Source organism: Ixodes scapularis, unplaced genomic scaffold (genome assembly GCF_016920785.2).
Source record: "Ixodes scapularis isolate PalLabHiFi unplaced genomic scaffold, ASM1692078v2 PGA_scaffold10__122_contigs__length_95168666, whole genome shotgun sequence".
Taxonomy (NCBI): domain Eukaryota; kingdom Metazoa; phylum Arthropoda; class Arachnida; order Ixodida; family Ixodidae; genus Ixodes; species Ixodes scapularis.
Window position 1 is genome coordinate 73,705,604 of NW_024609836.1, and position 71,624 is coordinate 73,777,227.

At 47.9% G+C, this 71,624-nt stretch overlaps 1 protein-coding gene across 2 annotated transcripts; it reads left to right on the forward strand.

Annotated features, from left to right (window-relative positions):
- The first annotated feature begins 14,715 nt into the window (after positions 1–14,715).
- Positions 14,716–47,499, forward strand: LOC8039254 (nascent polypeptide-associated complex subunit alpha, muscle-specific form). Of its 2 annotated transcripts, none has more exons than XM_029989389.3 (12): positions 14,716–15,029; positions 25,479–25,666; positions 29,036–29,132; positions 30,050–30,105; positions 30,532–30,579; positions 30,725–30,839; positions 32,852–32,912; positions 34,267–34,365; positions 35,070–35,150; positions 35,985–36,190; positions 37,719–43,409; positions 46,058–47,499. In XM_029989389.3, exons 2-12 carry the CDS (start codon positions 25,504–25,506, stop codon positions 47,124–47,126), a joined length of 7,686 nt encoding a protein of 2,561 aa, XP_029845249.2. In that variant the 5' UTR covers positions 14,716–15,029; positions 25,479–25,503; the 3' UTR covers positions 47,127–47,499. The 2 variants fall into 2 exon arrangements, with proteins under 2 accessions (XP_029845249.2, XP_042144620.1); XM_042288686.1 differs by having other exon boundaries at positions 14,737–15,029; positions 35,943–36,190.
- Positions 47,500–71,624: the final 24,125 nt, after the last annotated feature.

Consider the following 71,624-nt stretch of genomic DNA (forward strand, 5'->3'; position numbering starts at 1 on the left):
TTAATTTACGTAGTACACAGCAGACTTGTACCGTACGCATTACAAGTAATCAAATTACTTGTAATCGATTACTTTTTGGAGTAATTTTGTAATCAGTTGATTACTTTGATTAGGCAGTAATCACAAGAGTAATCTGATTACTTTTTGAAGTAATGAAATTACTTGTAACCGTTACAATTTGTCCACGGCCCCCCCCCCCCCCCCCCGACACACGCCTTTTTTTATGAACTGACAAAAATGAAATTCGCTTTTATTTTTTCGAACGGAAAAAATAAAGATCTTTGTGGAGCTGTAGGAAACGAGGTCAATCTCTTTGTATGTACAGTTTCTGTGGAATGTCCGTTTTTTTGTTTTTTTTTTTCGAGCTGGGACTGGGAGTGGGGAGCCCCTGGAAGCCACATTGTGTGACAAAGGCCATTCAGGGCGAAGTTTGAGGAAGCAGATTGTAGCTTTGTAAGTCCTTCGTTCAAACTAGCCCCCTCACGCACACACACACAGACATAAAAAAATTTTAAAAATCCTGCTTAGGGTGCCTACTCGCAGCCCGTAGGAGAACCAGAACCGAAGAATGCCTAAAGCGGATGCAAAACATAACAAAGGCAGTTGAAATATTTCCCCATTTCCCCTACATGGTCTTTGTGACAAGTCCGAGTTGAGAAGTGGTCGGGGCGATCTCTTCCGCTAATGAATACTACACATGATCCGTTTCAAATCCTGGAGCTGCTGCTCTTTTGTATAACATGCGAGCTCATCCATATGTGAATAATAAAATGAACGACGCAAACTTTGAGCGACAACCCTTGCTCAAGCTTAACAAGATCTAGAACCCCCTCCGCCCCCCCCCCCCCCCCCCCCCCACACACACACACTGCCGAACGCCTACATCATTAAACGTCTTCAAACGAATTCTATATGCTTGTGTCCGCATTGTGAAGGTGCAACGACCACGAAGAGGGAGCCAGTTTTTCTTCTTGAGTACTTGTGCAAATGTGCAATATAGGTTGGAAGTAGTTCATAGTTATGAGCGCTAAAGATGTGCCTTCACACAATAAAGTAATTGGAAAAGTAACGATTACTTCTTTAAGTAATGTCCAATTACTTTTGCCGTCGAGTAATCAAGTAATCTAATCGAATACTTTTTAGCCAAGAGTAATAGTAATTGTAATCGATTACTTTTTTTTAGTAACGTGTACAAGACTGGTACACAGAAGCTTGGCATTGCACGTGCTTGCACCGGCAGAGGAAGGCAAAGTCTCTTCACACTGTTGGGAAAAAGTTCCACCAGGCGGCGATATGGCCGGGCCAAGTCTCTGCTCGTGCGGACAAGTCCGTGCAAATGTAGGCTTTCCAAAATACGCTGCACGTGCTTGCGCACACGGGGCACCAATCGCGGCGCCATGCTTGCAATAGACCGATGTCACCCTCCGGTTGGACTACGCCACCGCTGCCCCAATGCATCGAGGGAACTTTAGTCCTGCACGAGCGACAACGTCGCTCGAGCTCTGCGCGTGCAGAGCATGAGGCAGCATGAACTCTCTTGTGCACTACCGATTGCATCCTATGAAGTAAAAATTGCGGTGGCTTAGCAAAGCTATGCCAGGATATACGTAGCGCTAGCTTATGCGCACAAAATGAGAAGCGCTATCAAGCGGCTCCGGTACAGCGTCAAGGCCGGTTCAGACACTTGCGTTTGGGTGCGTTTGACTGCGTTGCGTCGAGTGCGGAAAGCTAGTCACCGGCACATCTGTGCTTCGAATGAAGCGTGGAATCCAATCCAAGGAATCATCTTGGCACGCGATATAAGCAGCAGGGATGTCCTGGTTTTTCGCTGCCGCAACGCAGTCAAACGCAGTCAAACGCAACTCTCTGAACCAGGCTTCAGACTTGGCTATAGTGCGCAACGGAGGCGCACAGCTGGGCACGCGGCGGCGCAAGTGCGTCTGCCGCGGCTATGACGTCACTCCTCTGGAATGCACAGACCGGCGAGCCGCACCGCGGCGGCGGCTCCAGCACGCCAGCTGTGCGCCGTGTGGCGTTACTGCTCCTCACGCATGCGCAGACCGGCGAGGCGCACGCGGCGGCGGCTCCGGTGCGCCAGCTGTGCGTCGTGTGACGTCACTGCTCCTCGCGCTTGCGCAGCACGGCTCTTCGACGGTCACGCGAAACTGCTCAACCTCGGCCAGTGTAGCTCACGTTACAAAAGTTATGATGGAGTCACGAATGCGCCGAACGCTTGGCGAAATCTCTCCAGATTCGATCGACACGGCTGATATGGTGAAGAGCAGAACTACGCTTTGTTTTACACTTACTTGGAGCAAGACGAATGCTGCGCAAGCGAGGCCGAAGCCATGGGAGGCGCCAATGCAGCGCTCGTTCACTGAAATTTGTCGCCACCCGTATTAGCGGCGAGATGTTTTGGTGGCGCCCTCCTATGGTTCCCCCTTGTGACGTCATTACCTTGCGAACAACAACTTCGATGGTGTTTGTAAATAGCATGGTGGAATCCTGAAATCATTGCGCTCTCAAAGCAACACTGCCAACACCGTCAAAATTAAAGTTCTTTCATTCCTCTTATTTCCGTCGATGGTATACCCTTTCCGACGTCATAGTCAGCTTTTGGGCCAATCGTGGAAGGCCCACCACAGCGACGCTTTCGGTCGCGCACGTCGCCAATAGGAAGTATTCACTGGCGGCCATAGCTGTGTGCGCGACTGCTGAGCGCGTGCTGATGGCGAGCTTCGACAGTTCTTTTGTAACGTGCATTCCGCACCCTCAAGATAGTCGGTCTTAGCAGCCTATTAATGTGGGCTCGTTCTGAGCATGCGCTATAGACAGCACCCACAAATATGGCGCCTAGTGAATACTCCTTATAGGCCCGTAGTTCTCAAGTTTTGAGCAGCGCTCCAGACGAGCAATTTAGAATATTTGGCTCGCGTTTGCGTCAATACGCTTCCCCACTAGTTTTTTATACTCCGTTCCAATCGTGCCAGCGTAGCAGAGGCTACAAGAGCGAGCTTCGAGCTTTTATCTTCCCTGCCAAGCACGCGCGCTCGTGCAGTGGGAGCATCCTTTAGGAGGACGTGCTTTTGCGAGTAGCTTCGGCTTCGCTATCAGGCAAAGTAAAACATACGGGCTCGTGGAAGTTATGAAAGAAAGCAATGCAAGTATTAAAGCTGAAAGTAATGTTTAAAGAGACGCTGCGGCCGCGAGCTGCATTATTCTTTCTTTTTTTTTTTCATTTTTAGTTTTTTGTAAATGTTTTCTTATCGCGCATCTGCAGATGCTGACAGATGCTTGTGTTCGAACGTGGCACGTGCAAAATCGAATGCTACAGAGAAACTTGGATGGTGCAGCCATCATAACACGGTCGCGTCTTTCGAACGCGCTCGCGCCCCCTGCCCCGGAGCAACAGGTCTATTGTGGACAGATTAAATCACCCCGTGCCTCATAGAGAACCATTGATAAACAAAAGCACGCCTCCACACAATTCAGTCTGGGTGTCGAGGGCAATGGACCTTTTCCGAGAAGTGTTCTGCGCACGCGCGAGCGCCCGATGCCAAGCGGTGGAAGTCGGCACGAAAAATCGAGGGAATTCGGAATGAGGCTGTAGATCGACGAGTAGAACACGTAATTGCAGCATATATATAATTGTGTTACACAAAAAAAGAAAGTGGACGGAAAGAAAAACACGACGTTTGGGTGACGCGACGCAGCTCAGAGAGCGAAGCAACTGGTAGCGTAGCTCCCAGTATCGATTGGTAGCGCAGGTAGGTCACTTCCTCGATTTTTAGTTCGTGCAGCCGCCGCCTGGTGCCGTCGGTATTTGGAAAAGGTCCATTGCCTATAAACAACCGCGTTGCCTTGGCATTGCCGAGGCAACGCGATTATCAGCCGCCCCATTTTTACAAAACGTGGTTCACTGAATCGGTGTCGAACAGACCGGTGAGATGCGACTCACTTGGCCAGCACTATGTCGGAGAGTGGCGGATGCTCATACACCGCGCCGGGAGTGCAGTCGAGAGCGAGCCCTCATTGCACGGCTTTGGAGAGCGATCATATCAGACGCCGTACGCACGAACGTTGAGAATGGCATCGGCTTGAGAATCCCATATAGACGCTGTGCTCCCAGCAGCACGCGTTCGTCGTCTACCGTCGTGTTGTGTCTGCGCTTGCGCATCGAAACTTCTTTGGGCATGCCGATCGTATGCCGGAAACCAACCGTGACAGCGGGCAGACGAAGCAGGCCACGAGCACGGAGCAGACGTAGCTTAAGCCTAACCAACGTTACTAAAACACTCAGTTGGGAAACTCGCCGTCGAAACCTGGGCCGCTGGCGTCCACCGAGACCGAGCTAAATGCGACAACAGCGCCACTCTTTATCATTTGTCTGTACTGTGGTCACCTTGAGCTTTTTGAAAGCCTGTTTTTGCGTAAACTGAAACGAAAAAGACTCTTTTTGTATGAAATTTATTGGAGTTTAGTACCAAAAGAGGGGCGCGTTATGTTTTTAAAATCTTCAGTTTGCAGGGTTTTGCGGCACAATTAATATTGTTTTTATACAACCATGCCTCAGCGGGCCTTTCAGGTAGCACGTCCCGCCCTAGGTGCATTTTAACTTCGGTAGCTTAACGCGGCGCGTCCGCCGGGAAGACGGGGGTGGCACACCTGTATCCTCTATCTGTTCTTAACGCCAAAATAGAAGTCACGTGCAGTTCCTCGAGTGGCCGCTGCGGGAGAAATTGTGTCGTTGTGTTCGTCATTAGCTCGGTGCTCGGAGACTGTTTGGGGCCACTTTTGCAAAGCTGTTTCTATGGGAGTTTCCCAACTGAGTGTTTTAGTAACGTTGAGCCTAACGTAGCCGCCGTATTTGACCGAGCGGCGGGCAGACGATTAGAGCAAGCTAGCGTCGGTGCGCAAGGCAGCCTGGGATAGAGCTTTTTTTTCCGGCGTCGCTCGGCATTACGTCATGCCGGGTCCTAGAGAATGGAAACGTCCTTGCTTACGAGTCATTAACTATGTGGGAAAGGACGGAGTCCAAACCAAATAAACTGAACGAAGAAATGAAGCCAGACGTCCCGTTCTTGTCATGTCTGTAAGCGTTCTGCAATGCGCGTCTCCGCGTTCCTCAGACGCGCTCTGATACGTCAGGAGCGCGCTATCTGATGCTATGCGGAGCGTTGGTTCGTCTGCTTCTTTTGTCGGTGTTGTGGTGACGTCAGAACGCCGAGCTCCGATTGGCTCTGATCGAAGGATAGTAGGTAGACGTCAAAGCAAGCTGCCTTGAGGTCTATCCATGTAACATCAGACACACCCTTGTACTTGACGAAATATATTACGCGAAGTAGAAATTGTTTCGTTATGCGCCTATCAGTGTTGCAATGACACATGTTTTTGTTACATGGGTGTCACCTTAAACCTTTGATCATTTTGTAATTATACGTCAGTGATTACGATTCAATGTCGTATGAGTGATAGTTATCTTTGTGTGGCATTATCTAGCTAGGTTTAGAATTTTAAAACGTTTTGTGATTTGTTTTCTTATTTCTTGTGATATTATATTCATCTGACGGCAGATCAGTCTTTGTTTATATTCTTAAAATAATTTCTACGATATTGTGTGAAAAGTGTGCATGTTTGTTGCTATGTATATGCATGCAGGGACCGTGGAACCGGGGGGGCGGCACGGGGGATTGAGCACCCACTGACATTTTCCAGGGGGTAATATGCTGAGCCCCTGTGCGTGCGTACTGAACAATGCCTGCACCCCCCTCCCCCGTGTTCCCGTTGTGGCGCAGCTCCGCCAAGCGACGTACTTGCCTAAGGGCAAGCACGTGGCTCTGTTACGCTTACCCAACGAATGGCAGCACAAACTTCGTCCGCAAAATTCCCTAAAAAAAAAAAAAAATTACGAAGTAAAGCGAAGTGTCAGAAAACCGCGGATGACGCGACAACTCCGAGAAAATGAAGAAAAAAGTAAAAGCCGGCGCCTGCGGCCTGCATAGGAGATCTCTTTTCTTCTCCTAAGGAGGGATTGCGGGAAAGACTCCCTTTGAGCGGTAAATAGCTTTTCGGCCCCGGCGGCCTTGGTGTTTTCCAATTAGGGGCGCCCCGAGGTCTCATCCCGCTTCGACGACTTTTCGGAAGGCGGCATCGGTCTTTGTGCTTTGTGTCACAAGCCCCACTAACCGCAGAATCAAGAGTCTTGGCGTGGGAAAGTGAGCAAGTCGCCGTCCCCCCAGTGGTTGTGAGGAGCGCCCTCGCGGGCTAGGTTACTGGGTCGGGAGATTGAGGAATACCCACAGGGCATTGTTTACATCCGGCGGAAAGGGAAAAGATGAGCCTCCACGGCCTCTCTGAGATTTGTGGGATGTTCGGTGGCACTGGGAACAAAACGATTGTATAATGCTTCGATTGCTAAGACTGTCAGCGCGCTCTGTTAACCCCCAGGCAAGCCACTAGGAGTTGTGTTGGAACGGACCGCGTGCTCGAACCCTCGCGTCCATCTCCCGCGGTCCGCCGGTCCATGCAGCTTTGTCCTGCGCGGCAAGCACTTGGAGCTCCCACCGTGCGCGTTGGGCACTTGGCGCTGAGGCGCATCACGTCGACATTCGGTTGCTGCGAGCGGCAACACGCAGAAGCGTGACAACCCCCTGTAACCAAGTTCTGCTCTCGTTATATAAATACTGCATTATTTCCCTGCTGACCACGCCTTCGGACGTCACTTTTGGCATCGTATGACTTCTTTTTCTGACTGCCAAACGATCAGCACCCCTCCGATTTGCACAGCCATTTACTATCGACCGGCTCCGATCGAGTGCTCGAGCAGTGCTCCAAGGACCGGTCAAGCACCATCTGGTGAAACTTTACCCTCCGCTTGGTCCTTTTTTATGGTCCCTCCCGTACTGCGCTCGCATCACACTGCTTTTGTCCACCGAGCTAGCCGGCTTCTTTGTTTTGCTTCTATTTTTAGCAATAACGTTTCCCAAGGAACAAAACAATTTCGTCTAGCTTTCTTTTCTTTCTTTTTTTTCTTGTAGCTTCGCTTTTTAGTGCGCAGCTCTTAGGCGCCCGTTTCCGGCTTGAGCGGCGTCGCCGTCGGCGTTGGCGTAAACGCGCGGTGCATTATGGAAAACGTTTCATAATGCAACGCGTGGGTCTCACTCGCGACCCGCGCGTTGCATTATGGGAGGAAGAGGGAGGATGAGGAGGGGAGGAGGAGGAGGGGAGGAGGAGGCGCGCGGGGCGAGAAGAGAAGGAGGAGGGGAGGAGAAGAGGGTACGGACGAGGAGGAGTGGCATACCCTCCCCTCTCCGTACCTTCTCCTCCTCCTTTTCAAGCGGCACTGTGGGGAGTTGTAAGCGTCTTCCATGTTTTGCTGCTGATGTCGTAGTTTTGGCCGTCTGAGCAACCACGAGGGTCGTGTAATTGCTTCCGTGGGGAGAGCCGAAGCACGAGGCTGGGAGATGGTCCACGCGAGAAGAAAGCCCTTCTTGAACGAGGGACTGCGTACAGATGTAGCTTGTTGAGGGAATAAAGTATCCCAACTCCCAGGGCAAAAGGAGGCCTTAGCAGCGACACAGGCTGTCAAGGGAGATATCGCACTGCAGTCTGTGTTGAAGCGTCGCTATCACGGTGGTCGTCGGAGACATTAAACAATCGCGGCATTCTCGCCTGTATTTCTGGTTCTGGTTTTCCAAACACCGTTTGGTTCTTGGTGAGCCAGCCTGCTATGTTCAGGTGGACATTCTATCATTAACCCAGAATGTTTTACCCTTTTCAAAAACGACCATAAAAATAGGAAAGAAATAAAAAAAAAATGAAATCGCCAGTGAAGATGTACCACCGAAGGACAAGCGCGTCCATCGGTGTTAAACTTTTTGAAATTTTCAAAAATGCATTGTTGTAACTTTTCACAGGAAGGGAGCTGCGCCAAGAAATTTCACAGGAATGCGTCCACAATTAAAATACATCTTCGTTAAAAATGTGAGCTTTCTACGTGCAGGCACCCGATTTTTCAATGCATTTTACATCGACACCGCAGATCGATGTCGCACTACTATTGGATCAGATTGTGTCAACACCTCATTGTTTCGTGACAGAAATGGACACATGGTTCAGGAAGTGATAATAAACCTTCCATAAACAGTAAAATCTTGGTAATGGTTGTTTTTGCTATGTTAATTCCCCCTCCCCCCTTTATTTCGACCGCGAGCCTTCACCCCCCCCCCCCCCCACACACACACACACACACATAAATGACACTTCCGGGGTCACTGGATATATCTATGTTATTTACTTTCTTCATGTATATATGGCAACTAATGCAAGTTGTGCTGTTGTGAACTGGGGGAGGGGAAGGGAAGGGGGTAAAGGCCCAGTCAGGCAGAATTACCTTTCCTACCTGACTGGGCAAGCAGGCACGGGCCAGGGCCTGCCGGGCCTGGCCCGTGAGAAACCAAACAAACTTCTAACTTCAAAATTCAAACCTTCATTCAGAACCAATCAGGGCTCATCGTTCTGACGTCACCACAACCCCTGCAAAAGAAGCAGACGAACCTCCGTTCCGCATAGCATCTCGTGTCTTCGTCATTTCCTCGATTAAATGCGTGGGCATTTATTGCACTGGTGCATGCAGCCGCCTATGGTTGGGACTGGTGGACTGGTGTCGTGAGGCCGCGGCGCGGTTCCCGCCGTGCCCTTTCGCTCTGTTCGTTCGCTGTTACACCACCTCCTTGAAGAGAAGGCCGTAGCGCTCTTCTCGTGACGTCGCCAAGGAAGGCCATCGGGGGCGCGCGTCGAAGCGAAGGCAACGCGCCTGGATCGACCGTCGCTACGTGCTTTAGTCATATGCGCGTGTCTTATTTGCTAAAATGAAAGCTGCACATAGCAAAGGGTCTAGAAAACATTTTATTACACGGGCAAAATATTACACCCCTAAATGAATGATACGAAATGGCACGAATTATGCGTATAAGACGTCTATAGAAAAATGTCTATAGAAAAAGTCCAAAACATTGACCCACTCAATTATTGCTGTAGGATAGCATATTTTATGCAGAAATACTTCGACAAAATGGTGAAACACGCAGTGATTGGACACAGCAAAACAGATTACAGCTAAAAATCAGGGAGACGTACTCAACGCGGACACGGCTAGACAAGTGTCACTTACGGTCATGTAAGCAACGTTATCGCGTCCTGTCAATAAACTCTTGCATTATACCCCGGCCACATGGAAAAATTAATGTATTTCGACCGAATGACATTATGGGGTCGACAAATCAGCTTGCGACACTCGTATAATCACTCAATACCGCGAGCTGATTAAATCCATTTAATGAAAATATATTAACTTTTCCGTGTGGCAGGGGTACGCAGCTATACGTAAGAAATTATGCTAGCGATCCGTAACTAAGTACAAAAGCGTTGTGATTTGCTTACTCTTCCCTCTTGACGACAGTCCAAAGTTACGAGTTGTCCACACCCGCCCCGTATACCTCTCATTCATCACACTTTCACAAAATGACAAAAGGGGCCCGCAGTAGGCGAGAGACTCGTCGAGGCTGGCGGTGAGCGTCAGGATACATTTTCAATCGCCTCGCTGGATGGGAGGATCCAGTACCTCACGGGAGAGAAGGCCTGCACATGACGTCATCATTCGCGGACCCCCAGCCCACCCCAAGCGACAAAATAAGCTCAAGTTCGACGAGTGTAAGCGCATGACGTCATCGTTAGGGGACCCCCACCCCACCGCGAAGCGGCAAACGCGCTGGACGGATGGATGGACGAATGGATGCTAATGGCTGTACCCTTTATATCGGGCGGCAGCTTGCGCCACCTAGCCTAGTTGTACGTCATTCAATTCTCCCTAGATAATTTCCACCGGTCTTCCATTATCTCTTTGTTAATAAAATGCACTTATCATTCATTCTTCCATTCTCGTCTGCAAACCCCGACGTGGCGTCTCTAGTCCCGCTAAAAACTGGACTATATATAGACGCCGCGCAGTGGCAGTCGCGTTGTGAGCTGGCGGGCCTTTTCTTGTAGCTGGTATTTGCGAATGTAAGTTGTGACAACACGCACTTAACTGTCGTCCATTTTTTTCTTTATTTTTCATGAACGAGAGACGTTGCAACTAAAGACCGCAATTGGTAGAATCGTACCATGCGAAACGTGTTTGACGCGTCTGACTAGAAGACATTGCACAGGTCTTGTATTCTAGATATTAGAGCAGCGGAGTAGATAGCGATCATAATCGAAGTTGTCCGTGGACGCGTGCACCCTAAAAAGACAAGTAGAAATGTAGCCGCCTGTAACGCATTCAGTGTCATGTCGTTGGCGTGACATAATCCCGCTCAAAAGGCTTCTTTTTAATATTATATGAATCTAAAGGGCCAGCAAACGAATATTTTACCTTCACTAATACAATAGCGGAAGAAGGAATTCATAACCTACATATTTTTCTAACAAAAAGGTTTTTTTTTTAACTAATCTTTAGTAAGAGGGTCCACGTGATCCGGCGGTGATGTAAAAAAACAAATACACCGGGGTGTTAAGCAAACACCCCAAAGGTGTTAAGCAAACACCCTTTGAATGCTGGTGTACACCTTAAAATGTAGGCGGTCCTACCAGCCTCCATGAATATTTTCCGTAGCAACCAGTTTACAAGCACCGCGTGGAGCAGCAGCTGTGATACAGACGCAATGAATCGTGCACGAGAGAGGAATCACGGCCCTGAATATCTCCTGCCTAGGGAAAAACAAGCCATTGATGTGATTGATTGTGACCGAGGTGAAGTCGCGTCCCCACGCCCTCCCCGTGGTCAACGCAAATGAACCGCGGTTGACAGTCGTCACCCCGATGGTTTTCCTCGACGACGTCAGCCAACGTTGGAAAAAAGAGAGGAACAGTTTGCTTCTATCCTGGAACCGACACAGCAACAAGGAAGCTTCTGGATTAATGGCCTCGCGTTCGAATAGATGCTTTCGAGTCGAGTCAGTATCAGCTCACGTAAAATGCGTAACGTAGAAATCTTATTTTCTCCGATAACTTTTTAAAACCTCATCTCAATGTTTAAAAAAAACGTAATTTTTTTAACGTTTTCCTTTGCGTCTATTGCGTCGTTAGCCCGCTTCTAAAAAAAAAAAGAAAAAAAAAAAAAAAAGGAGGTCGCGTGCCTCCAACGCGTACTCGCGTATTCCTCGTAGCGGTGAAGGGGAAGCGGCTTAAAAAGCGTGACTGACAACTGGTGACGTCATAGCATCCGGTAGGCGACGCATGACACGTGATTATTAGCGGAATTCTCGTATTTTTCTTGATTGCATTGTTTGTTTGTTGGTGTGATTTTCGAGAGAGAGTGAGAGGGACCGGATTTGCCTTTAATAATTCTACACCTGCCTCACATCCCCAATTACATGACTCCTCCGCGTGTTTCCTTTACTATCGGTTTATTGTTTCACCGACTCTCTCCTCGCACTGGTTAATTATTCTGCATGCTTTGATCGACTAAATAAATGATTTTTTTTTCGCTCATTTTGTTTTTTACAGTTTAACGGAAACACGTGTACGTGTTTGGGATGCCTCATCGCACTTTTTGTTTCCCGGTATTTTTGTTTCTTGTTTTTGCGCCTTTTATTTATTTTATTCTTTATGTTTTGCGATCACGGGCCACTTCCGAAATTAATGGAGCAACGTGGAATCACGACGCGCGCGATGTCCTCAATAATTTTTCCGCCAATTGTGTGTCACCCTCCTCAAATCCCTCGATAGCACACTGGAGCGAGTGCTTGGCAAACGTCGATAAAATAGGCAGACATTGGCATCGATCATTCAACAAGATGCGCTTGCTCACGCAAACCTCAAAGCGCGCGCACTGCGCGCTTCGTTATTGCTAGTCCGTAGACTTTCCGGATGTAACCACCGAAAAATATCGATAAACATCTCTCGGTTTCAATGACACAGAATGGCTCGAAATCGATAAACATCTGTCGGTGTCAAAAATACACGATCGGTTAAAACCGTAAAACACCGATTTCTAGAAATGAATGCTGTTGCTAAGACTGTTACTGTCGAATCGTCGGCTCATCGCTTTTCAACCGGCTTTTTTTTTTTCTTTTTTCTTTTTTTCGCCGATAGCGTTTGTTTGGAACAGATCACAGAAAGGCACCTATATCTTCAAAGAATATACGTCGATATCTAGTGAGAATAATGAACGAAAAATCTACGCCTATAAGCGTTGTCACGTGAAGAAGAACAGCAAGTTTTGCGCGTTGTTCATACGCTGCGCGAACAAGTGTTTACAAAGCTTGGAAGACGCAATGCCTTTGGCGGTTGAAACGTCAACGTTTTTGCAAACCGAACATAGAGCTAACCTAAGATACCCCTACATATACCTCACTTCACCACAGAAATGAGGCAGTTATAGTAATACTCCGCAAACAACGGGACTACTTTTTTTTTCTTTTTCTACGGTTTGAAAGATGCGTCTCCCTCCGCGAAAGAGCGAGCAACAATCCCTCCGCGACGAATGATAACGACTCGCCCAGTGGTCGTCCGCCGGCACACATCTGAAGCGACCAGTCTCTGCGGGCCAAGTCGTGCTACGTCAATGATGATGGGGTTGTGGGGGGGAAGGGGAGGCGGCCAAGGTCAAGAAACCCGATGGCACGCCGAGATTGTGCCGCATCGTCTCCGCGGAACAATATAAAGTTGGGTCCCTCCCTCTCCGACCGCGGAGTAGACGTACCGTGGCGCGTCATTTCCCCAACGCCGCCGCATACGCCCAGTTCCTCGCTGCTGTTGTCGCACACTTTACAGCTTATGACTCCGAAAGGCCTAGAGTGCCTAGATCACAGAGTTTCTAAATCTGCTCAATGGGGATAACGTGGTTTATGGGCTGCGTTTGCAATACAAGCTGCGAGAAGGGGATGGATGCGTTGGTCGGCTGCAACCGTCTCCCGTCCGCTTTCCTTCATACCACACAGGTCGGCGCATGCACATTTGCAACGAATTTGCCCAGGAGGTGTCCGACATTAAATTGCAAACGCTCTTTATTGCTTGAGTTGCTCTCACTCTCAAATCTAGGCTCTCCATGAAGGCCTCCTGGCTGCATGCGCCCCAACGGTCCAGGCTACGGCCTAATCAAAATGCACTCAAAGCAGTTCTTGGGTGTACCTGCTGTTATAGTTTTTTCGCGAACCGTCTTTGAGGCCTACAAGAGGGAAGGGTCCCGCCAAAAGAGACAATCGAGCATAATTAGAGAAGCTCCGCCCCCCGAGCCTACTTATGTGGGTGGACGCCATCTTGGAAAATGGGAGAGATGCACCTTGTCGGCGGAGAGACGCGGGAATGATTGGCGTGGTGAGAGTTCTGGTGGGAAGCCGTAGCGCGAGAGAAGCGCAAGACATCGATCGGGGTCGCCATACTGTTCGCTGCGACGCTAACGATGCCTGGCCTGGGTGGCTGCCTGCCTGACGTCATTCGTTCCAGCAGCCAATGGGAGGCCCTCGTGTCGTCAGTCCGGAACGGCGCGGCGTGTCAAACGTCTTTTGACTCTCAGGGCGCTTTTCAGAACTTTTCCGCCTGACAACGCAGTTTATCTGAGGCTAGCAGACGACTACCACCGCGGCGAGCAGTGATCCTGCTGTTGCCCGCGGGCTGTATGTCGCGAGCCGCTTTTCTAGCATTCTTTCTTCACAATTGAGACGAGTTATTTTTTATTTGTTTAAATTTGAAAGATAAACTAGGTCATACCAAGACCGATTCTTAAACTCCTGGAGTAATATGTTGATTCAGCGCCATAAGAAGTGATGACTGTGGCAAGAGAAACAGTATTTTATTAATAATTCACGACAGATATTCCATGTTTCAAAGCAGATATTAAATTCGTTGGCTAATCTTATACTTAAAGAAGTAAATCGTGCGGTTTTCTTTAGACCACCCATGCTGTTTAAAGGAATTAGTGGTTCATTGTACAAGTTGAACGATATAAGACACATTTAGGCGGTCATGAATTCCATTTCCTTCCTACAATTTAGGCGAACAAAGACGACCCATTTAGTTCCCCATCGGGAGGATTCTTTTGTTTAAAATCACTTCCTCAGAAAAAAAAAAAAAAAAATCGAAATGTATAGATATTTTAACACATTGCTACAGTTATTTTTACTTAAAATTTCATAAGACAAGTCGCAAAAACGCTCTAACCTCCCACACATCACAGTGCTACCACGGAAGCACCCACGGAGGCCCAAGAGAAAAGGAATCATGAATCAGCGGGGCTGGATAAAACTATTCGCACACACAACCGCACTCCCTCGCGATGACTTATTTTTATATTCTTATATATGTTACCCCTCCCTCGAAGTGCGCGATGCTAGGGAGCTTTTCCCTGCGTGGCGATCGATTTTTGGACGCCGTAACCATGGTTACAAGAGTTCCAATACGCGACCAGCGCGCGGCTTCTTCACATTCCGTAGCAGAGGTAACGAAGGAAACAGAGCTCGCGCTTCCCATCTCCAATGTTCGTGGTGGTTTCAGTATGTTGTGTTAACAAAGAATCACAAGACGGCCGCGTTAACGACGTTCACAACTACGTTCCCCTGTAGCTGAAATCACGGTAGTTAACGATTCATTAAACGGCAGTTCCCGTCTTCGAACCCGAAACCAAAACAAGCCAAAAAGAAAACGAAAACAATCCGGCCGGTGGCGCCGCCTGCCGCGCAAGAAAAAAACCCCGAAGTGTGCGAATGTGTGTGTGAGTTTTTCCGTCGCAAACAAACATGGCTGTCTCTTCGAAAGCGGATTCGATGTTTAATTACCACAGACATTCGGTGCCCTTCGCGTGTTGAATCCTTCGGCCGGGAGCAAGTGCGGGCTCGACCGAGAAAGACGGACCGGTCCGGTGGTGAGGTATCAGGTGCAACAAAACCTAGCTTAGGCCTAGCGATGCTGCGAGCAAGCGCCCGTGGCCCCCGCTCGGCGTTCGTCCTCGCAACACAGGACCCATACCCCTGCATTGCGGCCTTCATGAGGTAAATAAAACTGCCAGTGTCTCGCGTGCACGACCTAATCTCTCGACTAGCGCACCGCTGAACCGAGCGTAGCCCGTTCCGGGGAGTTCGGGTCGCACAACTGTGCGACGCTGACGTGGAGAGAAGTGTATTGATTCCACGCAACGAACTGTCCACCCAATTTTTGAATAGGAAGCCGTTTGTTATTTCTCGACCACCGTATCTTTTCGGACACTTAAAGTTCCCAAATCGATGGGGTGTGGACAGCAAAGCGAAGCGAGACGCGTCGTGAGTTCGTTCGACGGGACGTAGGTTTTATTGGTGGTCGAGTAGTCGGTCTAATTAAATTTCATCGCGCGTTCTGACGCAGGAATTGCATTAACTGAGCTGTACCATCCTTCGCTCTATTCCCCTTTATTTATTTTATTATAATTGTTTCTAGAGTATGGGGAGGTAGTTTCTGCGGATCTACGGCGGTAGGAAGCAGAGCGCTTGGTTAACCGAGGAAGTTCTAAAGCCGTGCATGGCTTCCGACGTATCATGTCGTCTAGGCTTGCGCGCTGTCGCTATGCCCGGAGACGAACGCGGATTCCCAAAAAAACTGCTTCCTCGTTCGTGATCGCCGGTCTGCTCAAAGATGAGCGCTGGGTGGACTGGGGCGCTTCCAAAACCCACGAATCCAGCTGTATATCGACTCGAAACGCGCTGCGATAGCTCCTGCGCGATTGTAAACATTGGGGGGGTCACTGAAGCGTGGCAAGCGTTGCCTGGCGGTGTCGGTGGATTTTTGGGCTGGTTTTCATGATGTACCGAGGGACACATTTGAGCTTGTATTTGGGCTTTTAACTGTCATCGCTTGGTCCGAGGAGGTCACAAGTATGCTCCATTCTGTGTGTGTTCGTATGTGTGTGTGTGTGGTGCTAGCTGCACCCTGAGTCGCCTTTGCTAGCTGCAATTTTTGTTTTGGTTCTCAGCTTGATTGAAACGGAAACTTCTAGGTATGATAGTTCCTATTGGAAAACAAAGAAGGCTGAGTGTTGAAAACTATAATCATCAGGTAAAGTGAGACAAAAAGAATTAATAAACGCCAAAAATCTGGCGTCTGTGCTTGCCATCAGTGCTTACAGTTGCTACCTCATTCCGAAATGTTTAGCATGCGACAAGTTATGTCAAGTTGCCTTTCTTTCGTAACCTTTCGCACATGAAATCTGCGGACATCTTTCTTTTTCGCTTCCTCTCTTTATTTGATTATTCAAGGAAGATAATTTGATCTTTACGCTCCCTTCATTCCCTTGGGTCATTGTGCGCAACTACAGTGCACCTGCATTTCTGCATGCAGGGGACTGAACAAGTTTGAAGCAGTGTTTGCTCAGCACAGCTGCTTTGAGCTAGTATTTAATTTGGAAACATTGTTTATTCAATCAAGTTTACTCAAACAGGTGGCTAGAAGCAGAATGATTAATTATTTTGAAGTTCAGGAAGCTTTTTTTTTTATTTTTTTTTATTAAACGAACATGTTCATTTAGGTTTGTTGCCATGGGAACTAGACTTTCACCAGTATATTGACCGCTGGTTGCATTCAGCTTCTGTTCATACTGCTGCCAGTCATATCACAGTGGCAAAGTGTTGCTATTTTTTTATTTTTTTATTTTTTATAATGATAAGGTTTTTGAGAATTAGCCAAACAAGTATGGTAAGGTATTTCTGTGAGTGCATCGATATTGTGTTTATCGCTTGTCTGCTGTCAATATATGGTTACCTCTTACGTGCTGTCTGGCATTATTTGCGGCTACGGTTTGACCACTTCTGAATTGAGCCAGTTGGTTTTCTAGATATGAATGCATGAAAGAATAAAATCGTAGAGAGACGGGGACAGAAACAAGTTTTTGTCCCTGCTTTCTATGTTTTTATCCTTTTATGTATTTGTATGTAATTCACCAACATGCTCAACTTCAAATAATGTTCTCTAGCTTGTGCTGCAATACTGTTGCGATGTCAGCATTCTTGGATGAGCTTGAAATTGTGTGCATGCTGTTTGGCAGAGTATCAAGAAATGGCTAAAGCTAAAATATCTTACATCATTGCGTGGTTTGTTGAGGTTTTCTGTGAAACTCGCTTTTGCAATAGGAACTTGAGTGATTTCCGATGTAACACGAAAATAGAATCACTTTATAAAAGTTTGGAGACTTGAGATCCCTGCCAGATGGGAATCCTAAGATAAGGATCATATGATAGGAGGCACCCTCATATCACATTAAAGATCTCAGTTTAGAAGGAAGGATCCTTGAAGCACATTTCTTTCATGCTTGAATCTTCACCAAGTTCTGCCACAGCTTTAATTGCAACCACACAGGGAGCAATCGGCTGTTCTCTCCCTCTGCGGGTACCGATATGCCAAATGTTTGTGGCGTGGAGTTGCATAGCCATCTCATGGGCACAGAGAAAAAGCCCGCGTACTGGGAGAAGTGCACATACATACTTTGCATGTTTGAATCTAAATTCAGTATGGAGGTTGGTGCATTTTATGCATGCTTCCTTCGGTTGACAAGGTGGTGTTCTTTGCATGCTGAGCGGTAACGTCTGCGGAAGAACAGTAGAATGGTGTACACTGCAGAGGGAGCGACGTGCTCCCTCCTTCTGTTGCTCTAGTAATCTATGTTTACATCTCGTGCCCAATGCCACGGACGGTCCTTTGATTACTTGGTCTGGAATCTTTTTGTTGCGCTACGGGAAAGGTTTTTCTAGGAACAGATTAAAGCACCGGAGCGGCGCTGCCAGCGTTAGGATTTAACCAGCCAGATCTCTCGGGAAGACCGAATGGGTAGACGTGAGTTCAGGAAAACCACCATAAAGGAAATTGTTAGACGCACCGGCTCTTTCCTTAGACTCCATGTAACCGTCAAAAAGGGCGGACGATTGTAAACACCATCAATGCTTGGAACCTAGATGTCATATTATTTCCGGATAATTAAAACGCTATATATAAATAACGAAAAAACTACAACTGCTTTTTGAAAAAAAAAAAGTTTAGAAAAAAACCTTTCTTTGTTATTTTAGTCCTACATAGATTAAGACTGCTCGTAGTGACAAAATTTGTTAGGACGGAAACAGTTTTTGGGTTTCTAGACTACGGTAATATCCCAGGAGATAGCCTACCTAAAATCAAGAGCGAATCGACTGAAAATATGGAGTGGGCGAACTTTCGGTGTACCATCGAGAAAAGTTGCAAAAAAAAGTTTTTTTAAGGTCACGTGTCCCTTTCAAGCTGGTTATGGTGACGAGGAGCAGTGTAGAAAGATGGCTGCACTTCCCAGTCAGCAATGTTCGCTTATGTCCCGTCATAGCTAACTGGATGCATTTACGCCGGGGCCATAATCTACCCCAATGCTACTATTACTAAGGGTGGGCTATCTTTAGGTGCTTAAAGAAATATAGCAAATAAAGCCAGAAATAGAGGTGGGCTATCTTTCGGGGGTGGGACATTTCTCGGGATTTTACGGCATACTCCGTTCACCCCCACGGTGACAGTGCGGTGGAAGCTGTGCCCTCGATGAGCCAACCGTTTGTCTCCCTTTCGCCATGTGGTCACGCTCCCACGCATAGCATAAGAGTAATTGTGTTGTATATATGTTTAGACAGCCGGAAGTTTGTCAGGCTCTGTGGGCGACTTCTCTCTCAGCTCTAGATGAGAAATTCAGCCAGTGATGTACCAACTGCTAGTCTGGGGTCCTAAACGTGCACCACGCTGTAGCAATGCACGACCACGTGCCAGTGCGATGCTCACCCTGATCAAAACGGGCTTGGGTGGGGATTGAACCCAGGATCCCTGGGTTCTGCAGTGCTAGCTTTCGCAGCCCCACGCTCCGAGTCGCAGTGCGTTAGCACGCTCGGCCACGAAGTTGTGCATAGGGAGTTGAGTTGGGCGATGAAGGGAAGGGCATCCGATTGCATCAGTAGTGAGAGATGGGCTAATTGATACATTGTTCCTGCACTTAGTGCAGGAACAAATCAAATGCATAATGTACTTGATTGGTCCGGTAAATGCATAGCTTTTGTTGCACCATCAGGCTAGGAGTTTTTAGAATAGAATAGAATAGTTTATTCCAGGTTTCTTTCAAAAATACATTTTCCAGAATCGTCTCACTTAAGCACATGTGTGCTTGTGTGTGAGCCATGATGAGTTAATGGAGTTTAGTTAGTGGTTTCTCTAATAATTGTGATGATGCTTCAAACATTCTCGCATATATTTAGAATGAAGCCGTGAAACCTTCATCTTACTGGTACCGAGTCGCAACATATTTGAGGTGTAGAGTCGCTATCTCATTCATGGCTACCAGGCCAAGCACATATTGCAATGCACCGGGAAAAGTGGCCATTGAAGCTGACGACAATTACTTCTCATGTATTCAAAGCCTTGTGTCCTCACCACACCACTCATCTAAAAGTGGGTGGGGAGGCAGCCCTGAACAGCTAATTGAAAAACAGCAATTTTTGAATGTTAAAAAAAAAATTTGTCGAGCCGGATTTTTTTTTTTTTTTGTTAACAATTGTGTTTTGAAGGAAAAAAAAGATATTGGCATTTTGAATACTTTATCGGAGGCCCTTTGACATCCATACTGTTATTTTATGTTGTTTTGCCAGAGGGATCCTGCATTGTGATCCTACATGCGGCCTCAGGCGGTTGACAGTGCACATTTGTATGCCGTCGAAATCCGCATTGTCGGATATTTGCGGCGATGTTGGTTGGTCATCGGTGCTTTTCCACTTTAGATTGTGAAGTGCTGTGTTTCTCAGTTTGCCTTTTGTTTTTCTCTTTTTTCGTCTATGCTGTAGATTTTGCAAAATTTTGTATCATGATCAAAATAAAAACAGTTAATTTTTTGTCCTTTTTTTTTAATTTGAGGAACATATTTACTTTTCTTTGTTTGGCAACAAACTCAGTGGCGCCGTCTATTGGGTGGCCGTGGTACTGTTCCGGCCTGCGTATATTTCCTAATTTTTGTGTGTATCATGCTTGCATCATAAGATACGTCTGAAAGCGCTATAAGCGATCGTTTACCGAAGATGGTGCATTGATTTAATCTCACGAACACTGCCAGACCCCACCGCCCAGTTCAGAGCTGAAAGACTGAAAGGGCTATATGCTTACTTTCGCCACCACACTTCAACTTGCGCGAGAAAGAGAGAATACAGATCCCTGTCTTTGATAAAAATTATTTACTTTGACAGGGTAGTGACAAGTGCAAACAGTGGCTCGAGTGACGGGTTATAATTTAAAAAGCATAAGTGTTTCACAAGTTTTTACTTCGAGGAAAACTCGCTTGTTTATAAAAATGAAGCATGGACTACTGTTGTGACATCGTTTCACGAGAAACGGTGCTTTGAAATGGAATTTGAATGACAAGGACACGTGAAAAAGATAACTACAATTTGATGTTTCCTTTTTCACTTTTTGTTTTAGTGCAACCAATCAATCAATACGCAATCAAAAAGATGTATTCGGGGATCATTTTTTGTGCGACCTAGGGAACAGTGGTTTTCCTGCCAACAAAACTACATTTTTAAAATTTTATAATGCGGGTGACAAAGTTTTCATAATATTAATTAAAGAAAACAATGTACTGCACCACTCCAGGGCACTGTTTCTGCAAAATAATCTTTAGAAACCTGTAACTTCTTTTTTTTTTTTTTTAACTTTAAATTGTTAGTTTTCTGTGGCACACAAGCAATGAACAAGTAAGTGTCGACGTAAAGGTAAATTTTATTGAGAGCGCACAATGCACTAGGAATTAACGACTGGTGCTGAAATTATGAATACACAAAATATACCAGGCATTTGGAAAATAGTAAAAGAATAGAATAGTTTATTTCAGGTTTTCTTCCAAAATACACTTTCCAAAACCGTCTCATTTAAGCACATATCTGCTTATGCGTCCCACAGTTCCATTGCCCCCTGGTGTCCTAATGCGTGCTATTATTAGTAGAATTTTCGCACAGCTACTAAAAGGACTACCGAAGCGCGTTTCCCATGGGCATTTCTCGAAGTTGAAGTCTCCTATTGCCATGTGTTCGGCGCTTCGTTTTCGTCATCCCGACAAGCCGTGTCGCCGCACTTCCGAAACACCTCTGTTGTTCCGAACGTGTAAGCTCACGTTGGCTGCATTTGTGTTTTCCCGTATTGCGGGAGTCTGCAACGATGTAGGCATTGTCCTGCGTCGGCTGTCGGCCACATGTTAACACGTTACCTGGTTCAGCGTTACGTCGTCAAGCTTCCTTTACACGCTGTCGCACGTGCACGAAACGGGGCCTCAACTTATGAAAACCTTTCCTTATCATTCGGCACCTGGTCGTGATGGCTGTGTACATAATCTTGAAACACGTTCATGTAATGCGGAGTTTTATGGTGACCTTGTTCCACCTGAAGCAAACTTCTAAAAATTTGCGCACATGCTCGGGTCTTCCTTTCCGTTGCCCCGGGTTTCGTTCCTGAACAAATACTTAATTGTCGTAGGCAAACATTCCTTTTTTCCTGTTTTAAGTGATGCACCAGGTCACTAAGCAAATGCTCTCTTTACTTTAGCCCGACCGAACTCTCCGTAAAGGCATTGCCTGCAAAAAGCAACTGTTAAATCTTCTCCACGAGGACAAAGAATGCTGCGGCACTAATTTTAGCCATCATTATTGCACCTCTTTTGTCTCAAATTTTTTTAACTTTGTTAGTGGATGTTTTTCCGTTTCGTTCAGTTCCCGAACGTGCTTTTATTGGATCGGTCCATTAATGCAGGTGCTGTAAATTGACGGCAGGCGAGGTGGTTGTGGAGCGTATGTGTGGCGGGCATTCTATACAGAGGAAAAGAAGGAGGAGGGAGGCGTAAAATATTTGATTTCGTCTGCTACCATGTACTCCGTTTCACGATAACTTGGCAAACTGTGGAGGCTGCGACCCCCTCTACCCTATAAAAGCACAGGGGCCTCGTTACTGCCAAAACAACAGCGCCGCCTGCGACAAAAAAGTAGTTCTAGGCTTCTTTCTCTTTTGAAGGCAATTGAACTCGCATGATTCCATCTCTATCAAGAAGATATGCAAAATAAAGAAATAAGCATTCTCAAATTTACGAGTTTCGATTATATTTAAAGCAAAAAAAGTGACGCCACATTCGTATTCGTTCCCAGTTTTTTTCTCCTTGTGGCGCCGTGGCTGTTGGCGACACAGCCGTGTAATTGACCGTTTCCCCTGATAACATCGCACTGGGCCTGGACATTAGCCCCCTTCACAGAGTCATGGGTAAATTGAGCATATGGTTGTCTCGTGAACTGTTCCCAAAGAGCTCGCTATTTTAGTGGACTCAAATGTTGCGGAGGTGGACGTTCATCCGAAGTTGGTTGGTTGCGCAGCAGACGTCTCTTGGCTAGCAGACGACAGTCGGTTTCTCCGGGCCTCGCATTTGGCGTAGTGACGCACAAGCCCCATGACCTAGTGTCACGTGCCTCGCTCCGACGCACTTATTGGGTCGCAGTGGCCGTAGTTCCACTGTTCGCCAAGTTATCGTGAAATGGAGTATAGACGTGTGACATCTTTAGTCACATGACTGGTCAGATGACTTCTCTGTCTCGGAACATAAGTGACTGAATGTCCGTCACAGAAGTTGATTGTCGGAAATTGAATCAGGAACAAGTGGAAAGGATGGATGAAATACATTGTGGACCCGATGGCGTCTTGGCACTTCTTAAAGGTGTACTGCAAAAAAAATTTTTAGAGCCTATTTTATTATGTGAATGTCAACCATGTTCTGGCCACACCACAGAGACACCAATTTTTCGCTCAAAGTGACACCGAAACGGTTTTTAAAACGAATAACCCAAGTGTCGATAAGTCAAACACCCCGTACATACCCTTCTGCACAGCTTTGCTCTGCAAAAGTACGGCGGCATGCTGCACGCAATCAAGCCCAGTCGAACTTGGTCGAACCAGATTTTCCTTCTCTCCCGTGCCTATTCAGCTCCTCCGGGGTACCACGAACGACAATTCCAGAGTAGCGACCTCACGTTCGTCAAAACGTTGGTCCGTTGTGCACCGCCATTACATTCAGCTCGCGGTATGCCTGCAGTACATTGCCATATTGAGAATGATATGTACATGTACTTTTTGTGATCTGTGCAACATTTCTTTTTCAATCAATGTATTTGCAGCTTCTTGGAGGCCACAAATATGGAGCTTGCATATTTGTGGCCTCCATTTTTTTTTTTTTTTTATTGATTGTGTGTTTTGATGCTCGAGACTTTGAATATATTTTGTACACATAGTTTGAACTTTATGTGACCATGGAAAACAGAGTGAGCGCAACTGAAACCAGCTAATTCCAAGCTGGCTGTTTTTGGACAGAAAGAAAAATTGAATTTCGAGCCACAAATTGTATTCCAGTTAGTTGGGCTCTTATAGGTCAGGTTCAAGTAAAAGTCTCGGCGAGCATAAATAACCTGTCAGTGTTCCTTTAAAGGGGCCCTGCAATCATATTTAAGCGTCTAACTTTTTTGCGGTTTCCATGTCTCTTGGGGTTCGGGCAAGCCAGCGAGCACGGAGAGAGTAACTAAATATCGGTGCATTGTATTTTAACCGGACGACGGGGAAACCTGCTCCACCTACGGGAACGACCCGCAGTGCCGAAAGCGCGCGAAATATGAGGTCTTTGGTCCTGGCCTTACTACTGATCAGAGCCGCTAAAAACTTTTTCTTTTAGACAAAATACAAAATATAAGTGTCGCAAACCATTTCAATTATTTATGAAAGTAGTTTTTGTTCAGTATTCTAGATCAGAAAAGAAACAAATGCAGTTTATAATGTACGGAAACAAGAAATGACCCGTCGTCATACCCGCCACCAAGCAGCGGAAAAAATGGTGCATACTAGAAAGGGGTAGTGGGATGAGCGACCGACGAGCGATGAGTGTAGGAAGGTCCCGGATGTACACGGCGGCGCTGCGGTCGTATACCGGCTCGAGGATCCGACCGATTCCAAGCGTTCCGAAGGCCTTCGGCACAGGTCTGGCTGCGATTTGGCCTTTTGGCGGAATGGCAGCTCGTGGTGGCTCTTGTTCTGAACTGATCTTTACCCGTGTTTGCTGTCGTTTGTGGCCAGTGAAGTGTCATGCCGAATTAGTCTTTAATCGCGTAGCAAATGCGATGTGAGCCGCCTGGCCGCCCGCTTCATGCAGCCTATTCAACACATGCTTTAGTGGCAACCTCTCGAGCCGTCGACACGGAGTGCGGCAGCCATGAGCGCTCGCTGAGTTTACTACCCCTCCTCTAGTTCACCGCCACTCAAGCCAAGACCAACGGCATCATGAAGGGGGTTATTTTTTGCTTGTTTTTGTAATTTTAATTTGCCTGTAACTTATAACAAAGAAAAATTCGAGAAAAGAGAAGTTTCATTAAGTTACTACGTTCAGTGCGCTCACGTTCGGTGCGAATTAAAAAAACAGTCAAAAAGTTGTTGCAGGGCCCCTTTAAAGGGCCGCATAAATCACTGTCTTAACATATTGCACCACAAATTATTGCGAAAGTGCCCGTGGATGGTGCACTTGTTTGAAAGTAGGAAATCATGAGCTTGCCTGAGTCCAGCCAAAAAGGTAAGAAAACTTTTATTTTCTTTTTAAAAAAAAATTTAACTAAGCCTTCTTTTTTTTTTTTTTTCTCGAAATCTTTGAGTAGTTTGGTGGCTGCATTTTATCCCCTCACCTTTGTTTGGCCAAAATAAATGCCACAGTGGACCATCACAACATTCTATAGTTTCGTACAAGTCAGGCTTAACCCATTAAAAATAGTTTTTTTTTTTTAGCTTTTTTTTTTTTAATTTGTCCTTCCATATTTTCATAAAAAGGTGCCACCTAATTACACCTTTGCTAAATTGTACCCCCATCTCTTAAGAAACCGATTTATGCGGTTTCTTTGAAGGGTTGACGTTGCACCGGATCCATGCTGTACAAAACTGGATTCCGAAATTTAATATCATAATTAACAATGACGGTGAAGTTGCCTCAGTGGCTCCGATGCAAAACGCCAGCCTAAAGATCCCAAGTCACAGATTTCGGTTGCATGCCAAATAATCCCCGGGTGGTCGAAATTAATCAAAATCAATTTTCAGTCCTCTTCCGGAGCATGCCGAATGCACTTCGTTGGTTTGGCTTGTAATGCCCCCATGTTTGTTGTTGATGATGATGATGACGGCAGTGTCTTGGTGTCTTGGTTCCTTCAAAGGGCCCAGGAGCTACTGGATCTAGGCTGTGCAAAGCTGCATGCCAGGATTTAGTGTCTTGGTTGGTGATGATAGTGATGACAACTGTGGTGTACAGGCTATGATTTCTCAGTTCCTGGGACATCATGTTTTCGGGTTTATGCTGTACAAAACTGGGCGTCGAAATTCAGTGTCTCGGCTGGCGATAACAGCAGTGTATGGTGCTCGGGGTCCTGCAGGGTGTCCCGCCGGCGGCACTAGCGGATGGCAGCTCTGGGTGGTGGGGGCAGCCCCCTGGGCGGCCCCTCCACTTCCAGGCCCCCGTGGGAGCGACCTCCAGTGGCCAGCCTCAACAGCTGCCTCAGCTGCCCACTCTGCCGGGGGTACCTGGTGGATGCGGTGACCCTGGTCAAGTGTCTACACTCCTGTGAGTGCCCTCGCCACTTCCTGCTTTGTTGCATCCATAGACTGTATAACTGAGGCTGACTCACGCTATGGTGCCTGGAATGCGTCTTCAACTGGTGTGTTTATTGTGTCCCAAAAAGCGGTCCTGCGGTTTCCACCCGACAATGTCGTGGAAGTGTTGCACTATCGCTAGCCACGATACTGGCGGGGTCACAGCATTGGTAATGAATGTGGCAGATGCCCGATGATCGTCCTCAATATTGTCCTTGACCTTGTCCTAGAGGTCGTCCTACTGGTCGTCTTTGACGTCGTCCTAGATGCTGTCCTAGAGGTTCTAAACGACGTTCTAGACGCCATCATTGTCGTTGTCCTAGGTGCCGTCCTTAACGTCCTACAGATCATCCTTGACGTCGTCCTAGAGGTCGTCCTAGACGCCGTCCTTGATGTGCTAGAGGTTGCCCTAGAAGCCGTTCTAGAGGTCGTCCTAGACGCCATCCTTGACGCCATCCTCAGCGTCATCCTGGACACTGTCCTTGACGTCGCCTTCAATGTAACAGCAGCGGTGGTGGAATTTGGCAGGTGCCCGTTCCACCGCGGGTCACCGTCCACCTTGACGGTCCACAGAATCTTCGCCAGCCAGGAGTTGGGCGTCTGACAATGCTACACTCCGACCTATGTGACATCATTTGTTGCCACTATAAGAACACTTGCGACGCACGGGAGGAATAGAGCGCTAAACCGACCGGTCAGAGACACGTTTCAGGCGACGTAGTCGACACGTCCGCATTTGAGTGCAACCGAGCGCTTTGACACGACGTGTGACCGGTCACGAAGAGCCACCAAACTTGCTACGCTTCAAAGTAACGACATTTCAGCCATCTTGTTGTTTGAAATCATAGTTTGCCAGTTATGCAAAACGCTTCCCGATGTCGCTGAAAATGGTTTTCTGATCTGCCAAAAGTTATAGAATAGTCTGCGATGGAGCGAAACCATGTGGCCTGGACTTTTTAACGCTATATCCGAAGCTCGCGAAGTCTCCTTCGAATCGTAACGGTCACCAATTGCGCCAACTCTGCACGAAGCGCCAAAATGGCGGTGCCCACAAGAGAATCTGGGAATGGAGCGCCATGTGTTGGGTATCCCTGGAGCACTTTCTATCTGTTCATATTTAGACCGACAGTTTAGCTTTATTTGCAAGATGAAATTACCGCGCTGTCTACGAGAACTGGTCGCTCTCTTGACGTTGGCGTCGTTATTTCAAGCCCACGCTGAACGAATGGTGCGTAAAAAAAAGAAAATAAGAGGAAACATATGCAGATTGGTATAGTGCTCTTGGGCTACCCAATAGTCACCGTAAGGAGTTACAAGCTGTTGCCATGTGGTCGGTCACATGCAGATGCAAATGTGGGAAGAGCCTTCAATCTAGAAGAAAAGGTTTGCTGTCTTCCCTCGCATTTCGGCTGCCTCGAAATGTCGGAACGTAGAGGTAGACGGCGGTGGTACCCGTGGCCGCATATTGCTGGCGGGGCTTTAACAAACGCAGAGAAGCAGTAATTCGCAGTACCATTCGCCATTTGCAAGGTTGCCGCTTAGTCCAGTTTAGCTTCGGATTGCAAGGAAGCACTGGCGCCGTGTGTCGTACCATGAAAACTAGAGTTGGCAACCACTCGATCTGTAACGGCAGAACTGTGAGAGGAAAGAATGCAGAGAAAATCGGCTTTGACTGTGTTTATGGGACGAAAACGGAAAATAAGGAAGGAGCTTGTCGTTATTCGAGGCTAGAACAGGACGGCTAGATTGGACACATGTACATTCTAGAAGGCCAAGGAAGTGACGTAATGGCATCCGATTGGTGGAGGCAATTGGCACAGCCATCAGATGCCATTACGTCACTTAAGTGACCTTTTAAAACATGCACGTAAATGTCCAACCTAGCCATTCGGGAGTATTCAGTAGGACATATAAGATAATCTATGAGGAAATGGGTACACGGTGTGCCATATGCCAAGGGGAATACGAGACAGTAAGACACGCAATGTTGAGGTGCACAATGCTTGCTCCCACCCTCCTGGAAAAGGCGCCGGATGTAGCCGGAGCGCTGGGGTTTGCAGACGAGAATGCAAGAATGGATGATAGGTGCATTTTAATAACAAAGAGGAAATTGGAAGACTGGTGGAAATTATCTAGGGAGAATTTAATGACTTACAACTAACACAGCTGGGGACTGGTGGGACAGAAGAAATCTACCCTGTCTTCCAGTGGGCCCGGTGCTGGGGTAAGGCCGACTAGGCTTGACCGGAGGAAAATTGGCAACTCCCTCACCGGGAAGAAGAGGCAGGGGTGATGTTTTTTTAGTTTTTTTGGCCAGATCCCTAAAGATCATCGTGGTGACATCCCACACCGCCTGGTGATAGTTACAACTTTGCAAAGGGGAAGCAAATCTGCTTAGAGGGGCAAAGGGAGGGATCATGCTTTTGGTTTATAGTTTCTAGGCTAGGTGGCGCAAGCTAGCACCCGCTATAAAGGGTAAAGCTGTTAGCATCCATTTATCCAGAATGAACGTGCCTAATGTATTGGCTGCCTTCTTCGGTCACTCTCTCCCTCACTCTTTCTCTCGGCACCACCAATGTCAGCGCCTGCGATTTGTCGCATCCTGCTCCCGTTTTTGCTCCCTTTGCCTTTACCACTGCGCTCTGGCGGGTGTGTTTATGTCGCAAATGCATCAAATATGTTGTAGCTTGGCGCAAAGCCCAACCTTGTGAGAGTTGTCAGACAGGTAGGGCTTAGGTGGTGCATTTATTTGATGACAATACTACTATCTAAGAGCGAACTTGCATGACACAGAAATTGCAAAAGAGAGATCATATTTTTTTGTGACTCTTTGGGGGGGGGGTTCAGTTAATTTCCGGTCACAGCAAAAGGGCAAGGCTTGTTGTCCATTGTGCAAGTTTATTTTGTAAAAACAAGAACAGAAAAGAAAGAAATGTCTTGCCTCCTCTTCCCAGTCCGTGAATGCATCTGCACTTTCCCTCGATTGTCAGCTTTTTATTTTCGGATCTAACTGTTAAGCTAGAATCGGCTCAGCTCAGCGAAAAATCGACCAGCCCGCATGCCTCGGATTTCCTCGAATTCTTCCGAAACCACAAAACTCTTCAGGATGACCCACCCAAGCCGTTAAAGAATGTATAGCAGATGGAGCGAGCCTCTCGAAACATATTGATATCTTTTCCTTCTATTGTTCAGCCACCTGCCTCGTACGGCCACGGGCCTTTGTTCTCCCAGATTGCATTCTGCGCGAAAAAAGCTTGGAGCCTTCCGCTCGGCTCCCGTTTGGTTTCTTGGAAGCGTTCGCTTCACCGGCGTTTGTTTTTTCTCGTGTCGAAAAATGCAGTCTGCAAGTCTTGCATCCTCAAGCACTTGGAAACCGGAAGCAGCTGCCCCGTCTGTGAACTTCGCCTGTCAAAGATCAACATGGAAGTGCAGCTAAGGTGAGTTTCACTCGGGCTGTGCGGTCGACGAGCAACAAAAGCTGCTTGTGCGGGCACATGGAATATGCAGCTCCTCGGCGACCTTTCGTGCCGCCCATTGGCCACGGGTGAATGTGCTTGCGAATAGGTGGCTGTGTGGCAGATTGATGAAAATCATTCGTTGCTCCAGTGCACGGGAAAAACGTCGGTGTCTGCATGCCGGGCACGCAGACACCGACGTCCGTCCCCGTTTATTGCACGCCGCGAGGGAGGCTTATTGCGGGGAAGGCGCCGTGGGGGACCCGGATTTCGGTTGCACATCGCAAGATCCCCCGGGCGGTTGAAATTAATTCTCCAGTCCGTCACTGGGGAATGCCAAATGCCCTTCGTTGGTTTGGCACGTAAAAACCCCAAATTCGATTTTGTACGCCGTGCGCGGTGGTCCTCGAGAGATTTGGTTGGCGGAGAAATGACACACTTTTTGCATTTTGATGTGCATGTTTTTATCAAATGACAAACAGCCGTTCTCAGAATGGGGATACATGTATCTTAATTCATTGTATGGAGGCAATCTGCGAGCAGCCGAGTTTGTTTCAGTATGAATTTTTTTTAAGCGAAAATGAGGATAGACTTTTATACCGAGCAGAGCCTTTTTGTAAATTCCACCGTTCCTGTCAGCTTGGAGGTGGTGCAGTCTGAAGGCGTCGTCGCACAGAAGTGTGTGTGGCTTCCGTATGGGGGTGGTGCTAGGTAGGTCTCGATATCATCTTTCGCTTCGCAGTTTTTTTTATTTATTTGTTTATTTACAAAGCTCTTGCAACTTCGTAAATGGGAGGGGGAGCCTTCCTCAAGCTGCGACAGTAGCTTTTTACGGTAAATTGTTTGCAATTATTTCCTGAAGTGATTGAAAGAGGTTGAAATTTTTTGTTTTTTTACAGAAGGGATGAAATCCTCCAGAACATAGTCTACAAAGCAATTCCAGGACTGTATCAAAGTGAGTGCCCTGTATCTACGCTATTTTTTGCACTTAGCTTGAACAAGTCCCTCTTGCGTGGGTTAGATTAATGTTGCACAGTAAAAGAGAAGCAGTGTTCTTTCACAGTGTTCTGTGCGAGAGTATTATGTATTTATGAATTGAGAATCTAGAGCAGTTTGCGTAATAACAAAAAGTTCTTATTTTATGAATATCAACTCTAAATATGTAGACCGATTTAATCATTCCTGCGTGACCGTATCTCTCATTTGCCAACTGTCAAGAACTCAAAAATGGAAAGCTGGTGCCAGCATTTCTCTCAGTAGTCTCATTTTGATCGTGGACTCAGCTCGTCCAATGTGTCCAACTCGCTGCTCCTCATTTCAAGTTTTCTTTAATGTTACATCTCGTCAACGTCATTAACGTTTGTACATCTGCACGTTTCAGAGGAAATGAAGCGACGCCGAGACTTCTACAGCTCGCGGAGCGGAAAGGGTAGGCGACGACTTCACGTGCCTGCGGATGCTCGCACACCCTGCATGTTGTTCTGTAGCCTAATGGGATGTTGAGAGCCTGCCCCACGCATTGTCCCGTAGGCGGAACGCGCCGAACGTTGAGGTGTCTCTGTCGTGTTCCGCAGACGAACGTGCCACGCTCACTCCGGAGGAGAAGGGAGAGCTGGACAACTCAAGCAGCGGCAGGGTCATCTTCAGTCCTGACGAGGCGGTCAGCTTGTCTCTGGAGTACAAGCACATGTGAGTGTTCTTTCCGGTTTGAACACGGATGTACTAGGGGTCTCCTGACCTTATGGCTAGGGGTCTGTCGCAGTCTCAAGGGCCAGAAAATAAACAGATAAAATGTAAAAAAACACACTACTAAATAAATGTACCTATACTCTGCTTCATATTTAGCGTGCAACCCTGTCAAAGCTACTTGCGCGAGTGCGTGGCTTTATCTATGGTTTTGTTTGCGTGAGAACTCGTGCAAATGATCGAGACCAAGCCCATGCTCGTGCCTGTAGCTTTGACAGCGTTGCACACTAAGTATGAAACAGAGTATAGATAAGCGTTTTAGTACAGAAGTTTAAAAATTACAAAAAGGAATCCAAGGTGTTAATGAAACCCTATGCGTCAATAAGGAGACCTGCAAGCACTAGGTCGTTTTCACCGACATAATTTCGTGCACCATTTCGTTGTAGTGAACCGTCTGGCGCTCGCAGGGGCGAGTATTCTGGAGACATGCGTGACACCTTGAATAAGTATAGTGCACAAAAACTTGTTTCATCGCAATCATTTTGTTTTCTTCTGATAAAATAAAACAATTTTTCACTCATCCTAACATCAAAATGGCAGATGGACGTCACATGAAAACGCCCTATAGCACAGTTCAATACATTATATAGATTAATATTTAGCCGACTGCAACATTGCACAATAACTGTAGCCCGGAAACCATTGGCATAAGAATTATAAAAATGGTAGCACCGATGATGACAATACGCGATGCTTATGACACGGGACACTAAGCGTGATATACGTAAGAAAGCAAAATAATTTTAACGTAGTTACAGAGCCACGAAACAGGAAACTAAGATTGAATCAGCAAGATACGAAGTGGAATAGTTACGAAGCTCGTCGCATCGCAGTTTCTTTAAACGCGCTTCTTTTTGTACCAGCAGGTCTGCCGGGAATGGACCGTGGGCCGGGCGTCACTGTAACGACCGTGGGGTTTGGAGACCCCAGCGCTTAAAGTCGGGGGTTCTGGGGGGATCTCAGACCCCCACGGATTTTGTCGAGGGGGTCCGATACCCCTTTTAGGAATAGATTGAACAGTCTCACCCTTAGCGGCGAAGTTGAGAACTAAACCCATGGGTACAACACGCAATATTTAGGCGTGTTCCTGACGCAGCACTCGACTGACGTAGTTGGACGCCGTGTCAGCATTTGGATGCATGTCATTAGTTTAAGGTCAAGCTGCTTGTCAAAGTATGTCCCACTAACCCCCCCCCCCCCCCCCATGATGGTACAACAACAGAGACCCCCTGCCACCGGTGGGAGATTTAGGCCCCCGTGGTAAGGCGTAGCAGAGTGTACAGTAGTGCAATTAGGGTTCCGTACAGATGTACAAAGTTTCATCTCTGTTCGACCTTGCTCGTGCAAAGTGCGTAATATCCGAGTTTCGTTAGATCCGTCCTTTACCTTGTGGATGCGGTCGCCTTGACCTTCGCCGTAGCACACCGCTGCGCCCATCGGCCTTCCGTCGCCAGGCGCTCTAAACAGCTGTTCTCGTATTCTTTGTGTTGGAGTGCACTTTCAGTGACATGTCAAGAGCACGGTAGAAGCTCGGTTTCCAGTGCACACGCTTATTGCCTTTCATTTCACTTTGGCTGTACATGCCCACAATTAAAAGTAGAAAACTTGTTTGGGGGCAGAGCTTTTGTTGCCTTTTAACCTGTTGCCCACTGCAGCTGCAAAGCAATCTTGGTGGGCTGAAGTTGTCTCCCAGTGGAGCCAACAGAGATTCCCGACAGAACACAGTAGATACTGCACAATGATAACGGAGAGGGCTACAATTATCAAACAAGCAAAAATGGGCAACCGATACCAAGCAGAAGTTGCGAGGGAGCTGAATGTTTTGGCGAAAATAGTTCTTTCCGACTGCTCAAAATTTTCAGATTTTTGCTCGTCAACCCTTGTCGGGTCCGAAATACTGATCAGCGCCTGTAATTAGTATTGTTTATTGATTTTTTTAGTTGTTTATTTTACAGTGTTTCTTCGAGGTTGGAGGGAGGGGACTCCACGCCGGGAACTTGCAATCCAGCGTTCAAGGTGCGTATTGACCAAGGCGCAACAGTAGGAGTCAGTTCTGCCGTTTTTTCTTTGGCGGGAATCGTTACTCGACGATGACTTCTCGGAAGAGTGTACTTTGTGTCCCCCTTTTGTGGATCATGTAGCTTGTGAAAGAACATCACCATTGATTTAATTTTAAATTTTTGTTACTTTTGTTGACAGTCTTGGGATGGGGCAAAGCCTGAATGTGGCTATGGCTCCTTGCAGAAGGGTGGGAAAGTGAAGAACATCAGTTGACATTACCTATGCTGATAAAAGAGGGAGGAGAACAAGCTTTGCCTCTCCAAGATTGACATTTTCAGCTCATTTCAGTCTTAGTAACTGACATGTGCCCAGTGCGTTACACAGAAGCAATCATGTCCGTTATAGGTAAAGCTGCATTTTCTTAGATGTACTTTATTCCTGTTTCATCAAAATAAAAGTCCTTTTTCTTTTTCTTTTTTTTTTTGGAAAGCTAGAGGACTATTGGTTTTGAGGTCTAGGGGACACCTGTACAGTGCCTGCTTTTGGGGAGAACTAAATGTGTAACTTCGTTTTGCTCCGTTGCATGTCCTTATAATTATACTTCCTGCAACTTAACTCCCTTGCTTGTGCATGCCACCACAGCTGTTAGCATGGAGATTGTTTATGCTAACAGCTGCAGGATTGTAACAGCTGATCTAAGATTGTAACGGGTGATCTAAGAAGGCATACCTTCAGGCTATGTTTGCAACCAAAAAATTTTGTTGTCTAAAATATAGTGAAAAAAGAATACTGAAATCTTTGATCTTGATTATTAGCTCTTTTTTGTGTGTGAAAGGTACTTGAATGGGTTAAAACAGCGCAAAAAGACGAAGGACCAGTAAAAGGAAACACACAGACACAGCTCTGACTTACAACTGAAGTTTGTACTTCTGCTCCATTCAGCAAGTAAACTTGAAACGGGGTAAACATATGTGTTATCGGGTCGATTGCCTTGTATGTTTATCTCGTTTCAAGTTTACTTGCTGAATGGTGCAGAAGTAAAAATTTCAGTTGTAAGTCAGCACTGTGTCTGTGTTTCCTTTTACTGGTCCTTCGCCTTTTTGCGCTGTTTTAACCCATTCAGTATGACCATCAACCAACTCGTCCAACTTCACACCTTGTTAAAGGTACTTAAGTTTAGTTTTACCATGTGCAACAAAAGATGCTGAAAGATTCTAAACTAAGGCTACATAATGTAATATAAAGAATTTTTTGTCACTATGTAGAGACAGGTGTTGGCTGGCCTGGGCAACCATTTCTTAAACAAATTTGGTGATGCGTGACTTTGTTGTTCAGAGTCTCATTTTGCTCTTCTTATGAATCGCCGCAGGAACCTGTGAAGCGTTACCTCAACTGCCCCGCAGCTGTGACCATAGCACTTCTTCAGAAGTTCCTCAGAATGAAGTATGGCATCAGTTCCAAGTACAAAGTGAGTCACAGCCATTGCTTTCCTGGCTTACTTTATTATTGCTAGTAAAGTGGTCTTTGAGGTCATCTTTCTGGACCAAACACGTTCTACGTGCCCTCAGCATCCTGGAAAACCTGAAATTATTATCATGCACAGCCTTTTTTTTTAATGAAATTGTAAACAAATATCACAACATGCTCCTTTTTTTGGTGTTCCTCAAGAAAGTTGCATTTGCAATGTTTTGGTTTTCTTTTAATCAGAAAAAAGGTTACATATGGTAGCCATTTTGGGTTTTCTAGAATACTTAGGGCACATAGATAAAGTTTGCACCATAAAAGGATGATATAAAAAAAAAAAAAAAAAACTGAAATACCCCTTTAATGCTGTTAATAGTATTATTATGATTATAAGAAGTAATATTATCCAAAGGACATTTTAAGGTTGGAAATTTGTTGAAATTAGATTGACGAATATGAAATGGTACGCAGAGCTTGCTAAGTGAGATAGAAAAACCACTTACAGTTGTAGTGTACCCTCAAGAGTGGTAGAACATGCATTTTAAAGAAGTTAACAATTTGGTTTACTAGGTAGATTACAAAGCCATAAAAGGTTTGAAGAGGGTGACTTTGCATAAACTGTTGCGGTAAAGTTGGAAACCAAAGCCCGGTTGCGCATGGGGGCGACGGTGCGAAGTGACGACTAATCTGGTGTGTGCGTCTTTTCAGGTGGACATTTACTACCTGGACGACATCCTCTGGAGCAAGTACACCTTGATGGACATTGCTTACATCTACCGCTGGAAAAGGGTGAGTGGACTAGTCCAAAACAGCAGTCGAAAGGGGCAGTGGAACGATTTTCAGACTTGGGCCGAATAATTTGCAGGAAATGACCTGTGTTACTTGTAGAAAACCGCTTTTTTTCTTGCATGCGCTAGTTTTCATAAGAAAGAAATCAAACAAGTCGAAGGTCAGAGTAGCTCTCCACTCGCACCACCTCGGGAGTGACGAGCGCAGTGGCAAGAGTCCCATGTTAGGTTGGTTATTCAAGGCCACCAGCCCTGCTTCCACGATTGCCGACTTTTCAAGGTCAGATTCGGCACTATGCGCGCTTGGCATCGTTGAAGGTCACGGCAAGCGATCGCGACAAAGCACGGTTCGCCGCAGAGCATAAGATGGTTTCGTTGACTTTCACTAGGCGGCTCCGCAAAAGCCTGCATATTTTGAACGACATCACACCTGAGTTCCGACGGCCGCCAGACTGACTTTACTGGAGATGAGAGAAAAAAGTTTTTTTCCCTTCGCGTTTTGACAGCGAAATTGCAGTACTTCTGGGGAAGATGGGACGTTTTCTCTCTAAAGGTGCCAAGGTAAACATCACAAAAAATGTGAGCTGCAAATTCTTTCAATGTTAAAGTCATTGCACTTCCCCATTAACCGGTGTTGTGCGGTGCCCCTGGGTCTCCCAAACATAGTGAGATTTCTCTGCGAATATCTCCCCGGCATGATACCGCCTTAGGAGAGGTTTGGGGGTCCGCCGGGAAGGTGTCTCAAACGTGGCGTCCCCGACTTTTCAAACGATGCGCACAAACACGAGAGAAGGAAGGAGCCAGTGGCGAACGGGAGCACACCGTCCCTTGGCAGGACGTCCCGCTCCAGCTGTTCTACCGGATCTCGGAGAATGTCGCCAGGGCCCCTGGCCCACTCCCCACCGGGGTGGCAGTGACGACGGTGCCGCCAGGGCTTGCCGGCGACGGGGCCACACGGGAGGGAGCCCCGCAGCAGCAGGCGCAGCAGCAGGGTCCCCCAAGAGGGGACAGCAGCGAGGGCCCCGCATTCCTCAAGGACAGGTACGTCCCCATGCAGATGTGGGAGGAGAGAGGGGGCAAGGGCCCAAAAGTTGGGGTGTGCTAGCCGGTATTGCCCTTGTTCCACTAGAGCAGTGGTCTCAAACTCATTCAAGTGTGGGGGCCAGAATAGTCCACATCGGAAAGGTCAAGGGCCAACACAAGACGAAGGTCGGGGTCAAATGATTTTAAAGATAAGAAACGTCGTGCTCTATGCATTTTGTAAACTCACAGCTTTGCCAGTGACACCTTTAGATTTGATTTGTTTATATGACTACTTTGGGCCCTGACTTGATGTGATAACAAGAATTAAAATGACACCGCCCCCGTCAACGTGCTGGCTTTTTGAGTAGAACCAGAAAGCAAGTACACTGTTGTTCCCATTGCTCAATTCACTCAGGAATTAACCAAGCTCAACATGTGTCTAAAAAAAACAATCTGTTAATTGGACATTTAGTGCTTTCCTGGTGGTTTTTATTACAAGGCTCTGAACAACAGGCTGTAGTTGTGCTGGTTGGTGCACAACACTATAAAAGGCCAGCTGAACTTAGGAAAATAATAGATTATTCTATTTTCATAAGTTCAGCTGGCCTTTTATGGTGCTCTGAACAAATACTTGACCCTTAATGGTGATATATATATTTTTTTTTAAGGCAGTAATTTTGAGCATGTAGCGTTATCTTTCGCAGTTGCTCCTGCTGATTGAAACTTCGCGCAGCCAAGATGCATTCCTCGAAGAGCTCACGCTTGCAGCCTAGTACTGGAATTCTTGTACATTACAAAAATCTGTGAAGCAGAAAATAAGTGAAACAAAGGGTGAATATTTTAAAAGAGCAGAGCTGCATTGCGAGCAAAAATAAATCAACGAGATGAGATCACTATGGCCCATGCCATTTCTAGCGCTCGAGACATGGAAAGTGTGGCTGGCCCAACGAACACGTAGCTTCCGCAGCAGTGTCAGCTTCGTTGTGAACGGGGTGGGGAAAGCAACTTTTGTCTGAATTTTGAGCGATGGGCTAATCTTCTAGGGGGAGAATGGCTGTGTCCAGGTACACAAACGAGAGTCCGAGCAAGAGGGGACTGCCTCCTTTCCGTCTTCTTGAACTGTTTGGTAGAATGTGTGATTTATGAGTTGAGGAGGAAACCTAAGCAGGAAAAAGTTGGAAAAGTGTTTCATGGCCCCTTTAATGTCGCTTTTGAAGCCAAGCATGGCACTATTGCTGTTGCCGAAGTAGCTCTTGGGATACTTTTTAAAGATTCAACTTTGTTTAAAGAGCCGAGGAAAACGTTTGGAAGTTTGTGAGTCGAGCCGCAGTAGGCAGACTGATATGGGACCTTGGGTTTGTGTAAACAGAGCACCGGTATATTCTTGCAAATCCAAGGGGGTCAAGTTTCTCGGCTTCATCCGACGCTTGTTAGGAGTCCCCTTCATCGAGACGGCGACCGAGAACAAGTGACATAAATTTTGGCAAAGTTTACTAAAACCGGGCAGTCTGTCATTTTATCATTACTCTTTTTTTTTCTTTTTCAGCGTAAACTTTCCGGGTAGCAGCAGGAGCTGCAAGGACGCTGGCACCACACCAGGAGGCACCGACAGCACCGCCAAGCCCCTTACCACTGGGGAAGCTTCGGACACAAAGCCTGCGTGCTCCGACGGTTTGCCGGGGCAGGCAGAACCAAAAGTACAAAGCAAAGCAGACGTTGCACCCACCTCGACGCCCCCCCTCGACAAGAGCGTTCCAGACCTCAAGGCACCAACAACAGGCTTGAAAGCTGCAACAAAGGCAAAGACACCAGCACCGGTACAAACAAAGGATGTCATCGAGCCAGTACCTGAAAACTGTCGGCAGTTGGCAAAGGCCAAGCCGTACTGCGATCAAACCTGCACAGTCCCAAAGCCTCCCATTCATGGCGCCGAGCCGGGCAGCGCCGAGAGGTCCATTCCGACTGGTGCCGCCAAATGCGAGAAAGACGCTCCTTGTCGTCCGACAACCATGCCCACGGAAGCGGAGAAAAGCAAGACTGCCGTTCCCCCGTTACGACTGAAGGTGCCTGCGGAGTGTCTGGAACCTGCGAAAGCACGTGTCCACGACGTTCCTGCGGCAGAGCTTCCTCGAACGGCCGCCAAGGCGTCCGGTCGGGCCGACAAGGAGAAAGCTCTTCTGCAAGTGGGCTGCGCAAGCACACCAAGTGGAGAGGACGGGAGCACAGCGAGGGTCGAGGGCGCAAGTGTCACAACCATTGATCGGCCACCACCTGTTCCTCTTCCGAACGGCGCAGCAAAAGATCTGTTGAAAGATTTGTCGGAGAAGCTCAAGGTCAAGGGAATCGTGCTCGAGCTCGACCCGAGCTCTAAGAGAGCGTCTCTGGGAAGTGCGACCGCTGTGGAGAGTGAAGTCGACCCCAAGTTGGTGAACCATACGGCTACGCCGACTATCGAAGACGTCGTTGAAGCGGTTTCTTCCATTCCCGAACCGGTTGTCCAAGTCTCCGTTGCAGCCGAGACGGTTCTGGAATCGGCGAAACTGCAGACGTGCTTCAGCAGGGCCGCCGACAAGGCACGGGCGAAAATCAATGCACTCAAGGCAGCTGCCTCTCTGAAAGAAACAAGCAAGGCCGCAGTCGCGGAGAAGGAAGCTAACGAGGTTGTTGGTCTCTCGGTGACATTACGGGCAAACAGGCAAGGCGCAAAGGGGCAGCTCGACAGCCCGGTTGATAAACCCGCCCAGAAGGTAGCTTCAGTAGCGGTCGGCCCACCGCCAGTCTCCCCCTGCGAGAAGAAGGACAATGTTTTACCGTCGGAGTTGCCAGCCGCGACGACTTCGGGGGCCACCGGGAACCGTCCGGTTGCGACCGCAGTTCCAACATACATGACGTTGAGCAAATCTCATCCGTCCCTCTTCCACTCCTCCCCCCGTAAGCGTGGGAGACCGCGGCTAGCAACGGTTAACAGCCTCAACGAAGAGATAGAGCGTGCACACATGATGGCCAAGCGCCAGCAAGCCACCGCGGAGAAGCCAAAGCCGGCAATACCAGTCATCACAAGCCTCAGGATCAAGCCGATCCCGCCGCCACCGCCGGAAACGCCGCCGCCCGTAGACAGGGCAGCAACTGGAGCCGAGGTCCCGGAATCAGAGCGTCTCCAGCGTCGCGGGAGCCAGAGCGAGGTGTCGGAGGAAAAGTCGGACGCGGAGGACTCGTCGGGACGGCGCAAGAGTCGGCGGAGACGCGGGCCGATGGAGCTGCGGAATGTGGTGACGCAGCTGAAGGACATGACGCTCGAGAAGGAGCAGCAAGCGGTGACGCAGGAGCCTCTTCGGAACCTTCCAGGGGGCCCGCCCTCGCCGGCACCGGCTGCGGCGATTCCGGAGAAGATAACTCTCCGGGTGACCCGCGACGAGAAGAGCAACCTGAAGGTGGAGAAGCAACTGCGTCCCGCGGCTGCCGCGGTGGTTGCGGAGACCCTGCACGACTCAGGATTCTGTGAAGACGTCGTGGCGGAGGGGTCGCGGTCACCCGCGTCGGAAGTGAAGCCGAAAATTGAAGCGGCCACAAAGACGGTCCGGCCAACAGCTCCGCGGGAGCCGCCACTGCCGAGCCCGTGCAGGAAACCGGATGTCGCCGCCGCCGCCCACCACGGGTCGAACAAGAAGGACATGAGGAAGAGCAAGCGCAGGTCCGTGGAAGACTGGGTGAATGAGCAGAGCAAGTGGGTCCGCGCACACAAGGCGGCCGCAGCGGTGGGTGGCGGCGACGCCACGCCGAGTCCGAAGGCGGCGAAGGAGCACGAGGACGAGAGACCTAAACGACGGTCGTCCCTCGAGGAGCCACTGCCCGCGAAGGGGCAGCAGCGGAGAGGCCGCAAGAGGACAAATCCTGTTAAGATCACGAAACCGGACCCGGTTGTCGACGCTCAACAGGAGAAGGCCGCCTGCGGATCTCCGCCGCTGACGGGCGGGGCTCCCGAAAAGAAGGGCACGACCACCGCCACGCCGCCACTCGTCGAGAAGGCGGAGCCGTCGGAAGCCCCCGCCAGGTGTCCCGCGGGCGGCCCCCGGGAACCCGGCAAGAGCCGGAGGGAGTTGGAGTCGCCACCGAAGAAGTTGTCGGAGCTGGTGATCCCGCGGTACATTCCCAACCCGGCAACCAGCATTCCACTGACGATCACGCACGCGAGGAACAAGCGGCTGCGCGAGACGGACAAGGCGCCGGAGTCAGGCCTCGACCTGTCGACGACGCATTCCGTCGACGCCAAAGCAGACGGGCGGGGAAAGGACTCGGAGAAGAGCAAGTTCTTCAAGGAGGCGCTGAACTTGTCGATGAAGGAGACGGGCGGCAGTAAGGGAGTACAAAATCAAACGGGTACTGCCGGGAAAGTTGCAGGCACGGAGCTCGCGATGGTGCCGTCAGGTCCGCCGCCACCCCGCCCCTCGCCGCCCACCTCGCCAAAGAGAGTCTCGAGACCAATCGAGTCGCCCGGCCACAGGGACGGGACCGCGTCACAAATTAATATTTTGAGGGTGGTGGAGAAGATAGCCTCTCAGAATTCCCGGAGGACACGAGAAGACATCCTGAAAAGCACAGCGAAGGACGGCGTTGGCTTGGCGGAGGTGGGAAAACCGGCACGAGCGGAGAAGTCGCTTCCAACGGAAAAGGGCGATTCGCTGAGGCCTTGCGGAGGCGCGACCAGCAAAGCAGACGAAGTTTCAACCACATCTCGAGCATGCACACCAGTGCCACCAGTCGAGAAAGACTCCTCCGTGCAAGCCTACAGTGTCACAAGCACAAAGCAGCCGTCCGTTTTGACGGCCAGTTCGACTTTGGAAGCGCAGCGGAGGTCCGTCGAGCCGCCAACGCCAAACTGTTCGTCGCTAAAAGAAAAGACCGGCGCAGGGATTATTCCTCGAATCAATCAGACCGGTGTGTTTCGGTTGGAGTTCCCCGGGGCCGACGTTTCGGACGAAAAACCTTCGTCTCCAACAGGAGGCACTGCAAACACCGCGGGAAAAACGGAGCACTTGAGCGCTGACATCGAGCTGCAGAAACAGCAGGGCGTTGCGGCGCTCTGCGCTCCTGTCTGCACCGTTTCGGAAAGTCTGAAAAACATAGCTCGCATCAAAGAGAGCATCATGGGGCTTCAACGGCAGGGCACTGCAAAACCGGCCCGACGAAGCCAGGAAAACCACAAGGACGAAGCTCCTCCCGGTTGCAACGTAAACGGCGAAAGGCCATCATCGCACTCAGAGCGGACGTCCTGTGCCTCGAACCTGCCACAGAAGAATTTCGCAAAGACACCGCCATGCACCATTTTGTCGAAGATCGACGACGTGAAAATGACTAAGTCCGAACGCAACGCAACCGGTTCTTCGCCGTCTGGTTCCACGGACCTTTCATGGGTCGGTGGAGAGAAATTGAAAGTGTGCAACAAAGTCAAGGAGGGTTCAGGTCAACCCGTTGTCTCGGACAGCCTCGGCCAGACGCCGTCGTTAAGAACGGAGGACAGGCCAAGCAAAAGTGCAAGTTCCAGCGTCTGCCCCACACCGGCCGCTGCCGCATCAAAAACCGCTGCCCCTCACCCATCTCGCAGTCTAGAGATGTTGACGCAGCGCCTGAGGAAAGACCTTGAGAAAATGCGCAAGGAAAAATCCCTACCGAGGTTTGCCAGTGGCGGGTGTCAGAAGACATCGGAACCTAGAATACAGAAACCTCTAGACCTTCCCAGTATGGCAAAGAACACGGATACCGGGGATTGCACTCAAAATGCTCGGAGTTTGGGGTTGCCAATGGTATGTGGAGAGAAGCAGTTGTCTATGCAAACCATCCCACAGCAGCCGGTGTACAACAGCGTCTTTAGAAACCAGAGCTGCGGGGGTCCGAATGAGCACATACCTAAAACCGATCGGAAGAGCATTGAATTGGAGACGCCGCAGTCGAGGAAGTCCCCCGCACTTGCGGACAGCTTTACAAAATGCAGGAGGGAGCCTCCGAATCAGAGCTGCGGACCGGTGGTAGCCGAATCTAAAACAAGTTCAAAGAAAGAATATTTTGAGCCCAAACTCAGCACCTTGAGCTTACCCGATGTGTCTAGGGAGGACAGCCTACAATCGCCGGACACGAGTTCGGAAAAGAAGTCACCGAGCACCTTGTTTCAATCTCTCGTACCGCGGGACTCTGCGCACAAAGAAACGGCACTGCAGACCTGCCCCGAAAACCCCGCGCGTCCGACAAGCGCGCCTCTTCGAATCTTTACTTCCCCTTTCCTCGGGCGAGACAATCTTCAAAGGCGTTACTCCGAAGAAGGCTCCTCTGAAACACCGGTCACGAAAAAATTTGAGCAGCATCCCGTAACACCACAAGTCTCCGAAGACAAGCTCGAAATCAAACCCAGGGAGAGGTGCAAGTCGGAGGGCCAGAGGATCAGCTCCTCCAACGAGGTCTTCGGATCGGAAGCGAGCAGGAGCGAGGAGACCGCCGCCATTCCGAGCCCGAAGGCGAGCGAGCACATGTACCGGACGACCGTTGCCGAGATCGACCTCTTCACGACCCTGACTATCATCGACACCATGAAGGGCAGGGCCACGGTGTACGACATCATCGACGACTACATCACCAACTTGGGCGGCTTCTTCGGCGCCCTCGAAGCCTCCCCAGAGGCAGCGCGGCGTCCCATCGAAGAGGCCTTCCGCTCGAAGCAGACAGTGCTTTTGAAGATTGTCGGACTGCTCAAGAAGCTCACAAGCAGCCTGTCTTCAAGCCAGCTCACCAGGGTGTTCGCCTTGGAGAACCTCGTGGAACGGTTCCTGGTACGAACGGCCTTCAACGAGGACCGCGGAGCGGCCGCTGCCGCGTCGGAGCCGGGCGACTCTGGCGTCGAAGGCCCGGGCGCCGCCTGCGGTGGTACCGTGCTCCTGGCCCCACAGACATCCTATGGCGAAGACCTCGAGGAGCCGCCGCTCGTCTCGATTCCGGAACTGGAGATTCCCATTGTGCCCATCCTTCGGAGGGAATTCAGCTTCTGCGCAAGCAGTCGGAAGAAGCGGGTCAAGAGGCTGCGGAAGTGTGACTGGAACATGGCGGAACTCTTCCGGTTGGGGAGGAAGCCGACGGCGACGCTAGCTCTTCCGCGGGCGGCCATCTGCAGGAGGTTCCTCGCGGGCTGGCGAACTCCGGCGCTGGTGGGAGGCAGTTTCAGTGCAATTCAGCCTAGACCTTCCATGTTTTGGTGAGCTTTTTACTTTACTAGGTCTGTATCCTTAGCATGTTATTCTTAAAATATTTGATGAAAGTATGTGTACCGTACTCGGGGACAACCTTCCATGGCACTTCAGAAGAAGCAAAGCGTGTACATGTGCGGCTTTGATAGATGCTGAAGCTGCGCAAGTGCTCTTGTGGCCGTAGCTCTACCTTTTTATAGCCACTGGAAATTGTCCCCAAGTATGTTATACATTTACAGTAGAACTTCGTTGATGTGTTCCCGATTTTTTTGTTTTCCCGGCTTTTATGTTCACAAGCACTGGTCCCACCTGCTTAGTACATTTGCTTTCCCGGTTCTTGCATCCAAAAAGCCGTTGACATAGTGCCGACCGATTCACACAACGATTCACGGACGGATTCATCACGTAATGACACGTCCGTAGATCGTCTGCCTCCCAAGCCCATTCACACGGATGGGGAGTTGAGGGACGGGGACGATCAACCAAACCACTTAACGACTGGACAGTGGCGCCATCATCCAAGAGCTAATCAACGTTCATCGCTATGGACGTGGCGCTATCGCAATTATACATAACTTAATTGTTGTGCGCTGCTGTTGTGTGCAACACAAGACAGAACACTGTGAGAGGCTTAGTACAAAGCCCCTTTACCCGAGCCATAACTCAAGTGTGGTTCTGCCCGAGGAGGGTTGAAATAGAAGCAACGTAACCCTGGGCTTGCGAAGGGGCGTTTACCCGTGTCCTCGTCTCCACGCTTGCGGACTCAATCCATTCCAGACACAAGAAGGCCTGCCCAACCTCGTTGGGTGTTGGTCTTGCAAGATGAGGGGCTGGATGTATATCCAGAACAGAGCGCAGCATGCTAGACAAGTTTTGACAGAAGCTTCTTAACATGGTCCTGCGGGAAGCTGCGATGTATTGGCCAGGAACAGTTTCTGCAGGTTTTTTCATGCACAAAACCAAGAATCGCACAACAAAACGAACTGGCAGAACAGGCAAAAAGAAACTGTGTGTCATCTTTGTTTTGCTTGTGAAAAAAAGGTGTGTGTGTGCCGGATGAAACACTTTTGAGTTGACACCTGCTAAAAATTCGTGAAAAGCACAGACCGAAACAGGCAAGCTCCTCTTCACTCGTGGATTTTTTGCTTCAACACAATTAATCCAACAGCAAAACAAGAAAAGTATTTTTTTAGCGACATGAAAATGGTTTATTATTGTGCTTTGTTTTTGTTTGTTTGCTAGTTTGTGTTGCCACCTGAGGTTCCACACTTTAGAAAAGCTGCGAGAACTGCACTCTGCTGACGTACTGCAGGTTCTGGTACCGCTCCAAATTCGAGCAAAGAAGGTTCTGTCAAAACTCATCTAGCTTGCCACAATCTCTCCTGAACACACAAAAGAGCCTGTCATCCAACAAGACCTTTCTTGTGGCTTTGGTGTTCTGTGAAGTGAAGAAACCCCCTTCCACAAGCCCAGGACTCTGTTGCTCGCCCGCATTCGTCGGCCAAAGCACCAGGAGGAAATTGCTAAGTTTTTTTAACAAATTTGAGTCCACACCGACAAATTTTCACGAACCTTCTTTTTTTTTATAGTATTTAAGATCACGCCTACAAACTTCTAGAGGATGTTTATTTCAGTTTACAACTACGAATGTTTTGAGACTCTTCCTGAGCCAATCTGAGTTCATATTTGCGAGCGGTTCTGTAAAATGAATTGTTTCGTGACAGTCGCTATCTGTGTCATCGCTAGCGCCCCCCAAATGCGATTCTCGTTCCTTATGTTTTTGCGGAATATATGTTTTATTTCCCCGCTCCCCTGAAAGAACATACCAACTAGGTTCTATTGCAGTTTAGAAAAGGTTGGGGTTGAGCTGATCTCCGACAGCAAGGAGATATTGTTAGATATTAGAGAAGAAACTTGTGTGAGCTCCTACATGCTTTTCAACTTTTAAATGCTGGTTAAGAGTAGAGTTGGGGAAAATATGAAAAAGGCCAAGCGAGCACGTAGCTTCTGATGCACCCAGCGCCATCTAACAAAGGAAAGCGGATATATCCGCAGGCATGATGTGCTTGCGACATTTGAGCAGCTGTTTGTTTTATGTTGTCACCCCCAACTCGGTGCTTATCCCGGCGCTGACTTTAGATGAAGCTTGCAGGGTTCAATATTGGCCAAGTAGCAAAAGCGATAGTGGCTCATCCAATGTGGTCGTCCTGTTGAGCCCTCTGCGTGTGAGTGATCGGGGATGGAGTCAACGGTAAAGGAATTACTAAGCGGGGAGTGATTACGAAAATTGAACAGCCGCTGGAGCGATGCCCGGGCACATGATAGCTCCGTCATAGTTTAGATTTCTCCTCTCAGGTAGCGCTCGGTGCTTTTGGAACCACGCGCTCGCTTGGTCTTTCATATTTTCTCCGACCGTACATACTGTAAAGTTCTTTTTGGGGTGAGCTTGCAGAGCTTGCAGTACGGATATATGTGCCCTTTAATTCGGATTAGCGGCTTGTCAACAGCAAAATGCTCAGCATTATACAAAAGGGGTTCTTAAGTTTGTTGTTTAGGCTCGATAAACTTGTGCAACCTAAACTTTCGGCATCAGTGGTGTCCTGCCTCTGCACTCATGAATAAAGATTTTGCAAATTTCTTTTTCTCTTTCATACAGCAGTATGCCCCCACCCCTTCCGGATGTTTGCGGCCGGTCACAAGAGCTTACGGCACTCTGCCGAAGATCGCTCCAACTTCCCCAGCTTTCTACAATGATGGACGCCCTCTCCTCCCTGTTGACTGGATCCTACTTCTGTCTAGTCAACCACACACCCCCCACAAACGGACAGCACCGCGTGTCCCCGATCCCCGTGACACTGCTACCCCCGGAGACTTTCTCAAATGTGCTGTCCACCTTCCGTAGGCAGGACCTCCTAGCACCCAACCTGCAAGAGGCCCTCCTCCTGATGCTTTCCCGGCTCCTCTGCGACCACCGGCGCCACGGGTCTGGAGCATCCCGGCAACCGCAACAGTCGCCGGTTCCTTTCCAGAACCGAGCCCGCGACCCCCTCGCAGCACGGACCGGCGGTCCGGGTCTGATCCTGGTTCACGCTGCCGCCGACAGCTCCCTAGTCATCTCGTCCCCGCAGTCAAACAGCAAGCTGGTGATCAGTCCCGATCTCAACCAGCAGCTGCTGACAGGCCTTGTGAACAGGCTGAGCTCTCTACCAAAGACAAGTGCCCAGGTGCGGCACTGGCTGGACGACCTCGCCGTCGTGGCGTCCGGGGCCCGCCGGATGCTCGCCGCAGCCTGCCACTCCGAAGCACCGGACCAAAGAATTCGCGGGACGAGCGGGAGTAGAGGCGAGTTGAGGCCGGCAGCCGTAGACACGATCGCCACGTCGCAGCGGTTTCTCCGGAAGAGGAGGGCGGTCGCGGACTGCAAGGCGTCCCCAACCCCGAAGCGGAGGAACACGCGGGTCGAAGACCCCGCCCTGAAGGACGACGGTGCGGGGTGTTCGTGGAGCAGCCGCGAGGCGGGAGCGATGGCCGTCGCGGGAGCGTCTGATTCGCCTCCGGCGCCGGCGGTTCCCAAGGACTGCGTCGTCCTGTTGCAGAGGTTGAACCCGAGCGACGTCGACGGGGTGACGTTGAAGCGGAGGCTGAGGTGTCGAGCAGCCAGAGGCCCTCCGAAGAAGAAACCAAAGTTGTCTGCATTTCCGGCGCTGCCCGGAGCTTCGAGGTAGTGGCGGTGTGTCTGTCTGGACGTGTGTTTCCCCACTGCCTTCCCCTCCCTTTCCGGTTGCCCCCTGTGTTTCACGCTGTTCAAAAAAGCGCCTTTATTGTAAAGAGAGTTGTTTCCTTTTCTTTTTGTCGACACCCGTTTCCTCCTTGCAAGCCTGTTCTTTGGAACCTTCTGTTTGTTATCCCAGTGAAGAGGCATTTTTTCACTCAGTAGCTTTGTTGGTTAGTAGTAGCTAATTTATAAGGATCTGTTATTTTCTCTCTGTTGTAAACTTGTACTATAATTAGCCCTGGCATATTTTTCTGTTTGTCTCGGACGGACTTTCCCTGTACATATTGTATGATAAATAAATTTTTGTATAATTTAAGCAGGAATTTGCATACTCTGGCTCTGGTTCTTCCTTGTGTGGTCTCCATTGAATTGCTTCTTTTCATGGTTTTCTTCAAAATTTGTTCAATACAGTAGTAACCCAAATTAGAAGTCATCCTATTTTTTTCTTTTTGTCCCGGAGTTATTGAATTTCGACATTTTGTTCGAAGGGCTCTACTGTAACGCTGAGAACATGACGTTAAATGTTGTAATATGGAGACATTTGGTTCCAGGCGTGCAGGAAGATTAATGGTGTGAAATTAAGGCCGGGAAAACAGAGGCCAGCAGAACAAGAACTAAAAAAAGAACATAAAAAGTGTGTTTTTTTTTTTGTTTTTTTTAGACTGCCTGCTTGACTAGCAAGGTATACAACATTTGATGTTACCCCACTTGACAGCGCGGGAATTTTTGAATGATGGTTTTGGCACGACCTTCATTTGCCAAAATAAAAAAGAATTAAGGAAATTATGTTTATTTGATATAGATCATCATAGCTCGATAAAAGTATCACTATTTTATCACTCATAGGTCTATCCGTCCGATCACTGAAAATAATCTGGAGTAAGGAATTGCTGTAAATTTCGACTTCTAAAATACAATTTAATTTAACGGATTTATTGAAGTAAACGCCACCATACTTGAACGAAGACAGCTTGACTTTTTCTTAATGAAAAAAACTTTTTCGTGTTTTGATTTTTGTGCAGAGGTCGTTGTTTAGCTGGCAAACGAAGTAGGAAGAAACTTCAATGCTCCGACTTACTAGCACCGCTTTTTGTTCATGTTCAACCTGCTTTAAATCTCATGCTGGATGATTATTTGGTTTAAAAACAAAACAAGTGCACATTGAGAGCATCAAATGGTATGCAAACGTTAAATACCATTTTTTAAGTATTTTTGCTGAAATTGTTTGATTTAAACCAGTAAAACCGGTTTAAGTCGCGATTTAAATCATCTAATTTTATTCTCCACTCGGCCATTTGCTCTTGACTTTTCCCGAATTGCCCAAGCATCAAAGAGAATGCTGGGAACGTGGGTACAGGCGGTGGCGTGTATAGCAGTAACTTGTCGAACGAAAATATCTAAAGCAAATAATTATTTACTTCGAATCTTTTGTACAGGTACGCAAGTTCGTGCAGCTTGCGTACCTACGTTCTCAGCATTCTCCTTGGTGCTTGGATAATTTACAAAAAAGTCTATATTCGTTTTCTCGTGAAAACAGTCTTGCACATTGTTCATACGCCACGCGAAGTAGTTCTTACAATATTTCGTTGTCGGAGGTAGAAGCGACGCTTTTGGCGTTTGAAATCTATGCGTCCTAATAATATAACTAGGGTTCGGAGTTTTCGGTTTAAACCGATAAATATCGATAAAAGTACGGTGGGGAGGGGAGAGAGAGAGTGGGGGCTTTGCAAGGTTCGACATTGTGTGACGCCTTCGTAATTGCCCTCTTCCAAGGTTCAACATGCAACAAAAGAGGTCTTGGATTGGCCTTCGCGGGACATCTGTGTCCTTTCTGTGATCGGGCTTAGTGTGTCAAGTTCCCGGTCTTAAAGGGCAACTCCGCTTCATTTTTGGTTTTGAAAAAACAATGCAGTCCTCTTCAGTATCGCATAGGAAGACCACACGTCAAATATTACGACGCAGTTCTGTCTAAATGTTTCTTAAACGGTCCGGCAAACTTTGCAACTCACCAAGTTGCCGAAATCGGCTGACTCGAGCGGGCGAATTCAGGCGCAACCAACAGCGCAGTCAAGGCTACGGCATGGGCGGAGCCAACATTGAGCTAAACGCCATCTATATGGCCCCCTTTTGCTTGTTTTTACTTCTCCGATCGAGCGTAGCGCGTGACGTCAGCAACGTTGCCTCTTGGCGCTCAGCGGTGTCCACGTGATTGTCGTACGCGCCTGCGCAGCGCGCTTCTTGGGAGCAGACCAACCGCCCGCCGTGGTCCCGCCGTTACCGCCGTCTTCCGCGTCACAACCACCGTCGTCGTCTCACCGTTTGTGATTGTTGCCTCTCGGAGTTTCGTCCACACTATGGACACCACGTGCGCAGAGTCGCAGACTTATGCCGCAGTTGTGCAGACGTCGTCGAATGCCGTGGACACGAAAACGTGGCGAAGAGTGCGGTGCAGACGACACTCGCGCCTGCCGCACGCCCGCCACTCCCATCCCGCCCGTCGTTGGGCCGAGGATCACGTGACATCTCGTACAGAGCGCGACACTGTTAGCGCGAACAAGCGATCGCCGGTTTTTCCCGTTTTTCTTTTTGAAACCAAGGGCTGTCACCCAAGTTATTATTAATACGGAAAGACCTCACTTAGTTCTATAATGTAGGCGATAAAATTTTGTGCTCGCTAATAATATTTAGAAGTAAAATGCGAAAATGCGCCGATGTCGTGTTCGCGCTAACAGTGTCGCGATGTGTACCACGTGATGGCCATGTACTTGGCGGCCCGAGGCCGATGTTGCCGGACGGAGCCGGAGTTTCGGTTTCGATTTCCGCTCGTGTTTAAAATTAGATTTAAAAATATATATTCCATTTTTCGGGAAGCAAACGACGTACTGTGCTTTACTAAGCCTTTTTAATTCGAAATCACTCATTATCCCGAAATCTTCGGAATTGAGCGGAGTTGCCCTTTAAAAAAAGAAAAAAAGTTCGGATGTGGGCTAGTATAATAGCGAGTTCGTTTCACACGCACTGGCACCGTTCGAGTTCTCTCCCAGAATGCATCGCACTCACAGAGTGTTGCACGGAAAACTGGACTCAAAGGAACTCGCCAAATGCACCGAGTGCAGAAGACTGATGCTGCCGCCATCTATGTTGTAGAAAAGGTACCGACTTCAAACCGAAACTAGCGCCTTTCTGTTCCGAGTAGTGCGTGGGAATGCGAGAATGCAGTCGCTACCAACGTTTATCTACAAACGTTGGCAACTGCAACCTGTAGTTTATAGTTGCGATGTCTTCAAGCAGCTCGGCTGCCGTAGAGATAGTTACAGACGGCGTAAATTTCCGCAACCAGCTTTCTACAAAGCAGCTGGTTGCGATCTTTCAATCCTTATAACCGTTTAGACGGAAGAAAACTGATGATGCTGTCCGAGCAGAAGCTTGATCCGTTTGAGCATGGTATTATGCGTGAACCACTGAAAGGGTACGGCTTAAAACTAGCCTTTTGGAATATCCAGCAAAACTGGGACTTTCGGTTTGGATCGTTATTATAGGTGGATTAGATATTAGCCTTGGTGAAGGCGTCGAGAACGAGAGCTTTCTCGAAGAAAATACGACGGGGAAAGTTAGCTGCGTAGGTAAATGTTAAACATGATGATGTTGCCCAATTTTCGGGTAAAGTCACCATCTTTAGCTTTCTCTGATGCTTATTGGGCAGTCAGAGGTGTCTGCTGGGGGAGTTTTATCGACAAATGTTAAATTTTTCACCCGCACACGGATGGTGATAGACATCTCGGGGGCCGCTGTTGCGTTTGTTCTGAGCATTTCTTTACACACTGGTATATTTCAGCGTTTGTACGGCAACAGAGCGATTTGAAACCTGCAAATAAATCACGGGTTGTCAAATTGCTTCTTTCGTGAAATAGCAGACGCTCACAATTCAAGCTCGCGTTTGATTTCGTTGCCCGCGGGACGCGATTTCTATCAGAAATTCTGCTTTTTTTTTTTTTTTTTCCCCCGTTCGGTTCCGCGACACATCGTAGCAGACGAACCCTCGTCGTCTGCTCCCGCTCCTCGCCGGCCCCGCCGGAGCGAGGCATGACGGGATTGCATTTTGGCGCACTCCCGATTTCCTCGGTGCAGCGAGTGCATGCACGCGTTGGCACGCGTGGGGTTTCAGCGCTGAAACGAACTCGGAGAGTGCAACCACTCGTGGAGCGCCGGCCGAAACGAACCCGTTCCACGCTGCGAGTGGGCACGCGTGGGCACGAGTGCCGTGAAACGAACTCGCTATGAGGTTTTTCGTTCCCTGGGGTTGAAAACAAAAATACACAGGATTTTTGTTTTTCGTTTTGCTGGTCATTGTACGGTCATCACCTCGGACGGTCACGTCGTCAGAATGGGAAGGAAAAAGAAGCGCGCTGAAGATTATGTCCGCGAATTCCGCGATTTTGAGGTGTGTCCTGGCGGAACTTGTAGTTCTTTGAGTGATTACAAATATCACAGCTACAAGGATCATCTGATCACCGAAAAAAAAGAAAACAGTAAACATTTTGGGAATAAATATACACCGAAAAAAAAAACGAAAATTAAATTTTAAAATAAACACCGAAAAAAGTACGCCAAATTTTGAAAAAATAAAAACCGAAAACGCGGGACCTAAATATAACATATTTAATCTAAACTGCAATTACATATATTTTATTTCACTACATAAAAAAAAAATAATAATAATAGCCCGCACAATCTTCTTCTTTTCTTTTCGTTTTTTTTTTTTTTTTTTTGCAGTTTTGAGGTGAAAAGGAGTACATATAGCTATTTTAAATTAGAGGTAATAAAAAGGGAGGAAGTGGCCGAGTGGGCTAACGCGTCTCAGCTCGGAGCGTGGAGCGAAAGCTTGCGCTGGGAACCTCCTGGGTTCGATCCCCGCCGCCCCCGCCCGTTTCGATCTGGATGAGTTTCGTACCGGCACGCGTTCGTGTGATCACTACTGCGTGATGCATGTTAAAAACCCCATGTTAGCGGTTGTACCGCACTGGCTAAATTTCTCATCTACAGCTACGAGACCGATTACCCGTTGAGGCGCATCTCCATTAAGGCTGTATAAACATAAAGAGCAAGCCAATTTTTTTTTAGGTAATAAATGGCGTGCCTGGGTATTCCAAAGTTGTGTTTAGTTTGGGTAGCTCAAAGAGCCGATGGCAAAGACGTTTATTTTGACGCTTAGTTTATCATTTCTATCTGCGTGTTTTCATCTCAAATCGGGCACGGATCTGTGTACAAATTTTTAATTTTTTTTTTTTTTTCTTTCATGTGAGAGTTAAATGGGTTCTGTCTTCACCACGCATTTATCAGGCTCGGTGGACATTAGGAGAATGGATAATCGTCATGCTAAGTAGGTTGAAAAATTGTTTCATGGGCCCTTTAATCGCAGTCATACAAACAAAATACTGTATTTTAGGGAGCGGTTGTGCAAAAAATTTTTTTACGAAAGATACACATAAAGGAGTGAACATGTGCTGTCTGTGTTCAGTCCTTTCTGTAATTCTTTCGTAAAAATACTGCACTTTCTATTTATATTTTCTGATAATCCACAATCATACCCTTCTAATAATAGAACATGAGACAAATAAAAAATTGGGATTTTCAGAAAAACGTTTCTCAATTTTCTAGATTTTTGAAACCTTCGTTCAATCAAATGTGTGTGACGAATTTTATTTTGTATATTCGTTTCTAAATGTTTTAGATTTTCGAAACATTTGCTCAGCCAAATGTATGTCACGGATTTTATTTTGTATGTACAGGGTGTCACAAAAGAAAATTTACACGGTCTTTTTTACCGCAAAAATAAACTAGACATCGCCAAACGCTCATTCTCCGCCCAAAGGTAGAGATAGAGGTCACAACCAGATGCCAAAGTTTCAGCCCGATCCGATAAGTTAATCAAAAGTTATAAGTGATTTTCTGAAAATTTCAATGGGAAAATGGAGCCCATTTTTGCCCGTTTTCGGTTTCTGGTGCCATAGAGCCCCATGTGTTTGAAAACTCCGTCGGCCGCCACTTTCCCATTGCAATTCATGGGCGCTAACTGCACTAAAAACAGCCATAATCCCAAAATCGAAAGTATGGACCGGTGTTGACCTTTTAGGCAAATTGGAGTTGGAGGTAAACCTCCTCTTCTGGTACAGAGAATGACGTGACTGCAGTGTCCTGTTTGACCAGCCCTTGATGCATACCTCTGAAGGCTTCTTCTGTTGTGCTGGCACTTATAAATTTCAGAATTCAGGACTCCTTCGGGCCTGCGTCCACCCAAGAGCGTTGTCCAAGCACCAAAGAGCCCGCTGCACATGGTCGCACCCCCGCTCGAGAACGATTGGTACGCCACTGATTGTGGAGAATTCGTTGCACTTATGGTTTTATTACAAGCATGTTAACGGCCGTACAGCCTTCCCTTCCGGTAAATACTTATGAAAATTGCTGCGCTGCTTCCTGTCTGTATCCATAATGATTGTTGGGCACTGGGTACACGTATCGGTGTGGTCCCTGCCGTCGTAATTCTTCCTGCTGAGCCCTGCGGAAGTGGAGGCCCGGTACAAGATATTACAGTGGCACCAAAGTCATTGATAGCATTCTTTAGCTGCTTCACCCAGTTTTCGCGACACGATACACTCTCTGGCCTTGAATGCGTCGTGTGTATGCGCGGTGCGTATGCGGAGGATCCGCGCGGCGGCGCAGTGCCTCCGCATACGTAGGCGCCGCGCGTATATGCGGACGTTGTCTCCTAGAGGTCGTCTACGACGTCTTCCTAAACGTCGCCTTTGACGTCGTCCTCCAGGACGTCGTTTGCGACGTCATTCTTGAGGTCGTCCTGGATGTATCCCGAGGAATGGTTCCCGTTTCGACCCGTTCCCATCTCAACCTTCCCGTTTGTACCTTCCCGTTTCGACCCGTCTCAAAACGACCTTCTCGTTCCATCTTTTCCCATTTCGCCTTATCCCGAAACAACCTTCCCACTTCGACCACTGTTCGTTATCAGTTGGGTCGGTTCAAGCGTCCAATGCATGTCCTCCTTGTTGACCTTATTTCGCCCTCTCCCGAAATAAACTCTGAGATGTGATCACCAGCAGTCACTTTTTGCACGCTTTTTTACTGTTTGTGGTACCCGCAGTGCTTCAAACTATAGCATCCCAGTTATCGTTGTCACCGGCGCAGGATGTCTTCGTTCGTGCTTGACTATTTTGATGACACCTGGTGAATGGCTATTTTTTTTATTTTTATTCAACGGTGGAACGGCCACGGAAACCGAGGACTACGGACCAAAAACCAAATGGAGTCTCGGCACCGTAAGATAAACGCGGTGTCAGGGAGGGCTCACCCGGACATATACAGGTTCGTCGATGTGATCAAACGGGATGAGGCCTTGACAAGAATATATTTTCAGCGGCTTGCAAACGATGGTGCCGTGCGGGCCAGGAGGCATAAGTGGGTCAGCAAGTACACCAAACTGGCAGAATTGGAGTATCCCCTTTTTGATGGCACTATTTCCCCATTCGACTTCCTCAACAAGGCTAAAGCATTTTCTGGTCTATGATATCTCCCTGTGTGCGCGAGAGTTCAGTCAACCTGTCTGATTTATCGCTCTCCAAAATATCTAGTTCACTATTAGGGATTTTTTTTTTTTTTTTTTTTAAATAACGTACGCAAGTGGATTGGGTACTCTAAAAATATCGTCGCAATATAAAAACCTATGGCGACGTTAAATTTTAGCTCACCAAAAGTATTTGCGTACGTTATTCTAAAACTCCCTTATTGTACAGAGCGCGAGTGTTAGCGCGAACAAGCGATCGTCGGTTTTGGCTGTTTATCTTATAGAATCAAAAGGCTGCCGTCAAAACTTTTAATGTCTTTGGAAGTGCTTATCTGGGCAACTAACCTAAGCGGTAAAATTTGGTGCCTACTAATATCAATTCGAAGTAAAATAATTTAAAATAAACACGTCATGTTCGAGGTCTCAGTAGCTGGGTTTACATGGAACCGATCATAGAGCATCGAATCGAGCAGGGACCAATCATACGAATCCTGTCATCTTGCTCTTCTACCCCAATCAAAATAGTCAAATCTTGATTCAATGCGCTATGGTCACACCCATGTAAATGCAGCCAGTGTCGCGCAGTGTACATTGCCCGTTTCGCAGTTGCATGTTTTAAAGACCATCTTGAAAACAAAAAGTTGTAAGTGGTTGAAGAAGGAATATATCACGTTGAAGCTTGCCTAAAAGGATTGCATATTTGAAGAATACGTTGACATGCAAAAATATTTCAGAAAATATTCTTAAGCAGAAAACGTGCGCAGACCAGGGTTAGAAAGATCGAAACTATTTGCTAAGAGGCTGAGATGTGCAGTGCCTTTTGCAAACGGGTTGAAACGGGACGGGTTCAAACGCAACAGGTGTTGCGGGTGCAGGTTCATATAAGAAGGGCGTTTTGGGAAAGGGGTTGAAACGGACCGTATACAAATAGGAAAGGCGTTTAGAGAATGGGTCGAAATAGGCCCGGGTTCAAAAGGGGAGGTCGTTTCGGGAATGGGTCGAAACGGGACGGGTTCAAACGGGAATGGGTTGTTTCGGGCTACACACCGCCCGAGAGGTCGTTTACGGGTCGTTCTAGAGGCCGTCTTTCACGTCATCCTTGAGGACGTCGCCTTCAATGTCGTCGGTCGTCCCTGAGATCGCCTTGGAGGTCGCCCTAGACGTCGCCTTCGACGTGGTTCTCTAGGACGACGCCCTTGAGGTCGTCCTAGCGGGCGTCCTTGAAATCGCCCTAGACGTCTTCTTTGACGTAGTCCTCTAAGACCTCGTTCTCAACATCGTCTTAGCAAGCGGATAAACCCGCGCCGCGCACACGGAGAGCGGCAGTACGCACACATTCACATTTGGCTGGAGTTCAGATAGTTGTATACATCGTCAATAATGGTGGTGAAATAGCTTGAACCTTAAACGATTATACAGAGACAGAAGAATAAGTGATTACCGAGAGGCGAAGAAATCACTCATTTTTGAAGTAACGCGCTGGAGTCGCACTGATGCCAATAATTGCGTCGTAAACCATTCATAAAATAAAACGTTTACTTAAAATTTGCTTCTTCGTATTCAGTGAGCTGCGGCTTGAGTCTCACGACCCATGCTGTCGCGATTCATAGACAACCAACAATAGTGGCTTTTATTTTCTCCGTTTCATTTAAAATTTCACTCTTACAGAAAGAAACTCAAATATCGCAACGTGCTACATGTGAGAGTTTTTTTTTAAATTTTTTTATGGTTGTGGGGGGGGGGGGGGGGGGGGGGGCTTGAAAACCTTTTTGACAATGCTACAGACGATCATTTCCGATTGATACCACATACATATTTCTCTAATACGGCAGGCCAACGGAGCCGGTACAACCGAAACTCCTCCCTGCCGCTCTGACCCAACGGAACCGCGACATTGCATCCCGCCACGTGCAGCGGAAGTTGCAAAGCCATATTGCGGTTTCCGAGACCTTCTACCCGAAATCTGGCTTGCTTTGAGCCGGCCTTCACGGCGCGATACATATGCCAGACAAATCTGTCTGACTCTTGCACATGAGAAACAAAAGAGGGCACATGCTGTCTGGAGCAGGTGCACACACAGACTACTCACCTCAATGCTTCATTGCGGATCATAATGGCCTCATGCTTAGCCTTTATGCGGGCCTCCATCCGAGCCTTTTTCTTTGCGATTCCCTTTTGAACTTTCTTGTAGTACGTCTTATAGATCTCGGTAAGGACCTCGAGTTCGTGGCGAACGGATACTGCCATGAGCCTCATGACGTGCAGGGCGACCAGGAGGACCAGCGTGGCTCCAAATATCACGAAAATGTTTCTGCGTATCCTGCTGACGAAGGCGTTGACGCAGTTTCGCTGGTAGACCTTGGGCCAGGCCTCCTGATCGCTGATGTTCAGCACGTTGCGGCCGCAAAAGCGGCGTTTCAGAACGGCTTCGAGGTCTTGTTCGTTCTCCAGCGGGCGGCAGCAGGACGATGGTACAAAGCAGCGTTCTATGCTTGGGTTGGATCTGTGGGAGAGTCAGTGGAGTCACTAACAATAAGCAGCTTCCAGAGCTGCTTATTGTTAGTTTTCATCGTGTCTTCAAGACGTTGAAGATAATCCTGTTTAGATTTTTTTGCGGTCTCTTTGTACGTCGTAGTCAATTCCTTTAATATCTGGAGGTTTGAGGCCGAACTTTTCTTTTTATATCTTGCGTACGCACGCTTGCGTTTTTTAATAATTCTTAATAGACCACCATTGATCCATGGTTTTTCTCTTTTCTTTAGCTTACGTACCTCAATACTCGGAATGTATTTCTCTGTGAGGCTAATAACTCTCTGTTTAAAAAGCATCCACACGTCCTCAACACTCACTTCTTCGGCAACACATTCGAAAGAAAGGAAGCTCTCGCGAAGTTCAGAACTGATACCCTCATAATCACCCCTTGCGTACATAAATACGTTTCGATTTGCATTCAATTTTTTACGGGGAGATTGAAAACTAAGCGTGGCCACAATAGCGTCATGATCGCTAATACCAGGAATGACGTCAACTCGTTTAACAATGCCAGGATAGTTACAAAATAATAAATCGAGTATGTTCGAGCCACGCGTAGGTGTGAGAACATGCTGTGTGAAGCCCAAAGTGTCAACCATGCATTTTAAATCAAGGTTTAAACGACTGAGTGATCCACAGGTACACATTTCGTCACTCCATATCATATCTGGAAGGTTAAAATCCCCACCAAGTAGCACACAGTCATTGGAAACACTAGAAACCAGATCGCTAAGTTGGCATAAAACAGTGGGGTCAGAACTTGGGGGTCTGTAGAATACGCCTACAATAAGATTAAAACCATCAGGCAGTCTGACCCGACACCACACTGACTCAACTGTATTTCTAGCTATATCTAGTTGGTAACTTTGTAAGGAGGTACTAATAAGCAAAAAAACTCCTCCTCCGTGCAGCGACCTATCTCTTCTGTAAACATTGAAATTGCTGGGAAAGACTTCATGATCAGGAACAGAGTCATCCAACCATGACTCCGTCCCAAGGATAACATCAGCCTGTACAGATTTGATCAAACCGGACAATTCCTCTATTTTGTTTTTTACACTTCTGCAATTCACGACCATCAAAACAACATCCCTCCGTGATACTATTTTTTTTTTATCAGAGGGGCGTCAGGCACGTTTCACGGGTACAACCTGCTCGGTCTCGGTATCCCAAGTAAACACTTTTCCGTTGATTACAAGCTTATCATGCGTTAGTTTTACTTTGTTCATTACGTCCTCTCTTTTAGCTTTAGCGTACGCCCAAAGATGACGTCGCTTTTCTCTAACTTCCAATGAGTAATCGTCAGACAAAGACACGAACGTACCCTTTAACTTGTATGCTTTTCTCATGATAGCATTTTTTTCATCGAGGGACGAGAAACGCACTAACACCGGTCGTGCTCTTTCCGCCGAGTATCTCCCAAGCCGGTGAATTTTTTCTATTACCGACGGCCTAATATAAAGTTTCTTTTCAAAAATTTCTAAAATCACCTTTTCGTTTAGCGTTGCGGGCGTTGTGACAGAAGCTATGCGCGGTTCGACACTGATTAAAATAATTCACAAATAAACAAAAAAAACAACTATATTACATTAACTCGATTACAAAAATACAAGTATATACAGTCATTGTTCCGGTTGGCGTCGCCGCGATCTTGCTCGTTCGAGTTCCTTCGTTCCACTGACCCACGCACTCATATCCCCCCACCCACACAGACACTCGCCTAAGCCGTCCCGTCCCGAAACCTGTCTCCCCACTTCCCCCCGGCTCCTCTTCAGCGGGCCCCCTCCGCCGCCAGAGCGTCTAGCTCGCAGCTGCAAGTCCTCAAAGGGGGGGCCCGCCGACCGGGAAGAAGCAGGGCTCAGCCGCGGGCCGTCGAAGCCTAAGTCGCTGCGAAGGTCCCGCTGGCTGCGTATAATCTCCCCCTAATGTAAGTTGTTCGCGTATTGTGGAACACACTCCCGCCCCGCGGAACGAGCAGAGCCTGTCACTTTTCACGTGGCGAGTTCCAGCGTGTACAGCAGTTGCACTGGACGTCTAAGGATCGTTCCGTTGGGAAGGCGCACCAAACACGAGCGCACATGACCGTCCCCTTTGCACCCCCTCAATTCGCCCCACTCTCCTCTGTATTCGCGGCGCCTTTTCCTCGTGCACCAAGACCACATCTCCGTCTTTCAGGCTGTTGATCTGCGTCTCCGTCGATTGGTGCGCTGAGCGTAATTGCAGCAGATACTCTTTCTTCCTTTCACCTTCTCCAAAACTGTCCATTACTTTGTGACGATGCCGCCAACGTCTGGAGAGCTCACCCTTTGTTGACTCTTCTGTTCTGTCTAGGCTTTTTGACGGCAAGGTTGTCGGTCGCCTGTCCGTAGCAAAGTTAAGCACCCTTTCAATGGGAACAGCCAGAGTGTCCTTGTCCCGTCGCCGTAGCGACCCAAGCACTCCCTTCGGCTCGGAAACGGCGGATGTCGTTGATCCCCCGTCAAACGAATTTTGCAGCTTTGTAGCGTTGGGTGAGCATTTACGGAGTTTCATCCCTGCATCTTCCAATATTCGGTTGGCTTGGTCCTGTAGTAGCGCTGCTTTTTCGATCGTCGGGGCTCCAACCAGAAAGTCGTCCGCGTAAAAAGACTTTCGAAGCAGCTCTGCAGTAGATTTCAGGTCCCCATTTACACCGTTCAGGTGATTCACAAGCGTGGCGGTAAGCGGAAAAGGGCTGGCGGAAGTCCCAAACGGCACTCTAGTCATCCTCCATTCCTTGACGCGTAATTCAGAACTCTCTGTCACCGGATCTCTCTGAGCCCATAGGAAGCGGAGTGCGTCGCTGTCTTGTGGTCGGACACCGGTCTGTAAAAATGCCTTTTCTATGTCTGCCGCCGTCACGGCCATCGGGTGCATACGAAAGCGCACTAAAATCCCGACGAGGTCAGCGTTCTGGTTCGGACCCTTGTCCGTGTGGTCGTTAAGTGACGTAGCTCCAGGTAGATGTGAAGAAGCATCGAAGACTACCCGGAGTTTCGTCGTCTCCGATTCGTTCCCAATGACCGGCTGGTGCGGCGTGTAGTAGGTCCGGGAGCGTGTCGACTCGGCGCCGGTAGAGTCCGTTGGAACCCTTTCTGTGTGTCCTGCTGCTATGTAGCTGCCGATGGCGTTGTCGTACTCAATCGAGAGGGACTCATTCCGTGAAAGTCTTTTCGTCAAACCCCCAAGACGTTTCAACGCCAGCGTACGGTTGTCTTTCAGGTTTCCGGTGCTGGCTTTCCATGGCAAACCTAATTCGTTCCGTCCATCAACTTTCTTGATTGTTTCATTGAACTTGGTCAGTACCTCGTTGTGCTCCTCTGTCTTGCTGCATGGCCGATCAGCGATGCCGATGCTTTCCAGCTCCCAAAAACCCCGCAGCACGTCTCCGACGTCCTCCTTCTCCGCGGGTCCGACCCTCAAAACGCATACCATGCTGTTGGCGTTGCCGCTGAGAGAGCTGTGGTGAGACACGGGGCCCTGAAAGGTCCACCCAAAAATGGTGCTGATGGCGACCAGTTTTTGATTTTCCTCGCACCGCAGCACTTGGTTTCCGGTGACCCTCCACAGCTGATCGGATCCGACTAGCAGAGATATGCCTTCCTCCGCCGGAACCCCAGGAAACAGGAGCGCATCCGCAATGCGGCGTCCGTCTTCCTCCACTCGGCGAACAAACACGTGGTCGGCGGGTACCCGAACGACATCCTTGCAAATGAAGGGTACCTCGACAGCCTCGACAACGCATTCTTCTTGGCCGTACTGACTGCGCAGTCGTACCTCGACCAGTCGTCGCCGTTGTGGTCGTGTCGAACAGTGGCCGAACGTATTCAGTCGGAGGCTGGTTTCTCCAAGAACCTTGAGGCCGAGCTTGCGCGAAACATCTTCTCGGATAAAAGTGCGTTGGCTGCCTCCGTCGACGATGGCCCGCACGTAGCCGCGTCTTTCCCCCTCTACAGCCCAAGCCCGGAACGTCTGGAGCAGGACCTCGGAATCCAATAGATCGGCGGCAGCACTTTGGACGCTAGTCAGCGGGGCATCTCGATCCGGTTTTCTCAGCGCGGGATTCCAGTCGGGGTCACACATTGATGTAGCATGCCGACCGGAACATCCCGCGCATGACACTTTCCGCCGACACTCTCTTGCTCGGTGCCCCCCCAGTGTGCATCGGAAGCACCGGGAGCCCTCTGTCAGCTTTCTTTTCTTTTGATCGAGTTTGAGATCGCAAGTGCATAATTCCGCCGAATGCTTGGTTGAGCCGCAAAAGAAGCACTGGCCAGTGATGCCTGTGTGTAACAGTGCCGCAGCTGGCATTCCTGATCCATCGATCCCAGTCTTCCGCGGTGGGTCATACCGCTCGGCCACGACACCGGCTCTCTCTCTGCTCTCGACCTCGACACGAAGAAACCCAAGAATCTCGGCGAGCTCACCTTCGGCATCGGCGGATTGCAACGGCGAGGGACAGATCCGTGCAGAGGACAGCGAGTCGATCGAGCGGCCGGCGTCTTGTCCTGTTGCATTCGGCGACGTTGGATCTCTCTCCGACGTCCCGGACGCCCTGTAGGCGGTGTTGCCCGACTGCCACCTGTGGTAGTCCAGCACAATCTCTTTCGGCAGGGCCCTGAGAAGAATGTCCGACATCATTGTGCAGTAAGTCGACGATCCCACGCCGAGACCTCTTAGCCCTCGGATGTTGGTCTGCACATGGTCGTAGATCCTCCTAAGTCCCCTTGTGTCCTTCGCGGACGCCACCGGCGGCAGAGATCGGAGCTTCGCCAAGTGGTCTTGCTCAATTCTTCGTCTGTCGCCGAACCGCTGCGTCAGAATGTGGATGGCATCGTCGTAGCAGGCCTCCGTGGCCTGAAGTCCGGCGATTGCGGCAGCAGCTGGTCCGGTGACGAGTGTGCGAAGGTAGTGGAACTTTTCCGATCGTGTGATGCTGTCGTTGCTGTGAACAGCACCACTGAACTGTTCCCAAAAGCTCTGCCAACCGCTGATATCCCCGTCAAAGGTCAGGAGTCGCAACTTCGGGAGCTTCACTCCGCTTGTCCTGTTGGGAGGAGGTAGTGAAGCTGTTGCCGATGTGGTCTCGTTCAAGGGCGTCGGCGTTGGCAGTTCCTTTTGTCGTAGCGATGCGATCTTGCAGCCTAGCACCGCTAGAACTCGGGTGGCGTCGTCGTCGTATTCGGATACAGTCGTGTATTCCGCGACGAGATCCTCTAGTGGCACTTGGTCCTCGATCTCTGCATTTAGAGACCGAAGCGTCTGGTTGCATGCGTTGATTCGCTCTCGCCAGGCAGTCACCGTGGCCAGATCCGCTGTCTCCAGTCCCGCCGACGCCTCGCTGATGAGCCTTGTGGTTTGCTCCCGTTTGACTCCACGTTTTCCTTTAAGCCGCTCCATCATTTGCCGTTCACGAACACGCACCCAGCTCTTTCACAGCGTTCCAGTGAGGCGGTCACAAAGATCAAAACCGCTCACCTCGTTCGATGTTCTTTCCCGGGTTTCGGCACCATAGTTTCTGTGACAGAAGCTATGCGCGGTTCGACACTGATTAAAATAATTCACAAATAAACAAAAAAAACAACTATATTACATTAACTCGATTACAAAAATACAAGTATATACAGTCATTGTTCCGGTTGGCGTCGCCGCGATCTTGCTCGTTCGAGTTCCTTCGTTCCACTGACCCACGCACTCATATCCCCCCACCCACACAGACACTCGCCTAAGCCGTCCCGTCCCGAAACCTGTCTCCCCACTTCCCCCCGGCTCCTCTTCAGCGGGCCCCCTCCGCCGCCAGAGCGTCTAGCTCGCAGCTGCAAGTCCTCAAAGGGGGGGCCCGCCGACCGGGAAGAAGCAGGGCTCAGCCGCGGGCCGTCGAAGCCTAAGTCGCTGCGAAGGTCCCGCTGGCTGCGTATAATCTCCCCCTAATGTAAGTTGTTCGCGTATTGTGGAACAGGCGTTTCAGCCTCACTCTCGGCCACCCCGTAAACGACAATATTGTTTCGCTTGCCCGCGTTTTCTATAGGTAGCCAATCCTGGAACCCAAGGAGTGAACCCTGCATCCGAGGCCCTTGACTAAGTTTTCACATCTTTCGAGGTTGGGGACAAGTTGCGAAAATCCCTCGACTTTCGTTTCAATTGAAGATAACCGCTGATTTGTTTGGCGAATATGTTCGTCCAATCTGTCTCCAATCGACGATATGCTGGCATTAAGGGCCCTCTGGCCATCGAGAATTGCCGCAAGCTGAGCTTCAGAAAACGGACCCGGGTTAAGCTCAACGTCACCGCTCAGCAAAAGAACAATAAGACAGAGCGAATCAAAACAGTCGGCAACACACTTCAAAAAGGCCCTCGGGCGAGGCAGCACTACCAGGCAGACATTATTGCTTTTCACATCAAAATAAAAACGGTCTTTACCAACCTGGATGACGAACAACAGGTGGTTAGGTCGTGGCCGCATGCCTGGAGTGCTATCTCGCCCACTGACGAGGTTGGCAAAAGGGGCGTTGCAGGAAGGTTCCGGTGATGTTGATGACACTGGGGCTACACGCACATAGAATGGCGTTGCCAGATGAAATGTCCCGGCGGCCGTTAGAACCAACGGGAATCCGCAGGCCCCGACGTGGTCCGAACAGGCTGTTTCGTCGATAATATCCCAACCGTTGTACGAAGCGGGGAACGTTGTAAATCCACCGTCATCAGCTGGCCGCAGAACCCAAGATGACAGGACCTGGATGACGAACAACAGGTGGTTAGGTCGTGGCCGCATGCCTGGAGTGCTATCTCGCCCACTGACGAGGTTGGCAAAAGGGGCGTTGCAGGAAGGTTCCGGTGATGTTGATGACACTGGGGCTACACGCACATAGAATGGCGTTGCCAGATGAAATGTCCCGGCGGCCGTTAGAACCAACGGGAATCCGCAGGCCCCGACGTGGTCCGAACAGGCTGTTTCGTCGATAATATCCCAACCGTTGTACGAAGCGGGGAACGTTGTAAATCCACCGTCATCAGCTGGCCGCAGAACCCAAGATGACAGGACCTGGATGACGAACAACAGGTGGTTAGGTCGTGGCCGCATGCCTGGAGTGCTATCTCGCCCACTGACGAGGTTGGCAAAAGGGGCGTTGCAGGAAGGTTCCGGTGATGTTGATGACACTGGGGCTACACGCACATAGAATGGCGTTGCCAGATGAAATGTCCCGGCGGCCGTTAGAACCAACGGGAATCCGCAGGCCCCGACGTGGTCCGAACAGGCTGTTTCGTCGATAATATCCCAACCGTTGTACGAAGCGGGGAACGTTGTAAATCCACCGTCATCAGCTGGCCGCAGAACCCAAGATGACAGGACCTGGATGACGAACAACAGGTGGTTAGGTCGTGGCCGCATGCCTGGAGTGCTATCTCGCCCACGATGAAGCCACGATGAAGCCTTCACATCGAAGACACGATGAAAACTAACAATAAGCAGCTCTGGAAGTTTATGAAGCTCTGTGGTAATGATCAGATGGGAATACCTGATATAGTGGTACATGGCGAACTACTCACTGACGCAGGGCAGAAAGCTTGCGTTTTTAACAATTATTTTAAATCAGTCTTTCTGCCTCCAGAAGATACAACACTAGAAATGTGTTCAAGCAATTACGATGTGATGCCACCCGTAGAAATAAGTATGGAAGGTGTATTTAATCTTTTGGAACATATCGATGAAACCAAAGCGATGGGCCCTGATAAAATTTCCCCTCGGGTTCTAAAGAGTTGTGCAGACGCAATAGCGCCTTACCTTTTCATAATATTTAACAAGTCATTACTTAATGGAGCTTTGCCAGGGGACTGGAAATTAGCTAATGTTACTCCTATACATAAGAAAGGTCCCAAAAATGATGTCACGAATTACAGGCCGATCTCCTTAACGTCGGTTTGCTGCAAGTTGTTTGAGCACATTTTATATTCCCAGATAATGCAACCTCTCACGTTTCAGAACTTTTTTATTGATTATCAACATGGATTTAGAAAGGGTTATTCTTGTACTACACAACTCACTGAATTTTATCATGATCTTGTTACTACCGTTGATAGGGGTGAGCAAATTGATTGTGTGTTTCTCGATTTTAGAAAAGCGTTTGATACAGTATCGCATTCCCTCTTAATCCAAAAATTGGCACTTTTGAATCTAGATACTTCGGTACATAATTGGATACAGGCATATTTGTGTTCGCGTCGGCAATGTACGGTTCTAGATGGTGAAACATCAGATTTTGTTGAAGTTACCTCTGGCGTGCCACAGGGGTCGGTACTTGGACCTTTGCTGTTCTTAATATTTATAAATGATATTCACGTTGGCGTGACCTCTCAGCTAAGATTGTTTGCTGACGATTGTGTTGTATATAGATGTATAAAAAACGATGAGGATTCCACACAACTGCAGGCTGATTTGGATCAAATTGAACTCTGGTGCAGTCTATCAAAATTGCAGTTAAACGTCAGCAAATGTGTACATGTCACCTTCACCCGCAAAAAAAATAAACTTCACACTCAGTATTATTTAAATAATGAACCACTAAAAAGTGACGGTAAAGTAAAGTACTTGGGGGTGACCTTATTAGCAGACTGCAAGTGGAATGCGCAAATTGACGATGTCGTCATGAGGGCGGGACGGGCACTCGGTTTTATCCAGCGTAATCTAAAAAGGTCTACACAAAAAAATAAAAGAACTTGCATACCTTACCTACGTTCGACCTCTTACAGATTATGCTTGCACTGTGTGGGATCCTGCTCAGCAAAATCACATAGACGCTTTAGAGAGGATCCAAAATCGTGCGGCACGCTTCGTCCTGGGGCTGTACGACCGCTTTTCGAGCGTCACGGACATGAAGAGTACAATTGGCTGGGATTTGCTGACATTCATGCGTAAAAATTTGCGCTTAAAATTTCTATATAGCATTTATAATAAACACACTGGTATTAACGGTTTTCATTACCTTCTACCCCCTTACTACATTTCCCAACGTAAAGATCATATCCACAAAATACGCGAATATTCCACCAGGACGGAACTGTGCAAAAATTCTTTCTTTGTTAGGACCATTAGGGATTGGAACAATTTAAGTGTTGAAACTGTTTGTGCCGCAAATGCAGAAATGTTTTTTTCTATGTTGTTCGCCCCCTGCAATAATGCCTCAACGGCGCTGCAGGAGCTACCTGAATAAAGAATAAAGAAGAGGGAATGAGTGGACTATAAGCTCTCATCAGCGGTACTCCGTTTAGGTGGAAAGCTGGAAAAAACATTCTGGGGTCTGGCTGCCGACGGTCTTAAAGACAGCTTATACAAGACTTTTTTTTTTTTTTTAAATGCTGTTTCCTTAAGGCCCTGAAGAAGACTCTAAGAAGAATATTTGTTGTCACTCTAGTCCTTTATGCCGCTTTTCTTACAAGTAATTCTTTCCAGCATTGGCTATGTTATATATTTCTTGAAATTATCCTATCCACTGGTCTGAGGGAGGAGGGAGGCGGTAGATTGTTTTGTTTGTACTTAAAATGACATATTTTACCATACACAGTGGGCAAACTCTGAACAGGGCCTTGATCTGTGATTCTTTCACCTAATTAGTAACGCGAGAGAGAATACTTGTCTCGAGCATACCTAGAGCAGTTGAAGTATATATTGTGGTCCCAGTCCTTGTATCTATTGTCGGTTACGCCGCAGCACTGGAACTTTTCCTGGACGCTATCGATGAGATGCCGATAGTCAGCGTTGTCCCGATACCGTTCCACAAGTTCAACGCTCACCAGAGACTGCACCGTCTGAAGCAAGGATCAAGGGCGTAATCTCCAAATCAATGGTGGTCTACACGGTGCCAACAAGTTTAGCGGACGTTTGATCAAGCCGCTAGTCTGGCAACACCGCTTCGGGAGTCTGGCAACACCGGACATTGTGTCCTGGCGCTACACACACTCCTTCGAAGCTGGAATTTGAATGAAGCGAACCACACCGTGGAAATGTTCGTACGTTAACTCTGATATAACATGCACATAGAAGAAGTAGGCAAGCCAACCTTTGATGCATCAAGCTTTTATACTTCCGTACAGATAATCACTGGAAGGCACATTATGGCGGAAGCGGAGCCCTCCAAAACCCGCTAAATCTAACGGAGCGTATAAACCCAATTACATTTCCGAAACGATGCATGAACAAGTAATATCTGCTGTTGGGTGATTCCACGTCGGTTCATGCAATGATGGTCCGGGTCATAATTTAGATATTTTTTGTTAAAAATATATATGAAAGGCCATGTTCTTGGGAGGTACATTCAGCTATATATGAACCCCGTAACATTTTTTTTCCCCGCTAAGATATAAAATAGAGAAGCTCGAGGCGTGGAAATTGAGAAGATTTCACGATGCTAATTTGCACAGTCGTCATTTCCTCATCGAAACTTTCACGTCACCATAACTTTTTAATACATTTTACAAAAGATATACAACACATAAACAAAAAAAAAATTTAAAATATCAATAAAGTATTTCAATGCAGACAAAAAAAAAGATCAAACATGGCATAGAAACGAGTTTTAGAGACATATACACAATTGTTTTGCAAATAATTCACCTTCAGCAATACTTTAAAAAACATATCAAAATGCGCGTCTTTAAATATTCTTTACGAATATGTAAAAATTATATGCCCACCCTTAATTGTCTTTTTGTTATTAACGCGAAAATGCCGCTGATTATTCCAAATGTCACAAGATTGGGCGTCGATATTTAAAAAAAGAACTGTCTTTTATTTTTTAAACTCCCCTTGGCACTTTGCAGTGACTTGAACTAGCCTATGATGGCAATACATTGAGTAACATATGGCCTCCGAACGGGAAAAGCTACGACAAACTTTCACTCGGAGCGAGCCGACGTCTTCGTAACAGCGACTTTGCCGCACAGCACCAAACATTTTCAGCGTTAGTTATGGTATGTATTTTATATTTTTCAATTTTTTTTTTTTTTCAAAAGGTGTGAGTATAATTGTTGCGAAAGGGGACTTTGAGCTAGAATACCATTTATTAGCTTACAATTAACAAAAACAAAACGGCCCTACTCTGCAAATTCGCTAACTATGCATACGTAAGCTTAACACTCAGAGTTGCGCAAGTAGCCATGTATGCATCCGACTTTGCCAACCGAACTCAACATTGTGTGGTTGGAAAAGGTACTGGCTACGAACAGTGAACGGATCTGACATTTTATGCCAGCATTGCTACAAATACCTCAAGAATGAGATTGCTTCTCCTCACAACGTGAATACATCAAACTCTTTTTTCCGGGACTGATAAAATTCTGGCTGAAGTGAGTCAAGACTTGTGTGCGGCTACTCCGTCGGTAACCCCAATGAAACCACGTAAAACCATTAAAAAAAAAAAAAAGGCGCGAAGCATATTTGAAGAATGAACAAGCTCAAGTGAGTTTTTCGATTAGAATTAAGAAAGCTGTGAAGCGTTTATGTCGTGAAAACCGGCGAAGACAGTTGTGAGCACTGCACGGAGTGGTTTGACGCGTTCCGCGAAGCGCTGAAGGCATGCAGTTGAAGCAGTTCCCACCAGGAGCGCAAGCGATTGTACACGCTTCTGCCACCAAGCATCTCGAAGAAAGAAATACTGCGTCTGGGTGCCGGAAGCGACTGCCAACATGATTGATCAAACAAGAAAACTGAAGTGTAAAGGTGGTGTATGGGCAACCCCTGATCCCTACATGGATAAAAAGGAGAATGCCGAAGACGTGAAGGTTGCTCTTGAGTATTACACACGCGACGACCTCGCATGCTCTGTTCAAAGCCCCAACAAAAAGGACGTCGTCAAAGCCATGATCAACGACAACACGACCAAAGTCATAAAGAGGTTTATGACCCGCTTTATTAAGGATGCTCGCCAGCTGTTTAGGAAGTACCATCCCCATGGAGAACTAGGCATCTCCAAATTGTATTCCCTACGACATAAAATGGGTACAAAAAAAGTCCCGAGCACGAGGTGTGCGCATTCATACATTTGCGTCAATTTTCAGTTGCTTTTAACGGCAATAACAAATGCCTCAAAGACGACACTTACTGAAGACGACCTCACGCGCATCTACCTCTGCAGCGCTCCACAGAACGATTGCTTTCTGCACCGTTGCGAAAAAAGGTTGTGGACACTTCCGCCTTCCTGCAGGAATTGGAGTCATGGAGCGAAACTTATGAGGCATTTTTACATCCGTGACCTTCGACGAAGCCTAATACGTTACACAAGAACCGCCTTACCAACCAAGGCAGTGATGTTCCACTTCGATTTTACGGAAAATTGGGTAGTAAACTTCCCAACCGAAGTGTAGAGTTTTCATTGAAAAAATAACTCAAGTGTCTCTCTTCCCTTGTGTAGTTACGTCCATGCAAGGCACTTAAAGCTTCGCCGTCGTCAGTGATGACACAACACGTGACACAGCTCACGCTCTTTTATCCATAGAGGTCATAGAAGGTTATGTTGATGAACATTACGCAGTCTTTTCTAAAATAATTTTTGTATCAGACGGAGCGGTGGCGCATTTCAAGAATCGCTTGCAATTACACGAACTGTCTCGGAAGTCGTACTCTTCGGCAAGATGGATCTTTTCAGTCACTGGAAATGGAAAAAAAGCGCTTGTGATGGAGTAGATGGTGTTCTTAAACACCACGCAACGCTCACCAAGTTGAGATCTTCGCTCAACTCAACGATTGTCACCGCTAAAGACTTTGTGGAAGTGCTACGTGAAAAAGTAACAAATGTCTGCAAGTTCCACCTGTCTGCGGAACGGGTTTGAGAGTTTCGTACGGTGAAGCAAGCAGAGTGGACCACCGTAAAACCTGTGAGAGTAATCTAGGCATCTCATCCGTGGAAGTCATTATATTCCGAGAGGCCGGATGTATACATGGCCACTTGCGCCACTGAGAGTTTTAAGCTTTTGTGTGCATGTAGTTATCGAATTCGCAGAGTGGGGCCGTCTTGTTTTTGTGAATTATAAGCTAATTAATTGTATTCCTGCTCAAAGTCCCCTTTCGCGTCAGTTATACTCACCCCTTTTGAAAAATATAAAATACATGCCATAACTAACGCTCAAAATGTTTGGTGCCGTGCGGCAAAGCCGCTATGACGAAGACGTCGGCTCGCTCCGAGTGAAGGTTTGTCGTAGCTTTCCCCGTTTGGAAGTCATATGTTACTCAAAGTTTTGCCATCACAAGTTAGTTCAAGTCACTGCAAAGTGCCAAGGGGAGTTTAAAAAAAAATAAAAGATGGAGTTTTTTTTAAATATCGACGCCCAGTCTAGACATATTTTGAGAAATCAGCTGCATTTCCGCGTTAATAACAAAAAGACTATTAAGGGTGGGCATATTATCTTTATATCCGTAAAGAATATTTAAAGACGCGAATTTTGGTATGTTTTGTGAAGTATTACGAAAAATGGTTTATTTTCGAAAAAAAATTGTGAATATGTCTCTAAAACGCGTTTTTATGCTATGTTTGATAATCTTGTTTGTACAAAAATATTATATCGATATTTCTAATTTTTTGAGTACCTGTGGTATATCTTCTGTTAAATGTGTTAAATAAGTTATGGTGACGTGAAAGCTATGACGAGAAAATGACGACTGTGCAAATTAGCATCATAAAAACTTCTCAATTTCCACGCTTCGAGCTTCTCCATTTAATATCTCTGCGAAAAAAAAAATTGTTGCGGCTTTCATTTACAGCTCAATGCTCAATGTTCCTCCCGAAAACGTGGCCATCGTATATATTTTTAACGAAAATATCAAAAATATGACCCGGACCATCATTGCACGAACTGACCTGGAATCAGCCTGTTTCTATCACAGCTGAGGTGAAAAGTTGTCATGATAAGGCAAGGGCGCGGTTTTTTTAAAATACCTTCTCTGCGCGAGTGCTCGTGCGCGCAAAGTATCCTTCAGGGCCATGCTCTCGCACCCCTGCCTTTACCAGCACCACTGTGGCCAACACTTAAGAGAACTTGCTCCAGACATGACGCTGACAGCTGTAGGACGAGAAGCGCATGGCACCTCTTTCAGATGTCCGTAGCCTCCAGCACGCCTCATTGCTTTCCGTCGTGCTTTGGTTGCCCATCCACGCTGAGACTCACTGTAGTCACTGACAGGATAAGAACGGCGGGACGCCTAGTCCGGACTCGCTCATTGCCTCCCATTACCTCCAGCTCGAAGATCACGAGCATAGCCTCCTCTATACTCACAAAGCCTAGCAGTTCGACGACGGAGCCATTGAGTGCCCTGTCGCAGATTTGGAGCGCGAGGAT

Excerpts from the sequence above, each read along its gene's own strand:
- LOC8039254 (XM_042288686.1), top strand. The coding sequence starts at position 25,504 with ATGGCAGCTCTGGGTGGTGGGGGCAGCCCCCTGGGCGGCCCCTCCACT. Across the intron at positions 30,106-30,531 it reads AATTCCAGGACTGTATCAAA|AGGAAATGAAGCGACGCCGA; the intron begins GTGAGTGCCCTG and ends TGCACGTTTCAG. Across the intron at positions 30,840-32,851 it reads TCTCTGGAGTACAAGCACAT|TGTTTCTTCGAGGTTGGAGG; the intron begins GTGAGTGTTCTT and ends TTTATTTTACAG.